At 44.4% G+C, this 72,089-nt stretch overlaps 3 protein-coding genes across 3 annotated transcripts in view; 2 read left to right on the forward strand and 1 right to left on the reverse strand.

Moving 5' to 3' along the window:
- Window positions 1-288: 288 nt before the first annotated feature.
- LOC139407375 (26S proteasome regulatory subunit 4-like) lies at window positions 289-8,822 on the forward strand. The gene is made up of 11 exons (XM_071151102.1): window positions 289-384; window positions 836-889; window positions 1,025-1,121; window positions 1,875-1,999; window positions 2,908-3,093; window positions 5,369-5,497; window positions 5,812-5,908; window positions 6,181-6,370; window positions 6,602-6,753; window positions 7,159-7,313; window positions 8,507-8,822. The coding sequence occupies exons 1-11, from the start codon at window positions 382-384 to the stop codon at window positions 8,639-8,641; spliced, it is 1,323 nt and encodes a 440-aa protein (XP_071007203.1). The 5' UTR covers window positions 289-381; the 3' UTR covers window positions 8,642-8,822.
- Window positions 8,823-12,094: 3,272 nt separating this feature from the next.
- Window positions 12,095-28,963, forward strand: LOC139407376 (calmodulin-1). The gene is made up of 6 exons (XM_071151103.1): window positions 12,095-12,489; window positions 18,599-18,629; window positions 19,698-19,841; window positions 22,634-22,740; window positions 24,720-24,855; window positions 27,956-28,963. The coding sequence occupies exons 1-6, from the start codon at window positions 12,487-12,489 to the stop codon at window positions 27,982-27,984; spliced, it is 450 nt and encodes a 149-aa protein (XP_071007204.1). The 5' UTR covers window positions 12,095-12,486; the 3' UTR covers window positions 27,985-28,963.
- A 34,001-nt stretch (window positions 28,964-62,964) lies between these two features.
- LOC139407377 (breast cancer metastasis-suppressor 1-like protein-A) overlaps window positions 62,965-72,089 on the reverse strand; it is a 12,551-nt gene continuing 3,426 nt past the window's right edge. The window contains exons 6-10 of the mRNA XM_071151104.1: window positions 68,803-68,892; window positions 68,301-68,365; window positions 68,173-68,212; window positions 64,704-64,830; window positions 62,965-64,461 (exon numbers count right to left, since the gene is read on the reverse strand). Of these exons, the coding sequence (XP_071007205.1) occupies window positions 64,754-64,830; window positions 68,173-68,212; window positions 68,301-68,365; window positions 68,803-68,892 (272 nt within the window). The 3' untranslated portion in view covers window positions 62,965-64,461; window positions 64,704-64,753. The remainder of the gene's footprint in view (window positions 64,462-64,703; window positions 64,831-68,172; window positions 68,213-68,300; window positions 68,366-68,802; window positions 68,893-72,089) is intronic.

Here is a 72,089-nt window from a genome sequence, read left to right on the forward strand (position 1 = left end):
TTGAATCATTGTGAATGCCGCTGAACGTTTTGGGGTCTTTGTGATTTCACAGCCGAGGCCGTGAAAGAAATCCTGTTAGTGAATGTTCCGTCATCACAGACCTCTGAGCCTGTGTAGGGATGTATTTTGGAGTGGACTGTGATTTGAAGAAGTGGGTTTTCTTAGTTGATGTGTTTAATTTTGTATGATATCGTTTTCCCCCTTTCCTGCAATGTTTCTTATTCAATACCCCGCCCAGCTGGTAGCGGTAATGCACCATTCAAATTGGATGCCAACTCCCTTTATACCCCATCGAAGAAGAAGATCAACGAAGCCTCGTAAAGTTTTCATGCCAGATCCCTTATTCATCGTAGTGACGTCAATTTAGAGCGACACGCAACAATGGTGAGTGAGCAAGCAGATTTCTTTCTGGCTCATGTTTTGATAAGATATTACAAGGATTTACCGGATTTTGTAGCTTAATATTAAAGATGTAGCTTTTAAATTTATACATAAAACACGATTTTATGTATTTGTTACATTTTTTTTAAACGCCTTCGTTGTATAAAACCCTCATTATTGTCAGCTACCATAGCTAGCTAGCTAACGTTAGCTAGCTGTTAACTCTTACGTTGAATAACGTTACAGCGTTCAGTTTGCCGATAGCTAACTAGCTAGCATGTTGATTCGCCGATCAGGAAATACATAGCGGCAATTACGAATCGCACTTAAATAAACTAAAGATGTCAGCTAGCTAATAAAGTCTAACGTTACCAACAATAAGCCCGATTCAAGGTGCCTCGATTGATTGATTCTACCTCCAGGATATGTAGCTAATGTCTGTTTATGATTTCAGGGTCAAAGCCAAAGTGGGGGCCATGGACCTGGTGGAGGCAAGAAGGATGACAAGGTGAGCATGACATCGCAACAATCAGAGCCTCTGACAACGCCATCTCTATAGCTACCAGCTGGATCTTTCAGATTTCTGTGTTAACCTGCATTATTCTACTGCCACAAAACATGTCACCATATCATATGCCAACAGGACAAGAAGAAGAAGTATGAGCCTCCCATCCCCACCAGAGTTGGGAAGAGGAAGAAGAAGAGCAAGGGACCAGATGCGGCCAGCAAGCTACCTTTAGGTAGCGTAACTAATGTCCCATCACTTAGGGAAATGGTTATCTTTATAAATAACCTATAAACTCAATATCTAGCTTGGTGTTTTTCTGTATGTCATTCTCAACTCTAGCTTTGTAATTTCTTACTCACTCGCTTGTCAAGAGAAACAATATTCATAATGTATGGCAAGGGTAGGCAAATAGATTCAGCCGCGGGGGCCATAACACATCTTTTTATTCGTGGGAATACTTGGGAGCAGATTTCCTAAACACATTTTTTTTAGGAATTCTTGGTGATGTCAGTCTTTTTAGACCAAAACTAACACCACCACCTCCCCAGAAACTTTGGGTGGACAAAAATAATCACTTGTGGGCCGGTTTTGGTCCCTGGGCCGCCTGTTGCCTACCCCTGACGTATGTGTGTTTCCCCCTGACGTATGCTATGTGTTTCCCCCTGACGTATGCTATGTGTGTTTCCCCCTGACGTATGCTATGTGTTTCCCCCTGACGTATGCTATGTGTGTTTCCCCCTGACGTATGCTATGTGTGTTTCCCCCTGACGTATGCTGTGTGTGTTTCTCCCTGACGTATGCTATGTGTGTTTCCCCCTGACGTATGCTGTGTGTGTTTCTCCCTGACGTATGCTGTGTGTGTTTCCCCCTGACGTATGCTATGTGTGTTTCCCCCTGACGTATGCTATGTGTGTTTCCCCCTGACATATGCTATGTGTGTTTCCCCCTGACGTATGCTATGTGTGTTTCTCCCTGACGTATGCAGTCACCCCTCACACCCACTGCCGTCTGAAGCTGCTGAAGCAGGAGAGGATCAAAGACTACCTGCTGATGGAGGAGGAGTTCATCAGGAACCAGGAGCAGATGAAACCGCTGGAGGAAAAACAGGAGGTACTGACTACAGATATATATTACTTTATTAGGTACACCATCCTGTTCACGAAGATGGTTAGTTCCTACAGACAGTGAGCCACGTGGCCGCAGGCAAACAGGCATCCAGGCATTCAGTTATTGTTTGATTGCACGTTAGAATGGTCAAAATGAGTGACCTAAGTGACTCTGAGCGTGGCGTGATCGTCGTTGCCAGGGGCGTCGTCTTCAGTATCTCAGAAACGGCCTCCTGGGCTTTTTTATCCACGACAGTATCTAGAGTTTAGGAGGGAAAAACATAGCCTGGTCCGACAAATCCTGGTTCCTGTTGATGGCAGAGTCAAGATTTGGCGTAAGCAGGATGAGTCCATGGCCCCGTCTTGCCTGGTGTCAACAGTACAGTCTGGTTGCGGTGGTGAAATGGTGTGGGGAATGTTTACCTGGCACACACTAGGTCCCTTGATACCAATTGAGCCACATTACCATGCAACAAAGAATTCAGGATGTTCTGGAGGTAAAGGGGTGTTCGACCCGGTACTAGATGGGTGTACGTAATAAACTGTCCACTGAGTTTGTAATACCATATTGTATGTATGTATGTATGTGTATATATAATACTATATTACTGTAGTTTATCAGATGAAACCACTAAAGGAGAAACAGTACTGATACAGTAAACTCTGTGGGACATTTTACTTAAAAATATATATTTTTTGTAATTTAGCCTACATTCTTATTCAGAGCCACTTAGTTAGTGCATTCGTCTTAAGATGGCTAGGTGGGACAACCACACGTGTCTGTTTGCTAAATTAATTTCCCTTTTCACGGGATAATAATGAATCACTTGATTTACTTGAGAAACAGGCCTTAGGCTATGTCAATTCAACTCATAAGTTGTTTTGCATGTATTTCCTGTGTCTGTTCTGCAGGAGGAGAGGTCCAAGGTGGATGACCTGAGGGGTACACCCATGTCTGTGGGGAACCTGGAGGAGATCATTGATGACAACCATGCCATCGTGTCTACGTCAGTAGGGTCAGAGCACTATGTCAGCATCCTCTCCTTCGTAGACAAAGACCTGCTGGAGCCCGGCTGCTCTGTACTACTCAACCACAAGGTACTGACATATCTGCTCTGTATCACTCACCCACAAGGTACTGACATATCTGCTCTGTATCACTCAACCACAAGGTACTGACATATCTGCTCTGTATCACTCACCCACAAGGTACTGACATATCTGCTCTGTACCACTCAACCACAAGGTACTGACATATCTGCTCTGTACCACTCAACCACAAGGTACTGACATATCTGCTCTGTACCACTCAACCACAAGGTACTGACATATCTGCTCTGTACCACTCAACCACAAGGTACTGACATATCTGCTCTGTACCACTCAACCACAAGGTACTGACATATCTGCTCTGTACCACTCAACCACAAGGTACTGACATATCTGCTCTGTACCACTCAACCACAAGGTACTGACATATCTGCTCTGTACCACTCAACCACAAGGTACTGACATATCTGCTCTGTACCACTCAACCACAAGGTACTGACATATCTGCTCTGTACCACTCAACCACAAGGTACTGACATATAAAATCAGCAAAAAAAGAAATGTCCCTTTTTCAGGACCCTGTTAGTAAAAATCCAAGTAACTTCACAGATCTTCATTGTAAAGGGTTTAAACACTGTTTCCCATGCTTGTTCAATGAACCATAAACAATTAATGAACATGCACCTGTGGAACGGTCGTTAAGACACTTTCAGCTTACAGACAGTAGGCAATTAAGGTCACATTTATGACACCTTAGAACAAAGGGGGGGTCAAAATCAAAAGTAACAGTCAGTATCTGGTGTGGCCACCAGCTGCATTAAGTACTGCAGTGCATCATATCTTCATGGACTGCACCAGATTTGCCAGTTCTTGCTTTGAGATGTTACCCCACTCTTCTACCAAGGCACCTGCAAGTTCCCGGACATTTCAGGGGGGAATGGCCCTAGCCCTCACCCTCCGATCCAACAGGTCCCAGACGTGCTCTATGGGATTGAGATCCGGGCTCTTCGCTGGCCGTGGCAGAACGCTGACATTCCTGACTTGCAGGAAATCACGCACAGAACAAGCAGTATGGCTGGTGGCATTGTCATGCTGGAGAGTCAGGTCAGGATGAGCCTGCAGGAAGGGTACCACATGAGGGAGGAGGATGTCTTCCCCAAAACGCACAGCGTTGAGATTGCCTGCAATGACAACAAGCTCAGTCCGACGAGGCAGTGATACACCAGACCATGACGGACCCTCCACCTCCAAGTCGATACCACTCCAGAGTACAGGCCTCGGTGTAACGCTCATTCCTTCGACTATAAACGCAAATCCGACCATCACCCCTGGTGAGACAAAACCGCGACTCGTTAGTGAAGAGCACTTTGAGCCAGTCCTGTCTGGTCCAGTGACTGTGGGTTTGTGCCCATAGGAGACGTTGTTGCCGGTGATGTCTGGTGAGGACCTGCCTTATAACAGGCCTACAAGCCCTCAGTCCAGCCTCTCTCAGCCTATTGCAGACAATCTGAGCACTGATGGAGGGATTGTGCGTTCCTGGCAGTTGTTGTTGCCATCCTGTACCTGTCCAGCAGGTGTGATGTTCAGATGTACCGATCCTGTACAGGTGTTGTTACATGTGGTCTGCCACTGCGAGGACGATCAGCTGTCCGTCCTGTCTCCCTGTAGCTCTGTCTTATGCGTGACGGTCTCACAGTACGGACATTGCAATTTATTGCCCTAGCCACATCTGCAGTCCTCATGCCTCCTTGCAGCATGCCTAAGGCATGTTCACGCAGATGAGCAGGGACCCTGGGCATCTTTCTTTTGGTGTTTTTCAGACTCAGTAGAAAGGCCTCTTTAGTGTCCTAAGTTTTCATAAATGTGACCTAAATTGCCTACCGTCTGTAAGCTGTTAGCGTCTTAACGACCGTTCCACAAGTGCATGTTCATTAATTGTTTATGGTTAATTGAACAGGCATGGGAAACAGTGTTTAAACCCTTTACAGTGAAGTTATTTAGATTTTTCCGGATTATCTTTGAAAGACAGGGTCCTGAAAAAGGGACGTTTCTTTTTTTGCTGAGTTTATATCTGCTCTGTACTAAACCACGAAGTAAAGAGAACTGTCTACCCATAGTCAGGAATGTAGCCTCTGAATTTGGCTTTTTGTTGTCGTCAATAGTTTTTACATTAATTAATTGCATTGTAATCCGAGATGTTTTATGTTTTTAATCTTTGACAATATAAGTGTGTTAAGCCAAAGTCCCCATTGTGTGGGAAAAAGTATTTATGTTATGATGTGTGAGTGACGTTGATTGACTCTGTTCCATGTTTGTTCTCTAGGTCCATGCTGTGATTGGTGTCCTGATGGACGACACTGATCCCCTGGTCACGGTGATGAAGGTGGAGAAGGCCCCTCAGGAGACCTATGCTGACATAGGAGGTCTGGACAGCCAGATCCAGGAGATCAAGGTACAAGACCACAGCCTTTATAACACAGCTATCTGACATAGGAGGTCTGGACAGCCAGATCCACATGATCAAGGCACAACAGCACAACAGAGGGCATCACCCTACATAACACACTCTATAACACTACATTACATAGACTTTCTAACACTACAAGCTGTAACACAGTAACTACCAGTGGTAATAACCATGTCTTTACCCTGTAACTAACCAGTATAAACAGCTTGAGAGGGGAGGGACATACTATACTCCACATGTTCGTTAACACTATACATTTCATGGTGACTGCCATAATAACAGTTGATGTTGTACTGTAGGAGTCCGTGGAGCTGCCTCTCACCCACCCTGAGTACTATGAGGAGATGGGCATCAAGCCTCCTAAAGGAGTCATCCTCTATGGAGCACCTGGCACTGGTGAGTTAGATCAATATTTAACCATTCACGTTCTTCCACGCTAAGTTGTTTTAGAAAAATGTTCCTGGTTATTCAAGAGGAAATTATTTCCAAAGTTGTTCAAAACTGTTTACACAACAAGAAGCACCAAAACAACGTACATAATCCCTGAGACATGCATAGCAACGAGCAGTATGTACAGGCAAACAGACATTGAAATCCTATGACGTAATGAACGGTGTGAGCCTGTTTGCGTGTCTCTGCTGATGTCTCTGTTTGCCTCTCTGTGTTAGGTAAGACCCTGCTGGCCAAGGCGGTGGCCAACCAGACGTCAGCTACGTTCCTGCGTGTGGTGGGCTCTGAGCTGATTCAGAAGTACCTGGGGGACGGGCCCAAGCTGGTCAGAGAGCTGTTCAGGGTGGCAGAGGAACACGCACCATCCATCGTCTTCATCGATGAGATAGACGCCATCGGCACTAAGAGGTACTAAAATACTTCCAGTTGAATCCACTGGTAACACCAGGGCTCCAGAGTTGTGTTCACTAGGCACGGAAGTGGAAGGAAACAGACTGAAACGGAGAGGGACTACCTGGACACGTGTTTATTTTCCATTGTAAAACTTTTTAGATCTTCCTCAGTTGTGTGCCCTATTGAACACAACCCAGGACTGTTTCTCTACTCGGACTATCCACTGTGTGTTTCTCTCACGCACAGATATGACTCTAACTCTGGAGGAGAACGGGAGATCCAGAGGACTTTGCTGGAGCTTCTCAACCAGCTGGATGGTTTTGACTCTAGAGGAGATGTGAAGGTGATCATGGCCACCAACAGGATAGAGACTCTGGACCCTGCCCTCATCAGGCCTGGTAAGATGCTCTCAGCAGGATCTGAAAAATGGAGCCTATTTTGACATTTTGATATATAAATGGACCAATAGAGCTGTACACTTGGGCAGGGATAAAGGTGTATATTGAGGATTGAGATTGTACTATAAAATGAATGCAGATTTAATTTCCTCATTCTGAACTCCATATCTTGACCTTTTCATTAGTGAACAACAGATGGAGCTCTCAAAGCTCTTCTACACAACTCAAATCAAAAGCAACAACATTCACTGAAGCCATTTGAGCAAAGCAACCTTTATCTCCACACACTGTTGAGTCCATCTGAATAAGTATTCTATTCTAGAATCGGAATGAGTAGAACCGAACGGCCATTCTCTTTGTGATGTTCCATGCCCTCCTCACCCCCTGGTTATGTGGTTCTTCCAGGGCGTATTGACAGGAAGATCGAGTTCCCCCTGCCTGATGAGAAGACCAAGCGGAGGATCTTCAACATCCACACCAGCAGGATGACCGTAGCAGACGACGTCACCCTGGACGACCTGATCTTAGCTAAAGATGACCTATCAGGAGCTGACATCAAGGTAATATGGCTGGCCAGGGTTTCCTCCACCACCACCGCTGTAGGCCAGATGCACTTTTTTTGCAGGATCATTAGTAGTTCTGCGCAGTCTGACTGTAATGTAGTCCATCTCAAACGCACTGTCCAGGGTTCCCACTACCAATACTTACATGAGGTAGGCCCCCCAGTCAAGCACTGTGCATGCCCAAAAATGACTGACCCCTATTGGTTTCAATTGAATGTTGTGTGTTTTTTAGCTCTGAGTGTTGCCTTACAGATGTTTGAAAACCACCTAGGGGAAACTGGACTGTAGAACACATTACCTAGGGGAAACAGGGATGTAGAACACATTACCTAGGGGAAACGGGACTGTAGAACACATTTACCTAGGGGAAACTGGACTGTAGAACACATTACCTAGGGGAAACAGGGATGTAGAACACATTACCTAGGGGAAACAGGGCTGTAGAACACATTACCTAGGGGAAACAGGGCTGTAGAACACATTTACCTAGGGGAAACAGGGCTGTAGAACACATTACCTAGGGGAAACAGGGCTGTAGAACACATTTACCTAGGGGAAACAGGGCTGTAGAACACATTTACCTAGGGGAAACAGGGCTGTAGAACACATTTACCTAGGGGAAACAGGGCTGTAGAACACATTTACCTAGGGGAAACAGGGCTGTAGAACACATTTACCTAGGGGAAACAGGGCTGTAGAACACATTTACCTAGGGGAAACAGGGCTGTAGAACACATTTACCTAGGGGAAACAGGGCTGTAGAACACATTACCTAGGGGAAACGGGACTGTAGAACACATTTACCTAGGGGAAACAGGACTGTAGAACACATTTACCTAGGGGAAACAGGGCTGTAGAACACATTTACCTAGGGGAAACAGGACTGTAGAACACATTAGTGCCTCGAGGCACACCAGAGGAGTATGATGTTTGGAACACAAGCTCCCATTGACTTGACTGTGCTGCCCTCTAGTGACAGCTCTTTACTTTTACAGTACAGCTTTTGTTCCTCCCTCATTCCTATGTTCCCACTACATCTATTTTACCATGTTAAATCAGTGATATTTGTAAAGAAATGGAGACGAGGATACAGTTTGAAACCGTCTGAACAGGGCCCTTTTTCTGTTACATTTCTGTCTGTATTTGAAAGCCATAATCTTCTGAGACTAACCTGTCCTCTCATCCTTCAGGCCATCTGTACTGAGGCTGGCCTCATGGCTCTGAGAGAGCGCAGGATGAAGGTCACCAACGAAGACTTCAAGAAGTCCAAGGAGAATGTGCTGTACAAGAAACAGGAGGGCACACCAGAGGGCCTGTACCTCTAACCTATAACCCCTGACCTATAACCCCTGACCTGTCCGCAGTGTGAAAGAGGAGTCTGGCTGTCTCCTCACAGAACGGAGTTTTGATATATTTTGTTGCATGTTACGTTGGACTCAACACTCCCACGGTCTACCTTTATGTGCTATGATATGACAGACAATAAATGCAAGAGTTTGAATGTGAGAGAAGTGTTGTTATTCATTGTCCCATATATGATTATATATTCCCCTCCATGTTATCTCACTTTAGTAGAGGTAGTGTTGCGTAGCTAGTGTCTAACCGTTTGGAGAAGCCTGGAAATCTCGGCTACAGTAGAAGCAGTGTTACTTGGCAGACGGTATGCATCATACCCACTTGTGGGTCAATTCAATAACTGTGGTTCATTAACTCAGGAAATAATCTTCATATCTTAATTTAAGTTCACAAACTAAGATGTCTCAGCCACTGCAGTTCATTTGATTCATGCAGCAGAAAAGCAACATTGATTTAACTGCTCTTGATGTGGGGCCAAGTGTAACTTGGTACTCAGCACAACGCTTGCTTGAGTGAAAATGCTGCATGCAGCCCTGCCCTCTTTCTCTCTGACATCCCCTTATTAAATCAGTCACGTAGTTCAAATGCAACACTGGAATGAGACCTTTGGCCTGCCATGGATAATAACTGAGGGTGACTGAGCTGAGCCACACCAGGCCAGCAGGCAGGGGAGACGGTTGGCCTGCCATGGATAATAACAGAGTGACTGAGCTGAGCCACAGCAGGCAGGGGAGACGGTTGGCCTGCCATGGATAATAACAGAGTGACTGAGCTGAGCCACACCAGGCCAGCAGGCAGGGGAGACGGTTGACCTGCCATGGATAATAACAGAGTGACTGAGCTGAGCCACACCAGGCCAGCAGGCAGGGGAGACAGTTGGCCTGCCATGGATAATAACTGAGGGTGACTGAGCTGAGCCACACCAGGCCAGCAGGCAGGGGAGACGGTTGGCCTGCCATGGATAATAACTGAGGGTGACTGAGCTGAGCCACACCAGGCCAGCAGGCAGGGGAGATGGTTGGCCTGCCATAGATATTAACAGAGTGACTGAGCTGAGCCACACCAGGCCAGCAGGCAGGGGAGACGGCCTGTCACAGATATTAACAGAGTGACTCTGAGCTGAGCCATACCAGGCCTGCAAGCAAGGGGAGACGGTTGGTAGTGAATGTGTAGGCCTAGCCTACGTGGTTATAACTACTGGTGTTTTTAAATTTAACTTGGCCAGTCAGTTAAGAAATTATTTACAATGACGACCAAACCCGGACAACGCTGGGCCAATGGGAGTCCCATAGGGCGCAGTACAAATCACAGCCGGTTGTGATACAGCCTGGAATCAAACCAGGGTCTGTAGTGACGCCTCTAGTGCCTTAGACCTCAGAGTTAGCCAGCCCCCCCCCCCCCCCCAGTTATTACTGTGTAATAAAGCCTATGTAGTGTGAAAGTGTCAAAGGACAAAGGTTAACCATCTTGTTTCCATGCTCTGGACATTTCATATTCAGAATTTTTTATTGATGACAAATGCAGTGTACCACTGAACTGAGATTTGACGGGTCAACTGACAGAGTGGGAATAGAGAGACAGGTGGAATCTCTCTCTCTCTCTCTCTCTCTCTCTCTCTCTCTCTCTGCAGGGTGGAGTCATTGGCAGAGATGGAGGTTGACCTTTCAGTGATGTCTCAGTCAACTGAAGAGGTAAAGATCATGGACACGCTGTATCTGAGGACATCTCTTCAGTCAGGCTGTCATCGACTTCTGTTTTGAAGCTGACTTTAAAAATCAAACTTCATTTCAGGCAGAGACTTCCTAGGTTATTCAAAGACTAATGTTCTGACAGATTGAATTGATCTGGAATTGATTTCTCTGTGGCCAGAGGGAGAGATCATTCTCATCATCCACCACAAGGTGGCGCCTTAAGTGCGCGTTTTTATAAAAAAAGTACACTGACAGACAGGACATGAGAATTAGGCTGGTCACACTTCTTGGCCAACAAATGTCGCATAAAATCTGACATTTGCCTTCAGAAATTGAACACCATCTGTAGAATAAGCTACTGTAGCCTATGCCAATCCTAAAATAGCCTTCATTGAATACATTTGATATTAGCATACTCAACTCACTAGGAAATAGGTAGAATTTACAACATAAGCAACAAACACAACATAGGGACTATTATGCAGGCAAAACTTCTCAAACAAAATTTTGAGAGCAGTGTTTTCCCCCATTAATGGCATTTACACCACCGCAACGATGACGCTCCAGTCTTACGTTCTTACATTTATACATGATTTTCTAGTAGGCAGCGTATCATCCAATGGAAAGTCTTGCACCTCCCAGCATAGAATCTCAGCATTGCCTGCCCGGTAGTCCTCTCCGCTGTCACAAAATACTTACATTTTCAAAGCTTTTAGTAAACCACAATGTAATCTCCATATCTAACAAAATGAGCCGATTAGACAACCTATGGGCGTAAATCGTATTGGTTTTAATTTTGTTACATTTATGGGATTTCCATCTAGCGTTACTGGTGCAATGCAGGTCCGACCTAGCCAATACTTGCGGCCAATACACAATATTGCGGGTCTGCTCTAACCAATCAGACGCAGCGTCACATAACGACACTGCAAATTATCCAGCGTCAGCCAGGTAGCGACTTTATACACTACGAGTATCCTTCCGCTATAGTAAAATAGTCCAACGTAGAAGTTTTGTACTAGAGAAGATACCGGAAAGTTTAGTTTGATTTTATGGCCTTTCGAAGTATCATTGATAGTCATAATGTAACTAATGCGAAATGTATTTCTCAATTATTCACCGGCTCACTTGTTGTTGATGTAGTGTGATTAATTATGTTTTTGCGTCAAAATACAGGGAATATGGAGGTTCCCCTGTCCTTATTCACGAGGAGGCATTATGTTGCACAGGTTATAGGCCTAATATGTTGTATTTAAGGCAAGGTTTGTAAAATGACTTGAATGAGACATATAGTTTAGAGTTAGCAAGACCTATAATAGGTGTGGCAGGTAGCTTGGCAGGTAGGAGAATTGGGCCAGTGATCGAAAGTTTGCAGGATCGAATCCCCGAGCTGACAATGGTACAAATCTGTCGTTCTGAACAAGGCAGTTAACCCACTGTTCCCCGGGCGCCGATGACGTTGATCTCGATTAGGCAGCTCTGATTCAGAGGTGTTGGGTTAAATCCCTAATAAAATAATAACACACCAAGGACTGTCTCAAATGACCTTGGTGACTCATATGACCTTGCCGTAGTGTAAAGAGAGTTGGTGCGCTATGGCGCAAATCAGAATTGAAATGAGGGGATGTGCAGTCTACAATGTGCACAACAGGCCTGCTAACTACAGCAGACGCAGGGCGGCCCTGTGATTGACGTGTCTCCGCCTTGTAGTGGGAGGGACTTAAACACAGTATCTGCAGTTGGAGAAATAAGGAAGTGAGTGAACAGGCTGGGGTATTGTCTAGATGGCCTACAGCTTTTGTCAAATAGACTTCAACGGTATATTTTATTTTAGCTAACCATAGATTTAGCTTTTCCTAACTTTAACCTGATCATCCTAACCTGGTACATTAATTCTCCTAACCTGCTGCGTAAATTCTAAACCTACTACGAAAAGTAAATTTGAACAAAAGCTGTATCCATTCTAGCCACTACTACATGCTGGGCTAGGGTCGCGGAATGATACATAGTCCCCATTCTAACCACGGCGAGTATACACGTCTATCCCGCTAGTGGAAACTCCATCTAAAGAACCAGCGCACTCCTAGTCTGCTTCATAGATAATCAGCCTAGATCCATCAAACATGGTATGTATTTTGATTCCTTTGTAGATCATTTGTCAATGCATTCAATGCCACGATATAACGGGAAATGAATGAGGCTATTGGTAAAGATTTGAGGAAATCCTCTATTTTGCCACTCATAGATTTACAGAATTTTATTTTACCGGGATTTAAATTAAGACCATCAAAAGGCGTGCTATTTTGCAGATATTATGTCGTTGCATGGGATATTTAATTTAGCCTCGAGGGTGAGTTGATTAGATTTGGACGGACGTTTTCCGTGGAGCGGGGATTCCGCGATAACTGCGCAATTCTTACGGCATATTAGCTGGCTCGATGGCAATATCGGGGCATGTAGCCAATGATAGATACTTCATTGCATGTAGCTAACATGTCCCATGTTGCTGCACAGTGCAGATTGAATGAATTATTCGATTAGATTAATAGCATCGGGATAACTAGCAAGGTAAACTAGATGATTACAGCATAGATATGTAGCTAAAAGTTATTACATTTCAGAGTCTCTGTGTGTAGGCTGGAATGGAGTAGCGCGCTACGAATATGGGGGATGCTGCTGATGTCATGTGTCTATGATTGATAACCCGTTTTATTATCTGGCGATCGAGTTACATATATCAACTCCTGTATGATATTGATTAAGATTAATCTAATTTTGAGGCAAATTAATCAATTCAGTAGTTCGATAGGTCTATTAGCTGCTTTTGTCGATGTTGCATCATCGTATCTTGCTGCCTAGAGACGATAATGATAATTGCAACAATCTATCTTTCGCCTCTGATCCGTAACATAAATCCCAACATCTACCACAAATGAGGGGGATCAGACAAATTGCAACATTGTATATAGTTTGGCCCGCTGGCGTTCTGCAGAACAGTAGTTAGAATGTTTCGGATGCTTCTTCACGCTCCGTTTATGTCAATGTAATGCCGACTGATTTGGTTGTCTTTTGCAAATTCTCAATGCAAATGCTATGATGCTTCTCGTTTCATCGAGTCGCCAAAGTTCTTTGGCAGTCACATAGGCAGCCCACTGTACAGTAACCTAGGCAAGAACATCAACAGCTGTTCAGTCTTGGGTCTGTTTGGTATGAATAAATTAATTTAAATGCAGAAAACAGTATTTGTTTGACGTCTTCCTTATCAAATCCGTTTGCAGTTACAACATTGTTTTATGGGAATTATTATCAGATTAAATCAGCAATGCATTTCAAACTTCACTGTATAACTGTCAAACAGTCCACAATGTTGGAATCGAGCTCATTAAATTCCATATAAAAGCCCTCTCTCAGCCAAATGTCAGTCCTGATGTAGAAGTGATGCAGCCAGGGTGTGTTGAAGCAGGGAAAAGGCCTCTCCCAGTCAGTATATTGATTCCCTGCCCTATGGATCGTTCACAGCTCTGGGGAAGTCAAGACATATAAACTACATTTTTCTCTGTGTGAACAAATATCCCATATGTGGTATTGCACGGCATGCCGAAGGTTTCATGTTGCATACCACGGTAATAATTGGAGTATATAAATGGAGCTTTTGAAAAGTTGAATCTGTGCGTGAACCTCTGTGTAGGCCTACCGTACACTACAACACAATACAGCTATTGAAGTGCAAACAGTGTGTCTCAATTGAGACGGATGTGTCATGTAAGTAGTCTGAGTGTAAACGGGCCTATCCTAGTCCTGTGTCATGTAAGTAGTCTGAGTGTAAACGGGCCTGTCCTATTCCTGTTCCCGCCTTGTTTGCTGGTGCACGTGGAGTAACTTAGAGGACATGTGATCCAGTGCATTGAATCATTTATTTGCTTGGCAAATGGTCCCATCCAGGCATGGACGGGTCCGTCTGTAAACTGCTATCAGGATTGTGTTCGTTCATTAGGCACCTGACTGACTGAAACAGGGAGGGACTACAGGGAGGGGACTCCAATAATAATGTTATTTTTTATTTTTCCGTTGCAAAAAGTTTTCCCTTGTGTGCCCAAATGAACACGACCCAGTTGTAGACTGAACTCAAACCACCACTCAGGTCAATATGGCCTGGTCCTATCCTGCAGACAGCAGTTAGTTAGCTGCTGCTGTTGCTAGTTGGTGACCAGCTGGACTAAAACAAAAGACACGTACAGCACATTATGAGCTGAAAAGCCTCCCGGTACAAAAGTGCGTGTTTGGGTGTGTAGTGTTTCCCCGGGGACTAAGGGTTTCCTTTGTTATGAGTCATGTTGATAAGCTATAGGGGAAGCAGGTCCTTTGAAAGAGGCCTGTTGGTTTGCATAGTCCAAATATTGTGTGGTGCCTCTGCTGACACTACCTACACTCCTGTAGCCTACTGCTGTAAAACTGTAGCCTACTGCTGTAAAACTGTAGCCTACTGCTGTAAAACTGTAGCCTAGAGAGTAGAAACACCAGAATAATACCTGCCCTGTCAATGATGTTTGAGAAGAATGGTGCACTGCATACCAGACTGAGCTAGCTAGTTTCTCCTGTAGGCTACTGCTGTAAACCCAAGCCTGTATTGTAACCTAAAGACAGACACCAGAATACTAAGGGGGGGGGGGGCTGTGTGTCAGCCTGTTGAGTCCTGTCTCTAGTCCCATACTGAGGTTGACACAACACCCTCATGTCCATAGGACACAGTGAATCAGAGGGAGTGTGTGTGTCTGTGGTCTTTGGGGTTGTTCTGTGTTGTGTAAATTCACCAGTACTTTGCTGCCTACCAACAGATTGCACATCCACCCAGCCCCTGTTGCCTTCCTGCTAGACTGGCCAGAAGAGCGAGGGAGGGAGGGAGCCCCAGAGAGGAAAGGCCTGTAGTAGGAGTGTGGGCATGGTTCCAGGCAGACCTAGCCATGCCAAGGGAAAGGAAAGGGAAGGCCTGGTCGCGCAGCAGCACTGTGAGGCCCAGTCATGGAAAGGCAAGGCAAGGGAAGGAATGGGCGGGTGTAGGCCTGGCTGCGCAGCAGCACGGTGAGGCCTAACTGTCTGAGAAACAGCCACAGGATCTCTGCCACTGAACCCACCGAACGCCCAGCCTTTCAGAGGGAAGAACAGTTAGAGAGAGAGACACAACATTTCACAAACCTCACAGATGGAGAGAACGAGGGAGACCGGAAGAATGAGGAAAGGAAAGCAAAGGCTGTTGTCCTCCATTTTATTGAATCACGTCAGCTCATGTATGGACCTGGGCCAGTGATGCAGCATCAGAGCCATGTAGAAACTGTTTTGCTATCAGCTGAAGTTAAAGAGCATCTCCAAAATAATGTAAGTTGAGGTCTAGGACTTCAGATGAATCCCCTTCTCCATTGCTCTGTGTGATTTATCAGAACCAACAGACCTTATCACAAGGAAGGGAAACCTCACCCCACACACACAGTATGCCTACGCTACAAGGAGTGGTGGGTGTGTCATGGTGTCACGTGACCATTCATGTTGTGGACTGAGGCAGGTCTACAGTGCCTTGCGAAAGTATTCGGCCCCCTTGAACTTTGCGACCTTTTGCCACATTTCAGGCTTCAAACATAAAGATATAAAACTGTATTGTTTTGTGAAGAATCAACAACAAGTGGGACACAATCATGAAGTGGAACGACATTTATTGGATATTTCAAACTTTTTTAACAAATAAAAAACTGAAAAATTGGGCGTGCAAAATTATTCAGCCCCTTTACTTTCAGTGCAGCAAACTCTCTCCAGAAGTTCAGTGAGGATCTCTGAATGATCCAATGTTGACCTAAATGACTAATGATGATAAATACAATCCACCTGTGTGTAATCAAGTCTCTGTATAAATGCACCTGCACTGTGATAGTCTCAGAGGTCCGTTAAAAGCGCAGAGAGCATCATGAAGAACAAGGAACACACCAGGCAGGTCCGAGATACTGTTGTGAAGAAGTTTAAAGCCGGATTTGGATACAAAAAGATTTCCCAAGCTTTAAACATCCCAAGGAGCACTGTGCAAGCGATAATATTGAAATGGAAGGAGTATCAGACCACTGCAAATCTAACAAGACCTGGCCGTCCCTCTAAACTTTCAGCTCATACAAGGAGAAGACTGATCAGAGATGCAGCCAAGAGGCCCATGATCACTCTGGATGAACTGCAGAGATCTACAGCTGAGGTGGGAGACTCTGTCCATAGGACAACAATCAGTCGTATATTGCACAAATCTGGCCTTTATGGAAGAGTGGCAAGAAGAAAGCCATTTCTTAAAGATATCCATAAAAAGTGTTGTTTAAAGTTTGCCACAAGCCACCTGGGAGACACACCAAACATGTGGAAGAAGGTGCTCTGGTCAGATGAAACCAAAATTAAACTTTTTGGCAACAATGCAAAACGTTATGTTTGGCGTAAAAGCAACACAGCTCATCACCCTGAACACACCATCTACACTGTCAAACATGGTGGTGGCAGCATCATGGTTTGGGCCTGCTTTTCTTCAGCAGGGACAGGGAAGATGGTTAAAATTGATGGGAAGATGGATGAAGCCAAATACAGGACCATTCTGGAAGAACCTGATGGAGTCTGCAAAAGACCTGAGACTGGGACGGAGATTTGTCTTCCAACAAGACAATGATCCAAAACATAAAGCAAAATCTACAATGGAATGGTTCAAAAATAAACATATCCAGGTGTTAGAATGGCCAAGTCAAAGTCCAGACCTGAATCCAATCGAGAATCTGTGGAAAGAACTGAAAACTGCTGTTCACAAATGCTCTCCATCCAACCTCACTGAGCTCGAGCTGTTTTGCAAGGAGGAATGGGAAAAAAATTCAGTCTCTCGATGTACAAAACTGATAGAGACATGCCCCAAGCGACTTACAGCTGTAATCGCAGCAAAAGGTGGCGCTACAAAGTATTAACTTAAGGGGGCTGAATAATTTTGCACGCCCAATTTTTCAGTTTTTGATTTGTTAAAAAAGTTTGAAATATCCAATAAATGTCGTTCCACTTCATGATTGTGTCCCACTTGTTGTTGATTCTTCACAAAAAAATACAGTTTTATAACTTTATGTTTGAAGCCTGAAATGTGGCAAAAAGTCGCAAAGTTCAAGGGGGCCGAATACTTTCGCAAGGCACTGTATGTTTAGTGTTCTCAAACCCCAGATATTGAATACACACAGATCTATCTATAAAGCCTAGACACATGCTGTACTGTAGGATATTTCTTCTATTTTTTGACAGAACTGGTTGCTATTCTGTGTGACTCATTTCACAGGAAACCTGGTGATGGAAACTATTGGCATACAGGGAAATGTCACGTAGAGGGTGTGTGTGTGTGTGTGTTCTGTTTTTCCCACTACCAGCACCAGGCACTCTGTTACATCAGTGGTTTGTTTTCCATAATCATAAGCATGTTTTCCCAATCTGTGGGGGGGGGGGGGACCTGTGGGATTAACCATTCACACACACACACACCCCACACACCAACAGGCTTTAGGTGCTTTCGTAAGACCTACGCTGCTGCTGCTGCCACTGTGTGAATGTTTGTTTGAAAGCTGTAGCCCTGTGTGTCTAAACTCTAAAGACGTCATTCATCTGTGGGTCACTACTAAAAAGGAGTGCTGCCAAGTCACTTACACACACACACACACACCTCTGACTCAGCTGTTAAATAGCACTAACAGAGAACATACAGGGAGGTAGTCATGCAGACCAAGCCAACTGAATACACCCCTACAGCCATTGTTTTTTCATGTTACAGCAGGCCAGGGCCAGAAATCATTTAGAAATCATGAAATAGGACAAAACACATTTTAAACAGGGTCGGTTCTATCTGGGTAATGTTCCGATGGGAGAAAATGCTATGTACTACCTGAGCTTGGTCAATAAGAACACTCTTTCTGTTTCAAAAACATGTTTTTGTGTCCACTGACTGAACACATCCCAGGCTAGTCTAGCCTCTGGAACAAGGTTGCCTCTGTCTGGGCCAAGGTTGCCTCTGTCTGGGCCAAGGTGGGGGATATTCTGGTTCCCCATCCAAGTCACTGGTCTGTAGAGGTCCCTGGTCTGAGCCTTGAACAGTGTCCTCACCGTGGGGAAGGTGACAGCCAGGAGAACATGGTTAAGTAGTTTGGTATTGAGTGATTGAGTGATGTTGGTTCCCTCTCCCTCTTTTTTCCTCAGGCCGATCAGCTAACAGAGGAACAGATTGCAGGTAGGAACCACTGAGTAATCACTCCAGCATGCTTTTAACACGGCTGACTCATTTAATGAACAGCACACACACAGACATACAGGGAAAACACACACACACACACACACATATATACACACACACACACAGATATACACGTCCATACACACACACACACACACGCACACACACTCTCACAGATATACACGTCCATACACACACATATATACACGTCCACACACACACAGACATACAGGGAAAACACACGCATACACGTCCACACACATATCATATACACGTCCACACACACACATCCATATACACACTTCCACACACACATACACATCCACACACATATACATATATATATATATATACAGTGAGCTCCAGAAGTATTGGGACAGCGACCCATGTGTTGTTGTTTTGTCTCTGTACTCCAGCACTTTGGATTGGAAATGATATCATGACTATGAGGTTAAAGTGCAGACTGTCAGCTTTAATTTGTGGGTATTTTCATACATATTGAGTGAACCATTTAGAAACTACAGCACTTTTTCTACATAGTCGCCCCTCCCCCCCCCATTTTAGGGGACCAAAATTATTGGGATTTATGTGTATTAAAGTAGAAAAGTTTACAATTTGGTCCCATATTCATATCACTCAATGACTACATCAAGCGTGTGACTCTAAAAACTGGTTGGACCCATTTTCTGTTTGTTTTGGTTGTGTTTCACATAATCTTGTGGCCAATAGAAATGAATGGTAATTAATGTATTGTCATTTTTATTGTAAATAGCAATAGAATATGTTTCGAAACACTTCTACATTAATGTGGATGCTACCATGGTTACAGATAATCCTGAATCAATATTGAATAATGATGCTTGAGAAAGTTAGACACACATATCATTCACTCAAGACATGCTAACCTCGCACCATTACCATAGCTGGGGAGGTTAGCATTTTTTGGGGGGGTATGATATTTATGCCTCTAACGTATAGCTTAATGTAAAGTGATACCCATCCCACAACCAAAGCTTGAGCAACAGCCCAAGAAACACTTTCATTCTCCTCCCTCCCTTCTCACAGAGTTCAAAGAGGCGTTCTCCTTATTCGACAAGGATGGTGACGGCACCATCACGACCAAAGAGCTGGGCACCGTGATGAGGTCGCTGGGACAGAACCCCACAGAGGCGGAGCTGCAGGACATGATCAATGAGGTCGATGCTGATGGTGAGTGTAGAAGTAAACAGACTCTATGTCAAAAAGGCAGGAAATGGGAAGCTTATAGACAAACCCGATTGGTGGAAAGTGGCCAGAGGAAGCTGGGGTAGTCATGGACACTTGTCTTGTGTCATCAGAAGAAGATGCATTTAGATCCAGCAACTGAATTTATCTGGTTATCTCCTCTGGATGCTGAAGTACATTATGACAACCTAACTGTTACATGCCTTATGGGCTGCTGGAGTGTACCAGCTCGCTGTCACAGTGTCAGCTTTACCAACGAGAGTCAGGCCTGTCACCGTGGTGAGTAACAGCTCTTCAAGAAGCCTGTCCCAACCCATAAACTTATCAACCCAACTCCCTCCTGCCTAGATAGTTCTGGCTGAGTCAACAGCGACTCATGAATGCCACCCTATTCCTTTTCTAGTGCACTACTTTTGACCAGGTCCTATAGGGGGATGCCATTTGGGACGCACTTTGAGTGATTGAGAATGAGGATGATCGTGGTGGATGTCAGTCGGCAGCGTCTTTGACTCTTAATGATGTTGGAAATGGAACCTGACAGCGTCTAGGTGACTGGTCAGACCTACCAAACTGAGGTGATGTCCTGTCAGTCGTCTAGGGGGCTGGTCAGACCTACCAAACTGATGTGATGTCCTGTCAGTCATCTAGGTGGCTGGTCAGACCTACCAAACTGAGGTGATGTCCTGTCAGTCATCTAGGGGGCCGGTCAGACCTACCAAACTGAGGTGATGTCCTGTCAGTCATCTAGGTGGCTGGTCAGACCTACCAAACTGAGGCGATGTCCTGTTAGCTTCTAGGGTTTTGGTAAATGGGGCCTTATCGATCGGACTGCCATATTGATCGAGCTCACCGTGGCTTGGCTCGCAGTATATATCCAAAGTTCTCCCTTCTCTCTCTGTTGTCTCTCTCTGTTCTCAACAGCAGGGCCACCGATTATCCCTCTCCTCTTTGTACATTCAGTTGCCTCATAGTGATGTCAACAGCAGGGCTATAGATTCTTTACTAAACAAGCAGAGTGCATGACAAAGGAAGTAGACAATGAGGTTAGCTTTACCCCAGAGAGCTGTGCTGTAGGTCGCTGAGAGGAGAGAGGCTTTACCCCAGAGAGCTGTGCTGTAGGTCTCTGAGAGGCTTTACCCCAGAGAGCTGTGCTGTAGGTCGCTGAGAGGAGAGAGGCTTTACCCCAGAGAGCTGTGCTGTTGGTCTCTGAGAGGAGAGAGTCTTTACCCCAGAGAGCTGTGCTGTAGGTCTCTGAGAGGCTTTACCCCAGAGAGCTGTGCTGTAGGTCTCTGAGAGGAGAGAGGCTTTACCCCAGAGAGCTGTGCTGTTGGTCTCTGAGAGGCTTTACCCCAGAGAGCTGTGCTGTAGGTCTCTGAGAGGCTTTACCCCAGAGAGCTGTGCTGTAGGTCTCTGAGAGGAGAGAGGCTTTACCCCAGAGAGCTGTGATATCACCTCTGAGAGGAGAGCGGCTCTGAAGTAGTGTTTATGTTGCCCTGTCATTTTTTTCTTCTTATCGTTCACTGTTATCCCCTACCATGTGAAAAATAGTTGGACTTTCAGCTGTTTTCGTAGAGGCCTTTCTGCCTTGTCTATGAAAAGCTATTCTGTGGAATGAATGTCGTCACAGACAATAGAATGAGTCTGCTTCCTATAATTTGCGATAGCAGTGCCTCCTTACATAGGCTATATAATCACACCATCTCCCACTAGTTCCGTCTCTCCTCTTCTCTCCCTCGCTCCATCTTTCTCCCACCCACTCCATCTCCCCCTCTCGTACACCACAGGCAGAGTCATAGCCAAGAGTCAGTCAGCCAGCTCTCCATCTCCCCCTCTCGTACGCCACAGGCAGAGTCATAGCCAAGAGTGTCAGCCAGCTCTCCATCACCCCATCTCCCCCTCTCGTACGCCACAGGCAGTCATAGCCAAGAGTCAGTCAGTCAGCCAGCACTCCATCTCCCCCTCTAGTATGCCACAGGCAGAGTCATAGCCAAGAGTCAGTCAGCCAGCTCTCCATCACTCCATCTCCCCCTCTCGTACGCCACAGGCAGAGTCATAGCCAAGAGTGTCAGCCAGCTCTCCATCACCCCATCTCCCCCTCTTGTACGCCACAGGCAGAGTCATAGCCAAGAGTCAGTCAGCCAGCTCTCCATCACCCCATCTCCCCCTCTTCCAGGGGGGATTTTCCTGCCTTGCTACCTAGTGTCTAAACACACACATGCACTCACACACCTAGTTGAGTGTGTTTCCCAGTCTGTGTCTATGTCTCTGAGTGTTAGTTAACAGGTCATTATCTAGAGACATGGGCTCCGATACTATACAGAAACTATACGTTTTGTTTGAAACGATTCGGTTTGATTAGAGAACAAATCGATTTGATGCTTCTCACATTTGTTGCATAAACACATTCATTTTCCATTCTAAATGAAAACCTGCTGCTGATGGAGCTCATGAGCTGGGGCCTCTCTGAGCTGGGGCCTCTGAGCTGGGGCCTCTGAGCTGGGGCCTCTCTGAGCTGGGGCCTCTCTGAGCTGGGGCCTCTCTGAGCTGGGCCTCTCTGAGCTGGGGCCTCTCTGAGCTGGGGCCTCTCTGAGCTGGGGCCTCTCTGAGCTGGGGCCTCTCTGAGCTGGGGCCTCTCTGAGCTGGGGCCTCTCTGAGCCTGTGTGTGTGTAAATTACAAATCAGCTATGACATAGCCAATGAATATATAGCACAATTTTGGATTTGTATTGCACTCTGCACCTTAACTGAATGTGGTAGTTCTATCTCCTCCAATCCAGGCAACGGCACCATTGACTTTCCAGAGTTCCTGACCATGATGGCCAGAAAAATGAAGGACACAGACAGTGAGGAGGAGATCCGTGAAGCCTTCAGGGTATTCGACAAGGTAAGGTACTACATGTATTCAGTGCCAATTTTACCATGTACATTTTTGGCAACCCCCCCCCCCCCCCATCCTTGGAGAGTAGATACTATTATCATCATACTCAATTTTGCTTTGTTCTAAACTAGTAAACGGTCAACTTTCATAAGATGTACCTACCTTTAATAAACACATCGTCAAACTCTTCCTGTTGTGGTGACGCTATATACAGTGCCTTGCGAAAGTATTCGGCCCCCTTGAACTTTGCGACCTTTTGCCACATTTCAGGCTTCAAACATAAAGATATAAAACTGTATTTTTTTGTGAAGAATCAACAACAAGTGGGACACAATCATGAAGTGGAACGACATTTATTGGATATTTCAAACTTTTCTAACAAATCAAAAACTGAAAAATTGGGTGTGCAAAATTATTCAGCCCCCTTAAGTTAATACTTTGTAGCGCCACCTTTTGCTGCGATTACAGCTGTAAGTCGCTTGGTGTATGTCTCTATCAGTTTTGCACATCGAGTGACTGAATTTTTTTCCCATTCCTCCTTGCAAAACAGCTCGAGCTCAGTGAGGTTGGATGGAGAGCATTTGTGAACAGCAGTTTTCAGTTCTTTCCACAGATTCTCGATTGGATTCAGGTCTGGACTTTGACTTGGCCATTCTAACACCTGGATATGTTTATTTTTGAACCATTCCATTGTAGATTTTGCTTTATGTTTTGGATCATTGTCTCGTTGGAAGACAAATCTCCGTCCCAGTCTCAGGTCTTTTGCAGACTCCATCAGGTTTTCTTCCAGAATGGTCCTGTATTTGGCTCCATCCATCTTCCCATCAATTTTAACCATCTTCCCTGTCCCTGCTGAAGAAAAGCAGGCCCAAACCATGATGCTGCCACCACCATGTTTGACAGTGGGGATGGTGTGTTCAGCTGTGTTGCTTTTACGCCAAACATAACGTTTTGCATTGTTGCCAAAAAGTTCAATTTTGGTTTCATCTGACCAGAGCACCTTCTTCCACATGTTTGGTGTGTCTCCCAGGTGGCTTGTGGCAAACTTTAAACAACACTTTTTATGGATATCTTTAAGAAATGGCTTTCTTCTTGCCACTCTTCCATAAAGGCCAGATTTGTGCAATATACGACTGATTGTTGTCTTATGGACAGAGTCTCCCACCTCAGCTGTAGATCTCTGCAGTTCATCCAGAGTGATCATGGGCCTCTTGGCTGCATCTCTGATCAGTCTTCTCCTTGTATGAGCTGAAAGTTTAGAGGGACGGCCAGGTCTTGGTAGATTTGCAGTGGTCTGATACTCCTTCCATTTCAATATTATCTCTTGCACAGTGCTCCTTGGGATGTTTAAAGCTTGGGAAATCTTTTTGTATCCAAATCCGGCTTTAAACTTCTTCACAACAGTATCTCGGACCTGCCTGGTGTGTTCCTTGTTCTTCATGATGCTCTCTGCGCTTTTAACGGACCTCTGAGACTATCACAGTGCAGGTGCATTTATACGGAGACTTGATTACACACAGGTGGATTGTATTTATCATCATTAGTCATTTAGGTCAACATTGGATCATTCAGAGATCCTCACTGAACTTCTGGAGAGATCTTGCTGCACTGAAAGTAAAGGGGCTGAATAATTTTGCACGACCAATTTTTCAGTTTTTGATTTGTTAAAAAAGTTTGAAATATCCAATAAATGTCGTTCCACTTCATGATTGTGTCCCACTTGTTGTTGATTCTTCACAAAAAAATACAGTTTTATATCTTTATGTTTGAAGCCTGAAATGTGGCAAAAGGTCCCAAAGTTCAAGGGGGCCGAATACTTTCGCAAGGCACTGTATATATCATTAACCGTCCAATGGGATTTAATTCTCCACTCATCATTACCCATTGGGGATTTGCCCCTCGGTTATATCCTGATTGCTCACCCAATGGGAATGCCTTTCCATCTATTCTCACCCAATGGGATTCCTTCTCTCCTGTGTCTCCAGGACGGAAACGGCTACATCAGTGCTGCAGAGCTCCGCCACGTCATGACAAACCTGGGGGAGAAGTTAACAGACGAGGAGGTAGACGAGATGATCAGAGAAGCAGACATTGATGGAGACGGACAGGTCAATTATGAAGGTAAGAGGACAAACCCTGTATGGTTAACCCAGCCACATGTAGAAGTGGTTATTAGATGGGAGACAGACGGACAGGTCAACTATGAAGGTAAGAGGACAAACCCTGTATGGTTAACCCAGCCACATGTAGCAGTGGTTATTGGATGGGAGACAGACGGGCAGGTCAACTATGAAGGTAAGAGGACAAACCCTGTATGGTTAACCCAGCCACATGCAGCAGTGGTTATTAGATGGGAGACAGACGGGCAGGTCAACTATGAAGGTAAGAGGACAAACCCTGTATGGTTAACCCAGCCACATGTAGCAGTGGTTATTGGATGGGAGACAGACGGGCAGGTCAACTATGAAGGTAAGAGGACAAACCCTGTATGGTTAACCCAGCCACATGTAGCAGTGGTTATTGGATGGGAGACAGACGGGCAGGTCAACTATGAAGGTAAGAGGACAAACCCTGTATGGTTAACCCAGCCACATGCAGCAGTGGTTATTAGATGGGAGACAGACGGACAGGTCAACTATGAAGGTAAGAGGACAAACCCTGTATGGTTAACCCAGCCACATGTAGCAGTGGTTATTGGATGGGAGACAGACGGGCAGGTCAACTATGAAGGTAAGAGGACAAACCCTGTATGGTTAACCCAGCCACATGTAGCAGTGGTTATTGGATGGGAGACAGACGGGCAGGTCAACTATGAAGGTAAGAGGACAAACCCTGTATGGTTAACCCAGCCACATGTAGCAGTGGTTATTAGATGGGAGACAGACGGACAGGTCAACTATGAAGGTAAGAGGGCAGAAGGGGAGAGTGGGGTAAGTTGAGCCACCCTTGTTTCTAGGAAACCATACACAAAGTTAATCATTTGACCAAATATTTAGGAACAGGTCATCATATAAATGGAGTCTGAGAAGGAAGAAACCACGGTAACACTTTAATTGACACCATAACCATGTTATAATACTTTTGTATATATAGTGTATGTGGACACCTCTTCAAATTAGTGTATTCGGCTAGTTTAGCCACACCTGTTGCTGACAGGTGTATAAAATCCAACAGGTCAGTTCGTCAAATTTCTGCCCTGCTAGAGCTGCCCCGGTCAACTCTAAGTGCTGTTATTGTGAAGTGGAAATGTGTAGGAGCAACAACGGCTCAGCCGCAAAGTGGTAGGCCACACAAGCTCACAGAACAGGACCGCCAAGTGTTGTAGCGTAAAAATCGTCTGTCCTCAGTTGCAACACTCACTACCGAATTCCAAACGGCCTCTGGAAGCAACGTCAGCAAGAACTGTTTGTCAGGAGCTTCATGAAATGGGTTTCCATGGCCGAGCAGCTGCACACAAGCCTAAGATCACCATGTGCAATTCCAAGCGTCGGCTGGAGTGGTGTAAAGCTCATCGCCATTGGACTGTGGAGACTTGGAAACGCGGTCTCTGGAGTGATCAATCACGCTGCAAACATCAAAGCAGTGACTGCAGGTTCATGCTATACAATATCCTTAGAGTACGACCCTACCTCACACAGGAAGTGGCACAGGTCCTAATCCAGGCACTTGTCATCTCCCATCTGGAATACTGCAACTCGCTAATGGCTGGTCTCCCCGCTTGCGCCATCAAACCACTGCAACTCATCCAGAATGCCGCAGCCTGCCTGGTGTTCAACCTTCCCAAATATTCCCATGTCATCCCACTCCTCCGCACACTCAACTGGCTTCCAGTTGAAGCTCTCATCCATTAAAAGAACAAGGTACTTGCCTACGGAGCAGCAAGAAGAACTGCCTCTCCCTAACTTCAGACTCTGCTCAAATCCTACACCCCAACCCGAGCCACCTTTTGGTCTTCTCCCGCTCAGCCCAGTCCGAGCTCTCCTCTGTCTCCACAGCAGAGTCCCGGCCCATCTTCCGAAAGTACATGAAACCCTACCTCTTCAAAGAGCATCTTTAATAATCCCACAGCACCCCCTTCTCACCCCTTATTAGATAGAACCGTTCCCAGATGGAGATACCATGAGGCCATTTGAATGAATCATCGTCACCATGCTAGAAGGCAGCCTTTTACTCTTTTTCTTGTGCTCTCTCTCTCTCTTTCTGTCTTTTTCTCTCTCTCCCACCCTCTCTCCCTCCCTCCCTCCCTCTCTCTTCCTCTCCCCCTCTCTCTCTCTCACTCTTATTCCCACAGAGCATTACACTGTTCACTAATATTCTAGAAGGAGCTGTTGACACAATAAACAGTCCATACATCTTGGCTTCCCTACTTCCTCCCTCCCTCAATGTGCCATTAAACACCATACAGTATGTACTCTATAAGCGTTTGAAAGACTTTTCTTTATTTTGGTTGGACGTCATTGTGTTGTATTCACAGTGCAGTGACTTTTTAATTAAATACGCTTAATGAGGTGAACATGGAAGCTGTTTGGAAATGGGACATTAATTAGAATGATGTGCGTTGTGTTCCTACACTGCTTGATATAAAAAAAATTAAAAAAGGAATAAAACAATTTAGCAGGTGACTGCCCCGCCTAGTCCTGGGTTAATGGGGCCCAATGAGCTACAGTACGTTCCTAATCTTTGTCTTTTCTCTCTCTCTCTCTATCTCTCTGACTCTCTATCTCCCTGACTCTCTATCTCTCTGACTCTCTATCTCTCTGACTCTCTATCTCTCTGACTCTCTATCTCTCTGACTCTCTATCTCTCTGACTCTCTCTCTCTCTGACTCTCTCTCTCTCTCTGACACTCTCTCTCTCTCTGACACTCTCTCTCTCTCTGACACTCTCTCTCTCTCTGACACTCTCTCTCTCTGACACTCTCTAATTGTTTTATATTTTTGACATTTTGTCACGAAATGCAGCTTCGTCTCAGGTTGTGCAGTGGTTGCACAGCCTTTCCTCTACAGGGAGCCAGGTCTTCTCAATGGCAAGGCTGTGCTCACTGAGCCTGTACTTTGTCAAGGTTTTTCTAAGGTTAAATAGTTAGCCACAGTGTACTGTCGATTTAGGGCCAGATAGAACTGCATTTTGCTTTGACTTTCCCAATAAGCAATATAGTTCTGTTTTGACTGTGTTGTAATTTGGTTTATCCTGATTGATTTCTTTCTCTCTCTCTCCTACAGAGTTTGTACAGATGATGACTGCAAAGTGAACCTCGTCTGACTTGCCCTGTTCCCTCTTAGAGAGGAAAAAAATAATATCTGTTTTACTTACCTCTTGGGGAAAAAACTGTTTTCATTTATTCATACTGTTTCTCTATAGAAAATAAACAAATGTTGAAATAAAATCTCTTTCCACACAGAGAGAAAAAAATATATAAAACGTATACAAAAAGTGTCTGCATGATATGGTTAGTGACCCTGTCCCCCAAAAATGAGTTCAGCATTAGTACTTTAAAAGATGCAAATACAAACCCTGTAATAACTACCTTCAAACCGAAGCAAGGCATTTGGATCCCATGGAACCTTGGAACCCCTTCCAGGTTCCATCTATCTGCTAGTGGTAATGTTTGGGCTGGCCGTCTCTCTTTCTCTCTCTCTCTTCTCGGTTTTCTGATCTTTATGCATGCAGCTTGTGACTGGAGCACTCCCTGCAGCCAATCAGAGCGTGCTGATTCCACAGGGGCATCGTTGGTCTGGTACAGTTTTTTTGTATTTGGAGAGGAATCCTGGTGATATGGTAAATGAAAGGAAATATGGTTCTTATTCAAGCTGAAAGCTGAATGAAACTTACTTGTATGCTAGATTAAAATATATATTTTAAAAAATATATTACATTTTCAAAATGTTTGGCATGTTTGTTTTTGTTGTTATGTTATTTGGAGGTCCATGTTAGGTATGTGTGTACCTGTTCTGAATAGGAGGGATATAAGGAGTCTTGTGGTGGAGCTTTGTTTTAGTTTTTTCATCTTTCTGGCTCTAAGGGACATTCACCGGCCTTTTTCTTTAAGTTTTCTCGACTCGGACAGGAGTGTGGCGAGGTTGTTGTGTTTATCTGCAGTATGCATTCTGTAGGTAGGAGTTTCAGCAGTCTTATCCACTGTTCATCTGAGTTCACTTTACATTCATTCCAAGTTGTAAATGCTAGTCCTCATTTTTTTTTTTTCCAAATAAAAAGACCATGGACCTTGACTGGGTTTCTCGTGTGGTTATTTTAGGGGCATGATAAGATGTCGTGTTTGACCACACGTGACAGGTTTTTTTATCTATTGCGAAATATCAACTGATATTGGATTATACCTGATAAAGATCAATTAGGCATATTTCAATAATAGTCCTAGCAAATTCAATTGTTCAAGATCACTGTTTATCCTTCGTAGGCTAAAGTGTCATGTGACAGTGTTACATTTAGCATTACCACTCACAGCAACATTTGAGCCTCTCAGGAAAGAACACCGCTGTTTTCTTTCTCACTGAGCCCTAGATATACATACACATCTAAGCTGTGCTTCAGTCTTTCTCTCGCTCTAGATCTGAGGGAGTTGCTAGGCAACAGCCGCATGCTGTTGGGGTTTTGAAAAAGGCAAGTGGGAGGTTAAATAAGCCTCAACTGGAGGGAGAAGCTTCTGTGCTGTAAGCAACCTTGTCCGGGTAAGGCAAACCCAGGCTAACCTGTTAATGTTTCAAACCCAGGCTAACCTGTTCATGTTTCAAACCCCACAGTAATAGGGACAAAGGGTTGGTTTGCCATGCTACAATATTACATACAAGTCAAAGAAGACTTAACCACATTGTTTAACCATATTTGGGTCATGATTACAGTTCGGCTGTCTGTCCACCCCCCACAGGCTATCCCAGCTCCATTCTGACCTGTTTTAAAGTTTTCCATGAGTACCGATAGGAGTTTGAGCACATGTTTCTCCATGCAGTGGAGTGGCTCTGCTTCTGTCCATGAAAGGGCTAGCATGCATCATTCTTTAGCATACAGGTCCAATCTCAATAGGCTATAGAATGTGCACATTCATTTTATGTGGATTCCAGATCCCCACATGTTCTGTTCTGCTTAGATGAGGCCTATAGGATTGTTACATCATGTTTGTGGTTTGTGTGATATATTAAACACATCTCCTAGCATTGTAGACATCTGGAAATATACACCGCCATCTGTGACGAAAATGTGTTCTAATAACCATGTAGAGGACCCACAAGACATAATGAGAAATACACCCACCTTCACCCCTTAGGGACCAGTTGACTAAAGGCTCCATGACAACCCACCTTCACCCCTTAGGGACCAGTTAACTAAAGGCTCCATGACAACCCACCTTCACCCCTTAGGGACCAGTTAACTAAAGGCTCCATGACAACCCACCTTCACCCCTTAGGGACCAGTTAACTAAAGGCTCCATGACAACCCACTTTCACCCCTTAGGGACCAGTTAACTAAAGGCTCCATGACAACCCACCTTCACCCCTTAAGGACCAGTTAACTAAAGGCTCCATGACAACCCACCTTCACCCCTTAGGGACCAGTTAACTAAAGGCTCCATGACAACCCACCTTCACCCCTTAGGGACCAGTTAACTAAAGGCTCCATGACAACCCACCTTCACCCCTTAGGGACCAGTTAACTAAAGGCTCCATGACAACCCACCTTCACCCTTTAGGGACCAGTTAACTAAAGGCTCCATGACATCCCACCTTCACCACTTAGGGACCAGTTAACTAAAGGCTCCATGACAACCCACCTTCACCCCTTAGGGACCAGTTGACTAAAGGCTCCATGACAACCCACCTTCACCCCTTAGGGACCAGTTGACTAAAGGCTCCATGACAACCCACCTTCACCCCTTAGGGACCAGTTAACTAAAGGCTCCATGACAACCCACCTTCACCCCTTAGGGACCAGTTAACTAAAGGCTCCATGACAACCCACCTTCACCCCTTAGGGACCAGTTAACTAAAGGCTCCATGACAACCCACCTTCACCCTTTAGGGACCAGTTAACTAAAGGCTCCATGACAACCCACCTTCACCCCTTAGGGACCAGTTAACTAAAGGCTCCATGACAACCCACCTTCACCCCTTAGGGACCAGTTGACTAAAGGCTCCATGACAACCCACCTTCACCCCTTAGGGACCAGTTAACTAAAGGCTCCATGACAACCCACCTTCACCCCTTAGGGACCAGTTAACTAAAGGCTCCATGACAACCCACCTTCACCCCTTAGGGACCAGTTGACTAAAGGCTCCATGACAACCCACCTTCACCCCTTAGGGACCAGTTGACTAAAGGCTCCATGACATCCCACCTTCACCACTTAGGGACCAGTTAACTAAAGGCTCCATGACAACCCACCTTCACCCCTTAGGGACCAGTTGACTAAAGGCTCCATGACAACCCACCTTCACCCCTTAGGGACCAGTTAACTAAAGGCTCCATGACAACCCACCTTCACCCCTTAGGGACCAGTTAACTAAAGGCTCCATGACAACCCACCTTCACCCCTTAGGGACCAGTTAACTAAAGGCTCCATGACAACCCACCTTCACCCCTTAGGGACCAGTTAACTAAAGGCTCCATGACAACCCACCTTCACCCCTTTAGGGACCAGTTAACTAAAGGCTCCATGACAACCCACCTTCACCCCTTAGGGACCAGTTAACTAAAGGCTCCATGACAACCCACCTTCACCCCTTAGGGACCAGTTGACTAAAGGCTCCATGACAACCCACCTTCACCCCTTAGGGACCAGTTAACTAAAGGCTCCATGACAACCCACCTTCACCCCTTAGGGACCAGTTAACTAAAGGCTCCATGACAACCCACCTTCACCCCTTAGGGACCAGTTAACTAAAGGCTCCATGACAACCCACCTTCACCCCTTAGGGACCAGTTGACTAAAGGCTCCATGACAACCCACCTTCACCCCTTAGGGACCAGTTGACTAAAGGCTCCATGACAACCCACCTTCACCCCTTAGGGACCAGTTAACTAAAGGCTCCATGACAACCCACCTTCACCCCTTAGGGACCAGTTAACTAAAGGCTCCATGACAACCCACTTTCACCCCTTAGGGACCAGTTGACTAAAGGCTCCATGACAACCCACCTTCACCCCTTAGGGACCAGTTGACTAAAGGCTCCATGACAACCCACCTTCACCCCTTAGGGACCAGTTAACTAAAGGCTCCATGACATCCCACCTTCACCACTTAGGGACCAGTTAACTAAAGGCTCCATGACAACCCACCTTCACCCCTTAGGGACCAGTTGACTAAAGGCTCCATGACAACCCACCTTCACCCCTTAGGGACCAGTTGACTAAAGGCTCCATGACAACCCACCTTCACCCCTTAGGGACCAGTTAACTAAAGGCTCCATGACAACCCACCTTCACCCCTTAGGGACCAGTTAACTAAAGGCTCCATGACAACCCACCTTCACCCCTTAGGGACCAGTTAACTAAAGGCTCCATGACAACCCACCTTCACCCCTTAGGGACCAGTTAACTAAAGGCTCCATGACAACCCACCTTCACCCTTTAGGGACCAGTTAACTAAAGGCTCCATGACAACCCACCTTCACCCCTTAGGGACCAGTTAACTAAAGGCTCCATGACAACCCACCTTCACCCCTTAGGGACCAGTTGACTAAAGGCTCCATGACAACCCACCTTCACCCCTTAGGGACCAGTTAACTAAAGGCTCCATGACAACCCACCTTCACCCCTTAGGGACCAGTTAACTAAAGGCTCCATGACAACCCACCTTCACCCCTTAGGGACCAGTTAACTAAAGGCTCCATGACAACCCACCTTCACCCCTTAGGGACCAGTTAACTAAAGGCTCCATGACAACCCACCTGTAAGGACCGACTCTGGAAACGAGAAGCAGGTACAGGGAGTGAACATTTAATGGAAGGCAGATATCAAACAAAAGAAGAATAGCGTCTGGATGAAGGGAACAAAACGACATTACAACAATAATGCTGAGGCAGGCAACAAAACTGAGGAACAGACAGATATAGAGGGGGCAATCAACAACGTGAAGGAGTCCAGGATGAGTCCAATGAGCGCTGATCTGCGTAATGATGGTGACAGGTGTGCGTAATGAAGGGCAGCCTGGCGCCCTCGAGCACCAGAGAGAGGGAGCCGGAGCAGGCTTGACACCACCCCATAGGGACCAGTTTGCTGCATTCCATGGTTGTGTGGTGCAGTCTATGAGGCTCTCCTGGTTAGCTTGATGCTAGTGGTGAGACCTGTCACTCACACTCACAAAGAGCTGTTAGACTGCTCTAAATTCCAGTACTGATTGTGGTCAGATGGAGGTACTGATTATACCATGAACAAAACCAGTGGACGTGACAATGAACAATACCCTACTACTGACAACCGGACAGTGTGGCAGGGCAGGGAGTGGGGAGTAATAACTTTAGTGGGAAAATATATATATATATTTACATGTATTATTGTTTAATTGTGATTTATCAGGTGGTGGTGCAGTACTCCCACTTCCAGCGGCCATGACCAAGGGCCTCATTCATCAAAGGCGTGTGTGCACAAAACAATCTAAACCTTGCGTGCTCCAGTTTTGGTTGGTATTTGTTTGGTTGGTATTTGACTGGAAAATGTGCGTATCCACGCAAATCTCAGACCATGCGTATGCACGAACTTCTAGTGGTTGATCAATTGTATTGCAAGCAAATATTGTTATTTTGAGGGAAATTTGAGTTGTTTGATGCACTTGAATGATGTATAATGGTTGGCTAATGAAAACATAAAGTAGGCATGAAGATAAAACAGATGTGTTTGCTGTTGGTAAGGATATCGCATGGCAGCATGTAGACTATTGTGTTTATAGGCCTAAATCATCATTATATTGCAGGTCATGTCTCTCCTTTTCTGACATGACTGGTTTAGGGGTAATGGGAGACCTAGTCAGTTCAACTGAATGCATTCAATGGAAATGTGTCTCCCGCATTTAGCCCAACCCCTCTGAATCATTGGTGTGGGGGGCTGCCCGATGTCAACGTCATCAGTGCTGGCGAGCAGTTGTTTTTGGGAGTTGATTTCCTTGTTCAAGAGTGGAATGTTTTTGGGGGTTAACTTCCTTGTTCAAGGACAGAATGTTTTTGGGGGGTTAACTTCCTTGTTCAAGGACAGAATGTTTTTGGGGGGTTAACTTCCTTGTTCAAGGACAGAGCGTTTTTTTGGGGAACAGCAGTTTTTTCCCACCAGAGGGGCCCCAGGACCGACTTTAGGAAACCCTGCTCTGGGCTACGTGCTGCACCACTTCTTCCTGCTACACAACAAGCCATTTAGCCATTGTTCATTTAATAGCCGAACATGCTACCATTTATCCATGGCTCATTTAATAGCCGAACATGCTACCATTTATCCATGGCTCATTTAATAGCCGAACATGCTACCATTTATCCATGGCTCATTTAATAGCCGAACATGCTACCATTTATCCATGGCTCATTTAATAGCTGAACATGCTACCATTTATCCATGGCTCATTTAATAGCCGAACATGCTACCATTTATCCATGGCTCATTTAATAGCCGAACATGCTACCATTTATCCATGGCTCATTTAATAGTTAAACATGCTTCAAAGTAAATAGATGTAAGAAAATAGCCTATTTAAAATATTTCACAGTCCATCTACACATAAAACACGCACGCACGCACGCACGCACCCACGCACGCACGCACGCACGCACCCACGCACGCTTGCACGCACGCACACACGCACACACACACACACACACACACACACACACACACACACACACACACACACACACACACACACACACACACACACGCCTCTTCTCTGCTGTGACATCCAGAGCTCCCCAGGGGTTAAATTAAGAACATCAATTTTTCAGGTGTAAATGAAGCAACACAGTGGTGTGGCGCTGGCAGTAAGAGGAGAAGCACTGACCAGAGAGAGGGAGACGGAGCAGGGGAGATATCACGTATCACAGCTGCTACTGCTAGAAAGAACTAGACACACTGATGAGGCAGGCCTGTGAATTACGTGTCTGTGTGTGTGCGTGCGTGTGTGTGTGTGTGTGTGTGGGGGGGTCACTTCTCTTTTTCTGGGCTCTAGAATCAATTGGACACACTTTTCTTCATATAGGGTCCTGTCAGGAGTTTTCCTGACTGCGTGACTGGTCAGTACCAGGAAGAATGGAAAAACAACGGCCCTATAATGATTATTGTGCAGTATTGGGGTAGTCTCACAGAGCTGAGTCCCACAGGGTTCTCCAGTAATCTAATACCTTACAGTGCAGCACCTCTGATCCCTAGTCATCCCAAATCAACCTATAACATCTCTATTCCCTAGTCATCCCAAATCAACCTATAACATCTCTATTCCCTAGTCATCCCAAATCAACCTATAACATCTCTATTCCCTAGTCATCCCAAATCAACTTCTAGAACATATTGGCATCCTGTATGTCCTTTTGAAATCCAAGTTTATCCAACTCTAAATCTATATACAGTATTTTCTCTCTCTCTCTCTCTCTCTCTCTCTCACCCTCTCTCTCTGTCTCTCTCTCTCTCTGTCTCTCTCTTTCTCTCCCTCTGTCTCCCTCTCTCTCTGTCTCTCTCTCTTTCTCTCCATCTGTCTCCCTCTCTCTCTGTCTCTCTCTCTCTCTCTGTCTCTCTCTTTCTCTCTCTCTGTCTCCCTCCCTCTCTCTCTCTCTCTGTCTCTCTCTCTCTTTGTCTCTCTCTCCCTCCCTCTCCCTCTCTCTCTGTATCCCTCTCTCTCTGTCTCTCTCTCTCTCTGTCTCTCTCTCTCTTTTTCTCTCTCTCCCTCCCTCTTCCTCTGTCTCTCTCTCTCCCTCCCTCTCCCTCTCTGTCTCTCTCTCTTTGTCTCTCTCTCCCTCCCTCTCCCTCTCTCTCTCTCTCTCTCTTTCTCTCTCTCCCTCTCTCTCTCTCTCTCTCTCTCTCTCTCAATTCAAGTCAATTCAATTCAAATGGCTTTATTTGTATGTGAAACATATGTTTACATTGCCAAAGCAAGTGAAATAAATAATAAACAAAAATAACAAAGACATTTAAAATGTCATATTATGTCTATATTACAGTGTTATAATGATGTGCAAATAGTTAAAATACAAAAGGGGAAATAAACATAAATATGGGTTGTATTTACAATGCTGTTTGTTCTTCACTGGTTGCCCTTTTCTTGTGGCAACAGGTCACACATCTTGCTGCTGTGATGACACACTGTGGAATTTCACCCAGTAGATATGGGAGTTTATCAAAATTGGATTTGTTTTCAATTCTTTGTGGGTCTGTGTAATCTGAGGAAAAAATGTGTCTCTAATATGGTCATACATTTGGAGGTTAGGAAGTGCAGCTCAGTTTCCACCTCAGTTTGTGGGCAGTGTGCACATAGCCTGTCTTCTCTTGAAAGCCATGTCTGCCTGTGGCAGCCTTTCTCAATAGCAAGGTTATGCTCACTGAGGTTTTACATAGTCAAAGCTTTCCTTGAGTTTGGGTCAGTCACAGTGGTGAGGTATTCTGCCACTGTGTACTCTCTGTTTAGGGCCAAATAACATTCTAGTTTGCTCTGTTTTTTGGTAAATTCTTTCTAATGTGCCAAGTAATTATCTTTTTGTTTTCTCATGATTTGGTTGGGTCTAATTGTGTTGCTGTCCTGGGGCTCTGTTTGTGTTTGTGAACAGAGACCCAGGACCAGCTTGCTTAGGGGACTCTTCTCTAGGTTCATATCTCTGTAGGTGATGGCTTTGTTATGGAAGGTTTGGTAATCGCTTCCTCTTTAGGTGGTTGTAGAATTGAATGGCTCTTTTCTGAATTCTGTCCCATTTTGTGAATTCTTGGTTGGTGAGAGGACCCCAGACCTCACAACCATAAAGGACTCTCTCTCTCTCTCTGGGGTGACTTATGACCATGCAGAGCTCCCTTCATCACTAGGGCACCCCTCTCACTCTCCATCTCACTCTTTCTCCATATATCTCCATCTCTCTATCTTAATCCCCCTATTGCTCTCCCCCTCTTCTGCCTGTTCTATTTGTCTATTGCTCTCCCCCCTCTCCCTCGCTCCACAAGTTCTGTTTGTCTTATTGTGCATTTATTTATCTTAATTTTTCTTCATTTTTCCTTGCTGGTACTCGTCGTCTTTGGGGCTTTTCCTTGTTTCATTATTGTCTCTCCTTCCATGTACCTATGAGACTACACTCATCTTTGATCGTTGTGAGATATTGCTACACTGTCACGACAACAGCGCCTCTGAACTCATGCAATATTCACAGACGATGATATAACTTTCCCTCTAATGAAAAAGCAAAACGCCAGGCTGAGGCAATACAAAACAGCTTTTAATAATGGCCAGACTGTCAGAACAGGAACAATCTTCTCCCTCCGTGTGTGTGTGCGTGTGTGTACACGTACACATGTGTGTCTGCATGCACCAGCAGTGTTATCCGACCATCTATGGCTAGTGGCGTATAGATCACCAGTTCTGTAGAGCTCATACATTGTTAAGTACGTCTGCACTATGGGGAGAACCTGCACCGTGGGGCCCACCACCACCACAGTGCTTATCTGCAACACATGGGTTAACTGCGCCATGGGACCCATCTACACCATGGGGCCTACCAGCACCACTGTGTTCATGTTTGCACCATAGGGACTATCTCCACCATGGGCCCTTCCATCACTTTGATAGGTTATGTATATCATGGAGCTATGGTGATGTTAACATCAACAGTCTGAAGTGCACCTAAAACTCTCTAGTCCCCCATCCCCTTTCCCCCATCACACACTCCCTATGTCCTATGTACATAAGTAATACCATCGACCAAACACACACACACACACACACACACACACACACACACACACACACACACACACACACACACACACACACACACACACACACACACACACACACACACACACACACACACAGAGAGAGAGAGAGATGGGGAAGAGTATTGCAGCAGCATCAGCAGCTCTTCCTGGGGATGAACCTCAGGAAGCATTGCAGAGAGGCAGTGTGTGTGTCTGTCTGTTTATGTGTTTGTGTGAGTATGCGGTCAGAGAGGGATCCCCCCCCCCCCTTTTTAACCGCACAGTATCTTGGGATTCTCTCTCTCACACACACACACACACCAGCTGTTGCCCATTGCAGACTGGAGAAGACCTTGCAGTGGGGCAGAGTATGAAGGGAAGGAGGTAATGGACCAGTCTTGTAGAGACAATTATAATATGGTACCAGAGGACAGGACAGAGCAGGAGAGGAGAGGAGAGGAGAGGAGAGGAGAGGAGAGGAGAGGAGAGGACAGGAATGGACTGACGTGATACAGAATCAAGGATATTCTGGGAATATCTGATTTGAATACCTCAGTGATGATGATTTGAATGTGTCTGTTATGAAGCTATGTCAAGGGCCTACGCAGTGCTGTATAACATAATTAAACAATCAAACATACTTGAATATCTGTCCTTCAAGACAATTAGAACTCTATGGACCTTTTGGGATTTGTTGAGTGAATTTGAGGGGACATTTTTATGACATTTCTGACTCCAAAACACTACTACACCCATCTAGTAACCCAACAGTAACCCCACAGTAACCCCACCTCAATTATCAGTAGGAGCACTGGGCCTTGACACACACAAGAAGCGACCAATGCCAGCCTTTGGAATGTCTTCATCAACACTAACATTTTCACCATCAAAAATAATAACTAGACCAACTCTACTGAAAACCAAAGAGAGAGCAGTCTTTTACTAAGATTTTCTAGATTTCAGTCGTCTCATCATAGTACCGCAAAACAAAAGGTAAGCAACTTGTAAAATTCAGAACAGATATTGTATGTCTTTGTCTGGCAGGATGCACCACTACTCTCCTTTCTTTCTGAACAAGTCTAGATAATGTTCTTGTTAAATGTTAATGTTCTCTTCCGACTAAATAATTGAATAAAACTCAATTTAAAGTGATCTGTTCTCTCTGGCATTCAGAGGAGATTTAGATGGTTACACAATGTGTTTTAACAGGGTTGTTTAAGCTTGTGTTGTTCTAGTGCTTGATGTTGTGTTTTTCCCTTCTATTCTGCATTTACAGTTGTGGATTGACGAATCTGGCAACAATAACCAGTCGACACAGTGGCTTTTACAGTGACGGACATGTTGAGGACCAGTAAACATTTTATCTCTGCTGTGGAAAAACAAGAGAAGAGACGCACACACACACACTCTCAGAGATGAGAGGGAAAGGATGTGAAGGGTGAGGTCAGAGGAGAGTGGTTTGGACAGACTGACTGGTGTATTCTGTGACGGACGGACGCACAGACAGACAGACGCACAGACAGACCAGTCTGTGTGTGCTAGTGCTCTTTTCTCTCTTAAGACAGCGGTTCCCAAACTCCCCCATTTTGAAATTGGGCAGTTCATCAGTTTTCCTCAGTCATTGCATACCTTAGAGAGCACAGGAAGTTGGTGGCACCTTATTTGAAGAGGACGGGCTCGTGGTAAAGACTGGAGTGGAATCTGTGGAATGGTATCAAATACATCAAACACCTAGTTTCCAGGTGTATAATACCATTCTACTTGCTCCGTTCCGGCCATTATTATGAGCCGTCCTCCCCTCGTCAGCCTCCACTGTTCGAGAGCTATTTATAACTTAAATGGCCAGATCAACTAGCCCCTGTCAGCTAACGTTTTTTAGATAGATTATTTTGCCCATAGATTTTGTAGTAATGTTTGAAATCACTCAAATATCACATTAATAGATATTCGACATGGCAAAATGTATAGAATTTCAAGAAAATGTGCTTTATAACTGCAAAATGTTCTCTGCACCAACTAGAGGGTTGTGAACAGTTTGTGTCATGAACAGTACTAGTGCCTATAGAAATAGATGCTGGAATGGATGTAACATCCCGGATGTTCCCCGATGCTGGAAGAGGGGCCTGCATTGGTGAAGCCCTGTCTTAAGGCACAGGGACATAGCAGTTCAAATAGAACAGAGACCGGTAAAATGTTGACACTACAGTTAGCCTGGTCCCAGATCTGTTTATGCAGTATAGCCTATTCCTATGGCTGTTGTCAATGAGAACAAAGGACCAAGCTACAGAAGACAATAGGTAGAAAACATCAATTAGTTTATTTGAAAGACTGTCTGTGTGAAATCAATGTCAAATCAATCCATCGCATGGAATCACATGGTAAGTGTCACGCCCTGGTCTTAGTATTTTGTGTTTTCTTTATTATTTTGGTCAGGCCAGGGTGTGACATGGGTTATTTATGTGGTGTGTTTTGTCTTGTTTTTTGTTGTTGTAGGTATTGGGATTGTGGTATAGTGGGGTTATCTAGGAAAGTCTATGGCTGCCTGAAGTGGTTCTCAATCAGAGGCAGGTGTTTATCGTTGTCTCTGATTGGGAACCATATTTAGGCAGCCATATTCTTTGAGTGTTTTGTGGTGATTGTTCCTGTCTCTGTGTTAATTTGCACCAGTATAGGCTGTTTAGGGTTTCACGTTACGTTTATTGTTTTGTTCGTGTTTATCTTTTATTAAACATATAACCACGCTACATTTTGGTCCTCCTCTCCTTCATCGGAAGAAAGCCGTAACAGTAAAATAGTCTATAGAGAATGGATGTGCTGCTAGTGCTGTCATCAGAGTGCTGACTGTGTGATCAAAGAGGTTGATGAGCAGCAGGTGTACACTGGCCACGTCGGCGCATGCACACACACACACACACACACACACCAGGTGGGTGGCTCACAGTTCAGTCTGATTGGCTAATCGAGCTAGGCTCGCAGCAAGGGAAAAGCAGATAAGATCGTTTTCTGATCCAAAGAAAAGCAGGTTCCATCTCTGATGAACACACACACGCTGGAGAGATTAGTAGGACCGATTTAGAATGAAAGATGTGAGGCAACATTAACGTACGCTCACTTTGCCATAAGGACTGAGGCTGAGCCATTCTACCTTAACAATATGAACAAAAAATACGATCAAATCAAATCACATTGTGTTTGTCACAATGCACCGAATACAACAGGTGTAGTAGACCTTAAAATGATATGCTAACTTACCAGCCCTTAACACTTATTTTTCTTAACTGCATTGTTGGTTAAGAAAGTAATTACTAAAATAAACTGAAGTAAAAAATATATAAAATAAAAAATAAATAAAAAATCTAATAATTAAAGAGCAACAATAAAATAACAGTAGGGAGGCTATTTTCAGGGGGTACCGGTACAGTCAATGTGCACAGGTAAGTCAAGGTAATTGAGGTAATATGTACATGTAGGTAGAGGTAAAGTGACTATGCATCTTAATGGTTCAGCTGTAGAATATTTTGAAGATCTGAGGACCCATGCCAAATCTTTTCAGTCTCCTGAGGGGGAATAGGCGTTGTCGTGACCTCTTCACGACTATCTTGGTGTGCTTGGACCATGAAAGTTTGTTGGTGATGTGGACACCAAGGAACTTGAAGCGCTCAACCTTCCTCACTACAGCCCCTTTGTGCTCGGCCCTCATTTTCCTGTAGTCCACAATGATCTCCTTTGTCTTGATCACGTTGAGGGAGAGGTTGTTGTCCTGGCACCACACTGCCAGGTCTTTGACCTCCTCCCTAAAGGCTGTCTCATTGTTGTCGGTGACCAGGCCTACCACTGTTGTGGTGTCGACAAACTTAATGGTGTTGGAGTCGTGCTTGATGGTATGCCAAAACAGTCCTGTAGCTTAGCATCTGCTTCATCTGAGCACTTTTTTTTTGACCGAGTCACTGTTGCTTCCTGCATTAATTTTTGCTTGTAAGCAGGAATCAGGAGAATATAAGTATGTTCAGATTTGCCAAATGGAGGGCGAGGGAGAGCTTTGTATGTGTCTCTGTGTGTGGTGTAAAGGTCTAGAGTTTTTTTCCTCTGGTTGCACATTTAACCTGCTGGTAGAAATGAGGTAAAACGGATTTAGGTTTCCCTGCATTAAAGTCCCCGGCCACTAGGAGCACCGCCTCTGGTTGTGCATTTTCTTGTTTGCTTACGGCCTTCTACAGCTCATTGAGTGGGGTCTTAGTGCCAGCATCGGTTTGTGGTGGTAAATAGACAGCTACGAAAAATATAGATGAAAACACTCTTGGTAAATAGAGTGGTCTACAGCTTATCATGAGATACTCTACCTCAGGCGAGAAAAACCTTGAGACTTCCTTAATATTAGATTCCGTGCACCTGCTGTTATTTACAAATAGACACAGACCGTCATTCCTTGTCTTATCGGGGGCAGCTGTTCTATCTTGCCGATGCAGCGTAAAGCTAGCCAGCTGTATGTTATCCAAATCAAATTTCAAATCAAATTTATTTATATAGCCCTTCGTACATCAGCTGATATGTCAAAGTGCTGTACAGCAACACAGCCTAAAACCCCAAACAGCAAGCAATGCAGGTGTAGAAGCACGGTGGCTAGGAAAATCTCCCTAGAAAGGCCAAAACCTAGGAAGTAACCTAGAGAGGAACCAGGCTATGTGGGGTGGCCAGTCCTCTTCTGGCTGTGCCGGGTGGAGATTATAACAGAACATGGCCAAGATGTTCAAATGTTCATAAATGACCAGCATGGTCAAATAATAATAATCACAGGCAGAACAGTTGAAACTGGAACAGTGGCAAGGCCAGGTGGACTGGGGACAGCAAGGAGTCATCATTTCAGGTAGTCCTGAGGCATGGTCCTAGGGCTCAGGTCCTCCGAGAGAGAGAAAGAAAGAGAGAATTAGAGAGAGCATACTTAAATTCACACAGGACACCGGATAGGACAGGAGAAGTACTCCAGATATAACAAACTGACCCTAGCCCCCGACACATAAACTACTGCAGCATAAATACTGGAGGCTGAGACAGGAGGGGTATCCATGTTGTCGTTCAGCCATGACTCAGTGAAACATAAGATATTACAGTTTTTAATGTCCCGTTGGTAGGATAGTCTTGATTGGAGCTCATCCATTTTGTATTCCAATGATTGCACATTGGCTAATAGGACTGAGGATAGAGGGGGATTACTCACTCGCTGTCAGATCCTTACAAGGCACTCCAAACTACATCCCCGATATCTCCGTCTCTTCTTCATGTTTATGACGGGGATTTGGGCCTTGTCGGGTGTCTGAAGTAAATCGTTGAAGAAAAAAACTTGTTGAAGAAAAAAATCTTTGTCCAGTACGAGGTCAGTAATCACTGTCCTGATATCTTAAAGCTCTTTTCGGTCATAAGAGATGGTGGCAGAAACATTATGCACAAAATAAGCTACAAATAACACGAAAAAACACACACAATAGCACAATTGGTTAGGAGAGAGTAAAACGGCAGCCATCTCCTCCGGCACAATCATTCAATTATTAGCAACAGATAACTTGATATTACTCATATCGATGACGAAGCATGGTGTGTACAAAACCACATGTTGTGGGTATGAGTGGGCCACCAATACTCAACATATATTTTAGGAAATACAGTTGACTCAATTTGTATAAATGCAGCTGCTACAGCATCTATTAATTAATACCATATTATCATCAGTCCTGAGTGAGAAACAGACATCTACCATTATAGGGCCAGCCGGGCGTCTGAGTGAAGAATGAAGAGTCAGGATTAGAATAAGTGCTGTTACTCTCTAATTACTGACTTCTATCTAATGAGGAGGAATCAGTTGTTAACAACAAACACCAGCCTGGCCTTTAATTAACAGGCTCACTTGTTTTTGAAAACACAAAGCAAAGAGCAAGCATATAAAGCCATATTGTAAGACATTATAAAGGCTCAAACATGCTTAAAACAAGTTATAAAGCATTATAAACCAGGTAGTTTGGGTCCTGGGTGCTGATTGGCTTTAAGCCGTGGTATATCAGACATTATATAAACTGGGTAGCCCGAGCCCTGAATGCTGATTGGCTGAAATCCATGGTATATGAGACCGTATACCATGGGTATGACAAAACATTTATTTTTACTGTTCTAATTACGTTGTTAACCAGTTTCTAATAGCAATAAGGCACCTCGGGGGGTTTGTGATATATGGCCAATATACCACGGCTAAGGGCTGTATCGAGGCATAAGAACAGCCCTTAGCCTTGGTATATTGGCCATATACCACACCTCCTTCAGGTTTTATTGCTTAATTATACCTTCAGACTTTTAAAACAAGTCTTTGCGGAAAATAGAAGGATCATGCAGGCCAATGTAAACTTCTATAGTAAAAGTAAAGCCTGAGCCTGATTTAAGAAAGTACAGAGCTAAGAGTTTAGTGGAAGTGGGGGTCAACATCTAACCTTATAGTGTGAGAGATCAGGGTTAGGGAGTAACGGATTGCATGTAATCTGTTACATGTAAGGGATTACGAAAAACGGTAACTGTTATCAAAAATATTGTAATCAGATTACAGATACTTTTGAAAAACTAAATGATTACTTAGAGGATTACTTTTAAATTCAGAAAGGATGTTTGCTACAAAAAAAACAAACTGTTTTCTCATTGACATTCAATTCATCATTGAAAAAAGGCGCTAGTTTAAGTTTGTTCCACCTGAGCGAGTCTGACCACAAGTCAGAGACCACTATGATGTCACACCAAATGTGTTTGATGGATCCCGGGAAAAAAGCAGGAATAGGCTTTTGTAGGCTACAGTCCAAGCTACGTCTTCCAATGGTGTGACTGCTGTCGGAATCCAAAGATTATCCAAGTTGAATAAACCCTTGGAGGTATTGATGACAGCAGTGGTGTAGCCTACTGTGATACGGATACCACTTATTATTGATATCTACATAGAGCATTGATGTGAATCCCACTGCTGCTCTCTCATTTAGGTATTTGCGCCTTATGGATTGTGGATGACTGTTCACAAATCTAAATGTGTAGTTGAACCCAATAATGGTTGAATTCAAGAAGTTTAAGCTGCTTATCAATCATTATTTTTGAAACCAGTAGACAGACAGTGAAAAATGCACTCTTGCAACAGCTGCATAGTGCGGATCGAAGCCTATGGATTAAGTGGGGCTTTTATTGCTCAATCTTGTCCATAGGCCTAATGGACACATGCTCAAACTGGCACACTTTTCATAGACTTCAAGGGGCAATCTGTAGTTGCTACATCCATTTTTGGACTTATATATATATACACACAGTGGGGCAAAAAAGTATTTAGTCAGCCACCAATTGTGCAAGTTCTCCCACTTAAAAAGATGAGAGGCCTGTAATTTTCATCATAGGTACACTTCAACTATGACAGACAAAATGAGAAAGAAAATCACATTGTGATTGCTTCTTATGAAGCCACTCCTTTGTTGCCCGGGCAGTGTGTTTGGGATCATTGTCATGCTGAAAGACCTAGCCACGTTTCATCTTCAATGCCCTTGCTGAGGGAAGGAGGTTTTCACTCAAAATCTCACGATACATGGCCCCATTCATTCTTTCCTTTACACGGATCAGTCGTTTGTATGTATATATGTATGTATGTATGAATATATATATATATATATATATATATATATATTGATACACACGGGAAACGGTTGCGAGTGAAAACCCCAGCAGCATTGCAGTTCTTGACACAAACTGGTGCACATGGCACCTACTACCATACCCATTTCAAAGGCACTTCAATCTTTTGTCTTGCCCATTCGCACACACAATCCATGTCTCAATTGTTTAAAGGCTTAAAAATCCTTCTTTAACCTTTCTCTGCCTGGTACGTCTATGTCATGGAAGGAGAGAGAAAGGGGGATACCTAGTCAGTTGTCCAACTGAATGTATTCAACTGAAATGTGTCTTCCGCATTTAACCCAACCCCTCTGAATCAGAACAGGTGTTCTTAATGTTTTGTACACTCAGTGTATGTTCCGGCTATGAAGTGCTCCTTAGTCCATGTGACCACACCTCTGTCTTTCACTTCAACACCCACCCACAGACAGACAGACAGCTTTGTTTTCTTTCTCTGTGTCGTTGAGTGAGCGCCAAAGCAGACAGATAAATAAAAGAAGGCCTTTTCAGCGTTGACACGGGGACATAGCAGGGACTCAACATGGATAAAGAACCTGAGATGCGCAGGGACGCAGAGCAGAGAACTGCATGGAAACTCACCACCACTTAACCAACCTGGCTTCAGTTTCCCCTGGATTGGAGCTTGTCACATCTCTCTCCCTGCTCAGGCCCAATCAGTCTGCTCCCTGCCACTTCCTGGATGACAAATGGGCAGGCTATCAGACCGGGGTTCAAATACTATTTCAAATCTTTCAAATACTTGGAGCGTTTGCTTTAGCCTGCCTGGAGTGCCAAAGGGATGGGGGTTGCCCAATTAGCAACCAATTTGTTTTATTACTCCAGACAAGCTCAATCAAACCCAGATAAAGTATTTGGAAATATTTCAAACAGTATTTGAACCCAGGTCAGATACAAGCAGGACTGAGCTATGGAGGTAATAACTCCTTAACCCTGGTGTGGTAATGAGACACTGGATCCTACATGATAACGGAGTGTTTATCAGCTGCCATGTGAGACCAGACATCTCTTTAATAATGGAGGGCTATGGCCGGTTGACTGGGGTCAGAGTCAGAGCTCAGTGCTGCTGGAGCACCAGGAAGGCATGGCCAGGAGAGGGTTAGGACAGGGTTAGGACCATGGAGAGTCAGAAAAGTGTTAGGACCATGGAGAGTTAGGAGAGGGTTAGGACCATGGAGAGTTAGGAGAGGGTTAGGACCATGGAGAGTTAGGAGAGGGTTAGGACCATGGAGAGTTAGGAGAGGGTTAGGACCATGGAGAGTTAGGAGAGGGTTAGGACCATGGAGAGTTAGGAGAGGGTTAGGACCATGGAGAGTTAGGAGAGGGTTAGGACCATGGAGAGTTAGGAGAGGGTTAGGACCATGGAGAGTTAGGAGAGGGTTAGGACCATGGAGAGTTAGGAGAGGGTTAGGACCATGGAGAGTTAGGAGAGGGTTAGGACCATGGAGAGTTAGGAGAGGGTTAGGACCATGGAGAGTTAGGAGAGGGTTAGGACCATGGAGAGTTAGGAGAGGGTTAGGACCATGGAGAGTTAGGAGAAGGGTTAGGACCATGGAGAGTTAGGAGAGGGTTAGAACCATGGAGAGCTAGGAGAGGGTTAGGACCATGGAGAGCTAGGAGAGGGTTAGGACCATGGAGAGTTAGGAGAGGGTTAGGACCATGGAGAGTTAGGAGAGGTTTAGGACCATGGAGAGTTAGGAGAGGGTTAGGACCATGGAGAGTTAGGAGAGGGTTAGGACCATGGAGAGTTAGGAGAGGGTTAGGACCATGGAGAGTTAGGAGAGGGTTAGGACCATGGAGAGTTAGGAGAGGGTTAGGACCTTGGAGAGTTAGGAGAGGGTTAGGACCATGGAGAGTTAGGAGAGGGTTAGGACCATGGAGAGTTAGGAGAGGGTTAGGACCATGGAGAGCTAGGAGAGGGTTAGAACCATGGAGAGTTAGGAGAGGGTTAGGACCACGGAGAGTTAGGAGAGTGTTAGGACCATGGAGAGTTAGGAGAGGGTTAGGACCATGGAGAGTTAGGAGAGGGTTAGGACCACGGAGAGTTAGGAGAAGGGTTAGGACCATGGAGAGTTAGGAGAGGGTTAGGACCATGGAGAGTTAGGAGAGGGTTAGGACCATGGAGAGCTAGGAGAGGGTTAGAACCATGGAGAGTTAGGAGAGGGTTAGAACCATGGAGAGTTAGGAGAGGGTTAGGACCATGGAGAGTTAGGAGAGTTAGGAGAGTGTTAGGACCATGGAGAGTTAGGAGAGTGTTAGGACCATGGAGAGTTAGGAGAGGGTTAGGACCATGGAGAGTTAGGAGAGGGTTAGGACCACGGAGAGTTAGGAGAGGGTTAGGACCATGGAGAGTTAGGAGAGGGTTAGGACCATGGAGAGCTAGGAGAGGGTTAGAACCATGGAGAGTTAGGAGAGGGTTAGGACCATGGAGAGTTAGGAGAGGGTTAGGACCATGGAGAGCTAGGAGAGGGTTAGAACCATGGAGAGTTAGGAGAGGGTTAGGACCACGGAGAGTTAGGAGAGTGTTAGGACCATGGAGAGTTAGGAGAGGGTTAGGACCATGGAGAGTTAGGAGAGGGTTAGGACCACGGAGAGTTAGGAGAAGGGTTAGGACCATGGAGAGTTAGGAGAGGGTTAGGACCATGGAGAGTTAGGAGAGGGTTAGGACCATGGAGAGCTAGGAGAGGGTTAGAACCATGGAGAGTTAGGAGAGGGTTAGAACCATGGAGAGTTAGGAGAGGGTTAGGACCATGGAGAGTTAGGAGAGGGTTAGGACCATGGAGAGTTAGGAGAGTTAGGAGAGGGTTAGGACCATGGAGAGTTGGGAGAGGGTTAGGACCATGGAGAGCTAGGAGAGGGTTAGGACCATGGAGAGTTAGGAGAGGGTTAGGACCATGGAGAGTTAGGAGAGGGTTAGGACCATGGAGAGTTAGGAGAGGGTTAGGACCATGGAGAGTTGGGAGAGGGTTAGGACCATGGAGAGTTAGGAGAGGGTTAGGACCATGGAGAGTTAGGAGAGGGTTAGGACCATGGAGAGTTAGGAGAGGGTTAGGACCATGGAGAGTTAGGAGAGGGTTAGGACCATGGAGAGTTAGGAGAAGGGTTAGGACCATGGAGAGTTAGGAGAAGGGTTAGGACCATGGAGAGTTAGGAGAGGGGTTAGGACCATGGAGAGTTAGGAGAGGGTTAGGACCATGGAGAGTTAGGAGAGGATTGGGACCATGGAGAGCTAGGAGAGGGTTAGGACCATGGAGAGTTAGGAGAGGGTTAGGACCATGGAGAGTTAGGAGAGGGTTAGGACCATGGAGAGTTAGGAGAGGGTTAGGACCATGGAGAGTTAGGAGAGGGTTAGGACCATGGAGAGTTAGGAGAGGGTTAGGACCATGGAGAGTTAGGAGAGGGTTAGGACCATGGAGAGTTAGGAGAGGGTTAGGACCATGGAGAGTTAGGACCATGGAGAGTTAGGAGAGGGTTAGGACCATGGAGAGTTAGGAGAGGGTTAGGACCATGGAGAGAGCATTGAAAGGCCATTGGACATCATGACTAGTATTGTGAGTGGAACTAGCTAGGGCTGAGCTCAGTAATACAGATCAAGGTCCCAAAGTCTACAGAGCAAATTCCCAGTATCCTACATACTACGCTGTGGTCAGTCAGTCTGATCGCTGTGGTCAGTCAGTCTGATCGCTGTGGTCAGTCAGTCTGCTCGCTGTGGTCAGTCAGTCTGATCATTGTGGTCAGTCAGTCTGCTTGCTGTGGTCAGTCAGTCTGATCGCTGTGGTCCGTCAGTCTGATCGCTGTGGTAAGTCTGTCTCTGTCTGTACCCAAACCAATTACATCATTGTCCATTTCACACTAAAGGCTTTTTACCACACATAACACCCCAGCCCTCTGCATTTGGTCCCTGACAGATAAAGGGAACACAACATCTCCCTTTAAAGCCACGTGGACCACATCCCTCCGTCCCTCCCCTTCCAATGTTTCGCTTCAAACATGTCTTTATATATGGGTCTTCAACCATGTTTATATATGGGTCTTCAAACATGTCTATATATGGGTCTTTAAACATGTTCATATATGGGTCTTTAAACATGTTCATATATGGGTCTTTAAACATGTTCATATATGGGTCTTTAAACATGTCTATATATGGGTCTTTAAACATGTTTATATATGGGTCTTTAAACATGTTTATATATGGGTCTTTAAACATGTCTTTATATATGTATTCTCTCTCTCCATCTTGCTTACATAAGAGGTGGATGCAGGGAGCCCAGGCGGTGCTGGTGGAGCCTGGGGGTGAAAACAGGGATGTTAAACTGAAGGGGTGTTAGAGCTGTATTGTTTTACAATGCAGTGGTGAGATACAGCCATGTGAATGAATGAACAGAACAGAGAAGAGATACATTAAATGGGGGCTGGTTGGTTGGCGAGCTATTTTGTGTACTCACATGTACACGCTCACGCTCCACATGTTAGATCTTAATTTGATCACTCTTTTTTGTTGCTGAGAATTTTCCTGCACAGCAGGAAATGCAACCTTGTCGTGTATTTTAGGTTTAGAGGCTTCTAAAGTTTATAATTTCCACTGAACATTTTCAGACTTGATTTGCCCAAATTAAAAATGTATCAACCCTTACAAAAATGGCCATTAATTATAATCCACATAATAATTCACAATCCTATTGCTGCAAGATTATTTTTCATGGTTTAGCAAACTGACTCAAATGACGACCCCCCCACCCCCCCAAAAAACAGACAGATTTCTGTTTCCTCCAAAAATTGCCACAAAATAGACACATTAAATCCATGATGCAGTGTATTCCCATAACTACAGTGTGTTTCATCAGGTGAACAGACAGAAAGGGAACTAGTCTGTATGTATGGGTGTCATCTGATCATTTACATAATGTTGGATAAAAACAGTGGGAAGCAGCCATGTCTGGATATAACCCAACTGTGTGTGGGAGTCGGGTTATACATGCCCAGGATGTCTGGCTCAATTTGTATTAAGTACTAGGCTAACTCTGTGTGTGTGTGTGTGTGTGGTGTGTGTACATTAATGTGTGTGTGTGTACATGTGTGTGTGTACATGTGTGTGACTGTGTATGTGTGTGTATGTGTTCTGAAAGGCCCCAGAGTCTGCAACACCTCTAAGCAAGGGGCACCACCAAGTAAGCGACACCATGAAGACCATGGAGCTCTCCAAACAGGTCAGGGACAAAGTTGTGGAGAAGAACAGATCAGGGCTGGGTTATAAAAAAAATATCTGAAACTTTTATCATCCCACGGAGCACCATTAAATCCATTATACATTTTTTTTCTAGAATATTACACCACAACAAACCTGCCAAGAGAGAGCCGCCCACCAAAACTCACAGACCAGGCAAGGAGGGCATTAATAAGAGAGGAAACAAAGAGACCAAAGATCACTCTGAAGGAGCTGCCCCACAGCGGAGAATGGAGTATCTGTCCATAGGACCACTTTAAACCATACACTCCACAGAGCTGGGCTTTACGGAAGAGTGTCCAGAAAAAAATAAGCAAACATGTTTGGTGTTTGCCAAAAGGCATGTGGGAGAGTCCCCAAACATATGGAAGAAAGAACTCTGGTCAGAAGAGACTAAAACTGAGCTTTTTGGCCATCAAGGAAAACACTATGTCTGGTGCAAACTCAACACCTCTCATCACCCCGAGAACACCATCCCCACAGTGAGGCATGGTGGTGGCAGCATCATGCTGTGGGGATGTTTTTCATCGTCAGGGACTGGGAAACTGGTCAGAATTGAAGGAATGATGGATGGCGCTAAATACAGGGAAATTCTTGAGGGAAACCCGTTTCAGTCTTAACAGAGATTTGAAAATGGAACGGAGCTTCACCTTCCAGCAGAACAATGACCCTAAGCATACTGCAAAAGCAACACTTGAGTGCTTTAAGGGGAAACATTTAAATGTCTTGGAATGGCCTAGTCAAAGTCTAGACATCAATCCAATTGAGAATCTGTGGTTTGACATAAAGATTGCTGTACATCAGTGGAACCCATCCAACTTAAAGGAGCAGGAGCAGTTTTGCCTTGAAGAATGGGGTGAATAGTTATGCATGCTAAAGTTGTCTGTTTTTTTTTGTCGAATTTCTTGTTTGTTCCATAATAAAAAATATTTTTGCTTCAAAGTGGTAGGCATGTTGAGTAAATCAAATGATACAAACCCCCCCAAAATCTTTAAGGGGGATGAATACTTTCACAAGCCACTGTATGTGTATTTGTGTGTACATGTGTGTGTCTGTGTATGTGTGTACATGTGTGTGTACATGTATGTGAATGTGTGTGTGTACATGTATGTGTGTACATGTATGTGTGGGTGTACATGTATGTGTGTGTGTACATGAATGTGTTTGTGTGTGTGTGCACATGTATGTGCATGTCTGTACATGTATGTGTGTGTGTATGCGTGTGTGTGTACATGTATGTGTGTATGTACATGTATGTGCTTGTGTGTACATGTATGTGTATGTATGCATGTGTACATGTGTGTGTGTGTACATGTATGTGTGTGTATGTATGTGTGTGTGTACGTACATGTATGTGTGTGTATGCGTTTGTTTGTGTTTGTGTGTGTGTACATGTACATGTAAACTCAGGAAAAAAAAGAAACATCCCTTCTTCAGGACCCTGTCTTTCAATTATAATTCATAAAAATCAAAATAACTCCACAGATCTTTATTGTAAAGGGTTTAAACACTGTTTCCCATGCTTGTTCAATGAACCATAAACAAATAATGAACATGCACCTGTGGAACGGTCGTTAAGACACTAACTGCTTACAGACGGTAGGCAATTAAGGTCACAGTTATGAAAACTTAGGACACTAAAGAGGCCTTTCTACTGACTCTGGAAAAACACAGAAAGAAAGATGCCCAGGGTCCCTGCTCATCTGTGTGAATGTGCCTTAGGCATGCTGCAAGGAGGCATGAGGACTGCCGATGTGGCCATGGCAATAAATTGCAATGTCTGTACTGTGAGATGCCTAAGACAGCGCTACAGGGAGACAGGACGGACAGCTGATTGTCCTCGCAGTGGAAGACCACATGTAACAACACCTGCACAGGATCTGTACATCCAAACATCACACCTGCTGGACAGGTACAGGATGGCAACAACAACTGCCCGAGTTACAGGAGGAAAGCACAATCCCTCCATCAGTGCTCAGACTGTCTGCAATAGGCTGAGAGAGGCTGGACTGAGGGCTTGTAGGCCTGTTGTAAGGCAGGTCCTCGCCAGACATCACCGGCAACAACGTCGCTTATCGGCACAAACCAACCGTCGCTGGACCAGACAGGAAAACTGACGAGTCGCAGTTTTGTCTCACCAGGGGTGATGGTCGGATTCGCGTTTATCACCGAAGGAACGAGCTTTACACCGAGGCCTGTACTCTGGGGCGGGATCGGAGCAGGAACTTGATGGCCTTGGTGGAAGAGTGAGGTAACATCTCACAGCAAGACCTGGCAAATCTGGTGCAGTCCATGAGGAGGAGATGCACTGCAGTACTTAATGCAGCTGTTGTCCACGGAACATTTCTAGGATCTTTCAGCTCATGGGACCAAAACTTGTGATTATATTTTTGTTCAGTATACATATAGCACTGGAGGCACTGGAGGCTGCTGAGGGGAGGACAGTTCGTGGTAATGGATGGAACGGAATAAATGGAATGGTTTCAGACATGTAGTAGACTGTTACTTTTGATTTTGACCCCCCCCTTTGTTCAGGGACACATTATTCAATTTCTGTTAGTCACATGTATGTGGAACATGTTCAGTTTATGCCTCAGTTGTTGAGTCTTGTTATGTTCATACAAATATTTATACATATTTGTTTGCTGAAAATAAACGCAGTTGACAGTGAGAGGATGTTTCTTTTTTTAGCTGAGTTTGTGTACGTGTATGTGTGTGTGTGTGTGTGTGTGTGTACATGTATGTACATGTATGTGTGTGTGTGTGTGTGTGTGTGTGTCCAGGCTGGGTGGGGCAACATGCAGTATAACACACTGCCTGATAAACTGAGAAACACAAAGCAGTACTTTTCTAAGGCTGCTGCTGTGTTGTTATGGTGAAAATGAGTACGGTAGGGAACTCCTAGTTGGAGGGAAGACACACACACACACACACACACACACACACACACACACACACACACACAGAGAGAGATCAGAGAGACTAAAACAGAGAAGCAGAACAGAGTAGCTACCTGTCTGAGGTGCACTATCAGCATGATGCCAACTCAACCAACTAGGACTAGAGTCTGTGTTGCACTGTCCAGTACGCATGCACGCAAACACATGCACACAATACACTCACACCTCTAAAAAACAACAAAAAAACATTCTAACTCAGTACTGCCTGACTGCCTCTGCAGTCTCTCAATGGCCGACCAAAGCCAGTAGAACATTTGACTACTTTTCCATATTTCTGTGCTTCTGTACCACTGTGCTGTGGGGACGATGATCAACTTGAAACCTTTGCTATGTAAACCCTGTCTACGGTAGCCATACTACTGCCACCCTACAGCCCTGTCTGTCTTCATAGGGTGGTTATAGGTGCTGCTTTCCCTATCACACTTTTTACATTCTATTATTATATGCCACTTCGCACTTAAAGGTATACGGTTTACAGCATACACATACGATTTACAGCATACGGTTTACAGCATTCACATACGGTTTACAGCATACACATTCGATTTACAGCATACGTTTTACAGCATACACATTCGATTTACAGCATACGGTTTACAGCATTCACATACGGTTTACAGCATACACATTCGATTTACAGCATACGTTTTACAGCATTCACATACGGTTTACAGCATACACATTCGATTTACAGCATTCACATACGGCTTACAGCATACGGCTTACAGCATACACATACGACTTACAGCATACACATACGCTTTACAGCATACACATACGCTTTACAGCATACACATACGCTTTACAGCATACACATACGCTTTACAGCATACACATATGATTTACAGCATACACATACGGTTTACAGCATGCACATACGATTTACAGCATGCACATACGGCTTACAGCATACACATACGCTTTACAGCATACGGTTTACAGCATGCACATACGATTTACAGCATGCACATACGGCTTACAGCATACACATTCGATTTACAGCATACGGTTTACAGCATTCACATACGGTTTACAGCATACACATACGACTTACAGCATACACATACGGTTTACAGCATACACATACGGTTTACAGCATACACATACGACTTACAGCATACACATACGGTTTACAGCATACACATACGACTTACAGCATACACATACGGTTTACAGCATACACATACGGTTTACAGCATACACATATGATTTACAGCATACACATACAGTTTACAGTATAAACACATGACTTACAGTATAGTATAAACATACAACTTACAGTATAGTATAAACATACAACTTACAGTATAGTGTAAACATACAACTTACAGTATAGTGTAAACATACAACTTACAGTATAGTGTAAACATACAACTTGCAGTACAGTATAAACATACGACTTAGAGTAGAGAGAAGCTTCTCTTCACCTCGCTTAAGAGAGACAGGAACGACGGAGCTTATTGACACAGACGCCGTGACAGTTCATCTTTAACCAAGCCAAGGTTGTATTCGTTAGGCACCAAACGTAAGAAAAAAAGACTGAAACAGGGAGGGACTACCAGACTTCTCCAATAAGAAACTCTGTCATTTTAGTTTTCCATTTCTAAATATTTTTAACCGTTTTCTGTTGTGTACCCTAGCCTAGCGAATGTGACAGGGTGATGGTGACTCTTGGCTGCACTGGGCAGGGCAAGGAACACCTGGTTTCTGTATCACACCGACAGTGAGGCAGACACCTGAGAGAGTGCCTTTGTTCCAAAGTAGCACCAAGGTGAAAGGTAATCCTGGATGAGAAAGACAGAAAGGTGTGAGTGCCAGTGCAGTGGGTGAGGGGACTCTGGGGCAGTGCCAGTGACATTGACCCAGCAGTCTGTGCTCCACCATGCTGAAGATAAATCACCTTTGTGGTGAATCCTTCCCCTGTTGATGAAGCCCAGCATGCTGTACATGTTAACTCATACAATCACATCCGCATTCAAATACACACACACAAACGGAAGCACACTCGCGCACACACGTACAAACGCACACACTGCAGTGGAGAAGATTGAGAGCTTCAAGTTCCTTGGCATCCACATCACCAACAAACTAAGCACACCAAGACAGTCGTGAAGAGGGCACGACAAAACCTATTCCCCCTCAGGAGACTGAAACAATTTGGCATGGGTCCTCAGATCCTCAAAAGATTTTACAGCTGCACCATCGAGAGCATCCTGTCGGGTTGCGTCACTGCCTGGTATGGCAACTGCTCGGCCTCCAACCGCAAGGCACTACAGATGGTAGTGTGTACGGCCCAGTACATCACCGGGGCCAAGCTTCCTGCCATCCAGGACCTCTATACCAGACGGTGTCAGAGGAAGGCCCTAAAAATCATCAAAGACCCCATCCACCCCAGTCAGACTGTTCTCTCTGCTACCTCACGGCAAGCGGTACCGGAGTGCCAAGTCTAGGTTCAAGAGGCTTCTAAACAGCTTCTACCCCCAAGCCATAAGACTCCTGAACATCTAATCAAATGCCTATCCAGATGATTTGCATCTCAACTACCTCGACACCGGTGCCCCCGCACATTGACACATTGACTCTGTACCGGTACCCCCTGTATATAACCCTGCTATTGTTATTTACTGCTGCTCTTTAATTATTTGTTTTTCTTATCTTTTTCGTAACTTTTGTTTTTAGCTATTTTCTTAAAATTACATCGTTGGTTAAGGGCTTGTAAGTAAGCATTTCACTGTAAGGTCTACCTGTTGTATTCAGCATTTCACTGTAAGGTCTACCTGTTGTATTCAGCCTTTCACTGTAAGGTCTACCTGTTGTATTCGGCATTTCACTGTAAGGTCTACCTGTTGTATTCGGCATTTCACTGTAAGGTCTACCTGTTGTATTCAGCATTTCACTGTAAGGTCTACCTGTTGTATTCAGCATTTCACTGTAAGGTCTACCTGTTGTATTCAGCATTTCACTGTAAGGTCTACCTGTTGTATTCGGCATTTCACTGTAAGGTCTACCTGTTGTATTCAGCATTTCACTGTAAGGTCTACCTGTTGTATTCGGCATTTCACTGTAAGGTCTACCTGTTGTATTCGGCATTTCACTGTAAGGTCTACCTGTTGTATTCAGCATTTCACTGTAAGGTCTACCTGTTGTATTCAGCATTTCACTGTAAGGTCTACCTGTTGTATTCAGCATTTCACTGTAAGGTCTACCTGTTGTATTCGGCATTTCACTGTAAGGTCTACCTGTTGTATTCAGCATTTCACTGTAAGGTCTACCTGTTGTATTCAGCATTTCACTGTAAGGTCTACCTGTTGTATTCGGCGCATGTGACAAATAACATTTGATTTAATTTGGTTTCATTTGACATACAGGGACAGGATACTGTCAGTAATTTAGCGGAGTGTCACACTTTGACGGTCTAATTAGCTCCTATGTTGCTGTGAACACATCCCACTGACCCTCTGAGCCTGGTGGCCCCTGCCTCGCTCTCATCCATAATAGCTCTGCAGTCACATGACCTGCCTTTGACACGGTAATGGGTATTTCGCTCTCTGGTTCTTGTTCTCTTTTTCTAATTCTCTCTCGCTCCCTCTCTCTCCGGCAGCAGCAGACATGACCGGGGAGCTGTGATGTGATGAAAGCGTGCCTCCACAGCAGGCCTGTGTCTCAACCATCATCAGTTTCAGGGACCACTTCCCTCATCTTCTATGGGGGGGTGAGAACGCCCCCATCCACATCGACAGGGCTGTAGTGGAGAGCTTCAAGTTCCTCGGTGTCCACATCACTAAGGAATTAACATGGTCCACACACACCAACACAGTCGTGAAGAGGGCACAACAACACCTCTTCCCCCTCAGGAGGCTGAAAAGATTCAGCCTGGGCCCTCAGATACTCATAATGTTCTACAGCTGCACTATTGAGAACATCTTGACTGGCTGCATTACCTCTTGGAATGGCAACTGCTTGGCATCTGACCGCACTAGAGGGTAGTGAGTACGGCACAGTACATCACTGGGGCCGAGCTCCCTGCCATCCAGGACCCTTAAACCAGGCCGTGTCAGAGTAAGGCCTTAAAAATTGTCAAAGAGAAGAGCGTCCCGAGTGGCGCAGTGGTCTAAGGCACTGCATTGCAGTGCTAGCTGTGCCACTAGAGATTCTGGGTTCGAGTCCAGGCTCTGTCGCAGCCGACCACGACCGGGAGGCCCATGGGGCAGCGCACAATTGGCCCAGCGTCGTTAGGGAGGGTTTGGCCGGCAGGGATGTCCTTGTCTCATCGCGCACTAGCGACTCCTGTGGCGGGCCGGGCGCAGTGCGCGCTGACCAGGTCGCCAGGTGCACAGTGACACATTGGTGCGGCTGGCTTCCGGCTTGGATGTGCATTGTGTCAAGAAGCAGTTGGGTTGTGTTTCGGAGGACGCATGGCTCTCGACCTTCGCCTCTCCCGAGCCCATATGGGAGTTTCAGCGATGAGACAAGACTGTAACTACCAATTGGGGAGAAAAAAGGGGTGAAAAATACAACAACAAAAAAATTGTCAGAGACTCCAGCAACCCAAGTCAGACTGTTCTCTCTGCTACTGCATGGCAAGTGGTACCGATGCACCAATTCTGGAACCAACAGGAACCTGAACAGCTTCTACCCCCAAGCTTGCTAAATAGTTAGTCCAGGTTGGTTAACTATCTGCATTAACTCTTTTGACTCCTTACATACGGTGTTTATCTATCCTGTCACTTTACCCCACTTAGAGTATATGTCAGTGAAGGCTGCTGAGGGGAGGACAGCTAATAATAATGTCTGGAATGGAGTGCATGGAATGTTATCAAACACATGGAAACTACGTGTCTGAAACCATTCCATTTATTCCGTTCCATCCATTACCATGAGCTGTCCTCCCCTCAGCAGCCTCCAGTGCTATATGTATACTGAACAAAAATATAAATCACAAGTTTTGGTCATGTTTCATGAGCTGAAAGATCCTAGAAATGTTCCATATTCACAAAAAGCTTCTTTCTCTCAAATGTTATTCACAAATTTGTTTACATCCCTGTTACTTTAGAGAATTTGTCAGTACGTCCAACGGGCCTTACAACCGCAGACCACATGTAACCCCGCCAGCCCAGGACCTGCACATCCGGCTTCTTCACCTACAGGATCATCTGAGACCATGCACCCAGACAGCTGGTGAAGCTGAGGAGTATTCCTGTCTGTAATAAAGCCCTTTTGTGGGGAAAAACTCATTCTGATTGGCTGGGCCTATGCACAACCATGGCTGCGCCCCTGCCCAGTCATGTGAAATCCAGAGATTAGATTGTTGCATTTATATTTTTGTTCAGTATACATATCTACCTCAATTACCTCATACCCCTGCACATGGACTCTGTACCGGTACCCTGCGTATACAGCCAAGTTATCGTTCGTTACTCATTGTGCATTTATTATTTCAAATTGTTCTCTCTGCATTGTTGACATTTTTTTTGTCACATATACCAGATAGGGGCAGTGAAATGTGTTGTTTTATAGGGTCAGTGAAATGTGTTGTTTTATAGAGTCAGCCAAAGGCAAACAATATTAGATTTGATCTAGTGCAGCACCGCAACACGACCACAATAGAGCTTTGCTGACACCAACTGGTCAGAATGGAGTACTGCACTGAGAAATGGGATTTTTGTATTACTGCAATATTATTTCTCTAGTCTAAGATATTTGGGGTTAATTTCAAAAATATGTTTACTTAACTAGGCATGTCAGTTAAGAACAGATTCTTATTTACAATGACTGCTTACCAGGGAACAGTGGGTTAACTGCTTTGTTCAGGGACAGAACAACAGATTTTTACCTCGTCAACTCAGGGATTCGATCCAGCAACCTTTGGGTTACTGGCCCAACACACTAACCACCTGTTATAAGCTGAGATATGGAATTGTTTTGAGACTGTCATACCATGGATCAGTTAGCTTTTTGACTTTGGCCTTAAGTACCAAATCCCATTGAATAACATTCATAAATGGCACAACAAAAAAAAAGTTTTGAAGTGTTCGTCATATCTAGGATATATAAGACAGCTCAGGAGATATATATATATAATATATATATATATATATATATTATATAATATATATATATATAATATATATATATTATATATATATATATTATATAATATATTATTTATATATATTATTTATATATATTATTTATATATATTATTTATATATATATATATAATATAATATAATATATATATATATAAATTATATATATATATATAAATTATATATATATATATAAATTATATATATATATATATATATATATATATATATATATATATATATATATATACACACACACACACACATATATATACATATACATATATATACACATATACATACATATATATACATATATATACACATATACATACATATATATACATATATATACATATATATACATATATACACAGCATTTGAATATTTTTTCAACTTTCTCCATATTTTGTTACAGCCATATTCTAAAATGGATACAATTATTTATTTTTTCTCAACAATCCTCACACAATACCCCATAATGACAAAGTGAAAACAGGTTTAGCCATTTTCACAAATGTATTAAAAACAGAAATACCTTATTTACATAAGTATTCAGCCCCTTTGCTATGAGACTCGAAATTGAGCTCAAGTGCATCCTGTTTCCATTGATCATCTGAGGTTGCTCTATTACTCGATTGGAGACCATCGGGGTGAATTTGATTGAGTGGACATTATTTGAAAAGGTCCCACTGTTGATAGTGAACGTCTGAGCAAAAACCAAGCCGAGGTTGAAGGAATTGTCCGTAGATCTCCGAGACAGGATTGTGTCGAGGCACAAATCTGGAGAAGGGTACTAAAAAATGTCCGCAGCATTGGAGGTCCCCTAGAACACAGTGGCGTCAATCATTCTTAAATGGAAGAAGTATAAACCATCAACTCTTCCTAAAGCTGGCCCCATCGGCCAAACGGGAGAGAAGGGCCTTGGTCAGGGAGGTGACCAAGAACCCAATGGTCACTCTGACAGAGCTCCAGAGTTCCTCTGTGGAGATGGGAGAACCTTCCAGAAGGACAACCATCTCTGCAGTACTCCACCAATCAGGCCTTTATGGTAGAGTGGCCAGACGGAAGCCACTTCCCAGTAAAAAGGCACATGACAACCCACTTGGAGTTTGCCAAAAGGCACCTAAAGGACTCTCAGATCATGAGAAACAAGATTCTCTGGTCTGATGAAACCAAGTTGAACCTAATGCCAAGCGTCACGTATGGACGATACTGTGGGGATGTTTTTCAGAGGCAGGGACTGTGAGACTTGTCGGGATCGAGGGAAAGATGAACAGAGCAAAGTAGAGAGCAATCCTTGATGAAAATCTGCTCCAGAGCAAAGGTTCACCTTCCAACAGGACAATGACCCTAAGCATACGGCCAAGACAATGCAGGAGTGGCTTTGGGACACGGCTCAATGTCCTGTAGGGGCCCAGCCAGAGTTCAGACTTGAACCTGATCGAACATCTCTGGAGAGACCTGGAAATAGCTGTGCAGCAACATTCCCCATTCAACCTGAAGGAGCTTGAGAGGATCTGCAGAGAAGAATGGGAGAAACTGCTCAAATAGAGGTGTGCCAAGCTTGTAGCATCATACCCAAGAACACTTGATACTGTAATCGCTACCAAAGGTACTTCAACAACAAAGTACTGAGGAAAGGGTCTGAATACAAAAGTGATATTTTAGTTTTCTGAAAACATGTTTATGCTTTGTCATTATGGGGTATTGTGTTTTTTCCTCAAATAATTTGATCCATTTTAATATAAGGCTGTAACGTAAGAAAATACAGAAAACTGAAAAAGGTCTGAATACTTTCTGAACACACTCTATTTAACCCCTTTTCTTGGGTAAACTACTACCTCCATTCACCCAGAAAACAAATTCAACCGGTCATACAGCAGAACAGAGGATGTCATCGTGTTTGTGAGAATCACCCCTTTCCACAGGGACATTAGTTCGTAGCCCAAAAGGTACGTAGAGCAAAATGGGAAGCCAAATTCTTCGGAAGCTACAGCCATTTTCGTGAATAGACCGATTTCCGGGATGTCTCAGTCTGACAAACACCGCTGTAGCTCGGCCACCTTCCACCGCAGATGGGATGTCTCAGTCTGACAAACACCTCTGTAGCTCGGCCACCTTCCACCGCAGATGGGATGTCTCAGTCTGACAAACACCTCTGTAGCTCGGCCACCTTCCACCGCAGATGGGATGTCTCAGTCTGACAAACACCGCTGTAGCTCGGCCACCTTCCACCGCAGATGGGATGTCTCAGTCTGACAAACACCTCTGTAGCTCGGCCACCTTCCACCGCAGATGGGATGTCTCAGTCTGACAAACACCTCTGTAGCTCGGCCACCTTCCACCGCAGAACGTCACAGGTGGATGCGGTAGACAGACAGATAGTTATCGCTTAAACCAACAGATTGATGGTAAGGTTTTTTATTATGTTACTTATATAGACGCACTGGTGCGTCAATAGACTATATGGGGATTTATATACAGCACATGCCTTTTGAGTGCTTTGATTTAAGTTGCCCCTACCCACTGATACAGGGATGGATACCTTTCAATGGATGAGGTTAGAATTGGGGCTAGGATAAACTGATCCTAGATCTGTGCTGAAGGTAAACTTCTACCTAGAAGGCTACTTAATGAAGGAGTTAGTTTTTGCTCAGTATAGGACTTAGAGAATGGAATGGTAGAGGATGGACAGGGAATAGTAGAGAATGGACAGAGAATGAAATGGACAGAGAATGGAATGGTAGAGAATGGACAGAGAATGGAATGGTAGAGAATGGACAGAGGGGGATAACTGAGATATGAGTGGATCCTGCATCGATCCCAATACAGTGTGTTAATCTATTGAGTTCCCCTCTGGCAGAAAACCCTGGCTAAACAGTTGAACAGCAGAGCAGACTTTGGCCATTATAAAGCCACGCTGAGCATATGAAGTGGGTGGGGGGGGGGGGGTTGCATTGGACTAAACCTTGTGATTGACTTTGGGTTCAGCATTGCCAGGCAGTTTTGCCTCTATAAAGGAGGTATATAGATTATATCTAGTGATTTGGGGTTGGGTTGTGTATACAGGTTAAATCCACTATGGAACCTGCTAAGCAATGAGAGGTAATACGCTGTATCATTTCACATAATTTGTTCTAGGACTCAGAGAGCAGGAAGGAATGGCTTGTGCTGAGCAAGTTGATTTAGCTATCACTAGACATGCCGTCAGCTTTACTGACGACATACAACGTACAACGTAAAAAGGAATTATGATATGGCCTTCTATTCCACCCAGACTATTTCGCTTTAATCAATGGCTGTAAATCCATTTTGTTCCCCTATAGGATTGTGTCAAGGTTCTACAATCTTTACAAACTAAGGCAAATTACATGTTTACTACAAAATTAAATATTTTATTTGCTGTACATGAATTGTGACTGCCATTTTATTTAGATTTTCCTCCCGCATAACATGACAACGAAGTGTAGACAGAGCGTAAATAAAACAATTTACAAATAAAACCTCAAGGCAGCAGGACTACTGTTCAACTGATGGCAGTTAAAACATTTGGTCTGGTCGTACTCAGACGGACATAAGTAGAATTCTTCATAGGCTGCGAAAAAAAACCCAGCAGATGCTCCCATTATATACAGCATGTAACATCTACACAATTCATAATATGTTGAGAATCCTTAAGATGTAAAAAAAAAAAAAAAAAAAAAAAAACTGTTGGCAGGTGGTACTTTATACACAGACAAACAAATGCTTTCCCACAATATCCAATAATGTGCAAAAGACTAGGATGGCATGGACGTGATTGTACAACAACCAGACATTTTGACACATCTCTACTGACCGTGGCCATGCTAAAATACAGTTATCAATTCAAGGAAGGATGGATGTTAACACATCTGACAGCATTGGTTAGGTGAAAATGGTATCATGTCCCCTTGAGGAGGGCAGGAAGACAGAAAAAGCGAGAGCGGTGTATCCTTATCAGAATAGTAACAGAGACATGAAAGATGACTAGACATGGAATACTACAAGAGATGGGGGTCTCACAGTGAAGGAAACACATCACTAGGGCCAGGGTTTAGCCAGCCATCCAGTCACAACCAATTGTCCTTGACTTGATCCTCGTCCTGTTCTCACCGGCCAGAAGAGAAGGGTTAGTTCAAGACTGTAGGCAAAAAAAGGCACACTATGGGGCCTCCCGAGTGGCGCAGCGGTCTAAGGCACTGCATCGCGGGGAGGGGGTTGCTTTACTTGGCACATCGCGCTCTAGCGACTCCTTGTGGCTGGCCAGGTGACTGCAGGCTGACCCTGGTCGCCAGTTGAACAGTGTTTCCTCCGACACGTTGGTGCGGCGGGCTTCCGGGTTAAGCTGGCGGGTGGTAAGGAGTGCGGCTTGGCGAGTCATGTTTCGGAATTCACCTTCGCCTCTCCCGAGCCCGTTAGGGAGTTGCAGCAATGAAACAAGATAGTAATTAGGGAGAAGGGGGGTAAAATACACTAAAGACCCACTACAACACCACTCCTCCTCACAACCAGAATTTCACTTCTCTCGTTTCCAGTTTAGAGAAGGAATGACACTTGTTGGCCTCGCAGATCATATTAACATACAAAGAGCATTAGTCAGTCACTGACCCTACACATCCTGACCTGTAGCTCTCCAGGACCAGGCTTGCTTAAGTCCACTGACATAAAGGAGAGGACATTATGTCAGTGGAGTTCATCTGTTATCCAGGGTGAAAGAGTACGGCAGGCTGTGAGGGACATTAGGAGTGTTTGATGGTGTATTTGCCTTCCTGCAGCTGAGAGACGTAGAGTTTGGACAGTCAGGCTGTTTGAACCACACCTCGTCATGGTTTATGGCGGTTATTATGGCGCTGTGCGGAGAGACGGAAGAGGATTGGATAATAAAATATATGATTTTACAATACATTCACCTATATGCCTCTTTACACCAATTCACTTACAACACCTGAATCTAGTGTATGAACGACAACAGTGTTTCCACACAAGATCATGCTCCCACGCTCAAATGCGCCACATGCAAATATATACATACAGAAACACACACACACCATTTGAAAACATACATTTCCTACACAGACACCAAGACACACACCTGGTAGTATGTTGGTCCTTCTTGTTGATACACAAGGCCTGTCCTCTGCACTACCACTGGCTGTCATAGAACAGTCTGCCCTCCTCTGACCTCGCCACATGGTGGTGTCTGTCCGCCTTGGTAGGGACTACACACACACACAGCACAAACACGTCATAACGAAGGTACAACAGTTGTTAACACTATGTATTAACATATACCCACACTATCTAAATACATACATTCAGAAAGTCTTAAATAAGGAGTGAAACTAAGCTGATACGATCCGGGACGGAGTACCGGCAAAATAAATAGTGGGGCTTCGCCATACCGGTTGAACAATAATTAACAAAGAAGCCATGGAAACTGTAGGCTGCTACACTATTATATAGCATTACAGCATGTCACCTACATGAAACACTGGCAAATGGACTTAAAACCTGGAGAAGAATAAATAAAACAATCGTTATAAGGAGTGGACCAAAGCGCAGCGTGGTTTGGGTTCATCATCATTTATTTTAAATGTGAACCAGCAACAAAGCAATAAAGAGTAACAAACAAACGAACGTACATCCTTGTAGGGCTCAAAAGCAACAACACAAGAACAAGATCCCACAAACAACAGGTGGGAAAAGGCTGCCTAAGTAGAATCCCCAATCAGAGACAACGATAGACAGCTGCCTCTGATTGGGAACCATACCCGGCCAACAAAGAAAAAGAAAACATAGATATACACATAGAAATAATAAACTAGAACACCCCCATCAGTCGCACCCTGACCTACTTCACCATAGAAAATAAAGGCTTTTTATGGTCAGGACATGATATATATATATACACATAGTTGAAGTCAGAAGTTTACATACACTTAGGATGGAGTCATTAAAATGTTTTAACCCCATCCACAAATTTCTTGTTAATTAACAAACTATAAGTTTTGGCAAGTCGGTTAGGACATCTACTTTGTGCATGACACAAGTCATTTTGCCAACAATTGACAGATTATTTCACTTATAATTCACTGTGTCACAATTCCAGTGGGTCAGGAGTTTACATGCACTAAGTTGACTATGCCTTTAAACAGCTTGGAAAATTCCAGAAAATTATGTCATTGCTTTAGAAGCTTCTGATAGGCTAATTGACATCATTTGAGTCACTGGAGGTGTACCTGTGGATGTATTTCAAGGCCTAGTTTCAAACTCAGTGCCTCTTTGCTTGACACCATGGGAAAAATTAAATAAATCAGCCAACCTCAGAAAAATAATTGTAGACCTCCACAAGTCTGGTTCATCCTTGGGAGCAATTTCCAAATGCTTGAAGGTACCACGTTCAGCTGTACAAACAGTACGCAAGTATAAACACCATGGGACCACGCAGCCATCATACCGCTCAGGAAGGAGACGCGTTCTGTCTCCTAGAGATGAACGTATTTGGTGCGAAAAGTGCAAATCAATCCCAGAACAACAGCAAAGGACTTTGTGAAGATGCTGGAGGAAACAGGTACAAAATTATCTATATCCACAGTAAAACGAGTCCTATATCGACATAACCTCAAACCGCCGTTAAAAAAATGCCAGACTACGGTTTGCAACTGCACATGGGGACAACGATCGTACTTTTTGGAGAAATGTCCTCTGGTCCGATGAAACAAAAATAGAACTGTTTGGCCATAATGACCATCGTTATGTTTGGAAGAAAAAGGGGGAGGCTTGCAAGCCGAAGAACACGATCCCAACTGTGAAGCACGGGGGTGGCAGCATCATGTTGTGGGGGTGCTTTGCTGCAGGAGGGACTGGTGCACTTCATAAAATAGATGGCATCATGAGGTAGGAAAAATGTGTGGATATATTGAAGCAACATCAAGACATCAGTCAGGAAGTTAAAGCTTGGTCGCAAATGGACAATGACCCCAAGCATACCTCCAAAGTTGTGGCAAAATGGCTTAAGGACAACAAAGTCAAGGTATTGGAGTGGCCAGACCTCAATCCTAAAGAAATGGGCAGAACTGAAAAAGCATGTGCGAGCAAGGAGGCCTACAAACCTGACTCAGTTACACCAGCTCTGTCAGGAGGAATGGGACAAGATTCCCCCAACTTATTGTGGGAAGCTTGTGGAAGGCTACCCAAAACATTTGACACAAGTTAAACAATTTAAAGGCAATGCTACCAAATACTAATTGAGTGTATGTAAACTTCTGACCCACTGGGAATGTGAAGAAAGGAATAAAAGCTAAAAAAATATATAAAAAAATCTCTCTACTATTATTCTGACATTTCACATTCTTAAAAAAAAGTGGTGATCCTAACTGACCTAAGACAGGGGATTTTTGATAGGCTTAAATGTCAGGAATTGTGAAAAACAGAGTTTAAATATATTTGGCTAAGGTGTTTGTAAACTTCCGACTTTATTTATTTATTTATTTATTTATTTATTTATATATATATTTCACTTCTGAAGTGGTTGACAATCAAATGAAAACATCATGACTAGTTATGTTAATGGAACATCAAAATAATAGATTTTAAAAGATAAATGACTTATCTTTACTATTGGGCCCACAGAGATCCTATTTAACTGAACGGGGACGCTACACGTCATTCTATTAACCGAACGGGGACGCTACACGTCATCCTATTTAACTGAACGGGGACGCTACACGTCATTCTATTAACTGAACGGGGACGCTACACGTCATTCTATTAACTGAACGGGGACGCTACACGTCATTCTATTAACTGAACGGGGACGCTACACGTCATTCTATTAACTGAACGGGGACGCTACACGTCATTCTATTAACTGAACGGGGACGCTACACGTCATTCTATTAACTGAACGTGGATTCTTTCATTCTATTAACTGAACGTGGATTCTGTCATTCTATTAACTGAACGTGGATTCTGTCATTCTATTAACTGAACGTGGATTCTGTCATTCTATTAACTGAACGTGGATTCTGTCATTCTATTAACTGAACGTGGATTCTGTCATTCTATTAACTGAACGTGGATTCTGTCATTCTATTAACTGAACGTGGATTCTGTCATTCTATTAACTGAACGGGGATTCTGTCATTCTATTAACTGAACGGGGATTCTGTCATTCTATTAACTGAACGGGGATTCTGTCATTCTATTAACTGAACGGGGATTCTGTCATTCTATTAACTGAACGGGGATTCTGTCATTCTATTAACTGAATGGGGATTCTGTCGTTCTATTAACTGAATGGGGATTCTGTCGTTCTATTAACTGAATGGGGATTCTGTCGTTCTATTAACTGAATGGGGATTCTGTCGTTCTATTAACTGAATGGGGATTCTGTCGTTCTATGTCTATCGCCCCCACCCCCCCCCCCAAAAAAAACATAAATGTAAACATAGAAGGTACTGTACAGGTACATTTTTTTTTATCTACTTTCATCCCTGCTCTTAATATAATGTGGGACCAGATACTGTAACAAATGAAAGACATAAAGCTGAGATTCTTACCATCAACCTTGACCCTGTGCGACCCCAAAGTCACCTCCGCCTGTGGTGCATACAGAACAAGATTGAAAAGTTAAATTCCAACCCTAACAAAATTACAACAAAGACGTACATTTGGTTAACTCAAATACCTTTCGTATTGCTGTCCAGTCTTCAAGTACATCGAGGTCTTGCAACATGTAAACAATATATGGACGTGGGAAAGGGTTAAGCAAAAAGCTCAAGTTCTTTATTGATATTAGCACTGGCCGTATCTGTATCTAATACAGCATCGATAGAGTAAGACTGTCCGTATCTGTATCTAATACAGCCTCGATAGAGTAAGACTGGCCGTATCTGTATCTAATACAGCCTCGATAGAGTAAGACTGGCCGTATCTGTATCTAATACAGCATCGATAGAGTAAGACTGACCGTATCTGTATCTAATACAGCCTCGATAGAGTAAGACTGACCGTATCTGTATCTAATACAGCCTCGATAGAGTAAGACTGACCGTATCTGTATCCAATACAGCATCGATAGAGTAAGACTGACCGTATCTGTATCTAATACAGCCTCGATAGAGTAAGACTGGCCGTATCTGTATCTAATACAGCATCGATAGAGTAAGACGGGTAGACAGAAAGGATATCTGAGACAACAACAGGCTTCTTTTTCTTGACAGGGCAGAAGGGATCCTTCGTCTTGTTCTTCCGTGAACATAAACCATCATTCCACAGTTCTGGAATGCAGAGACAGAGCAAGAAGAGCGCAGAGACAGAGCAAGAAGAGCGCAGAGACAGAGCAGGAAGAGCGCAGAGACAGAGCAGGAAGAGCGCAGAGACAGAGCAGGAAGAGCGCAGAGACAGAGCAGGAAGAGCGCAGAGACAGAGCAAGAAGAGCGCAGAGACAGAGCAAGAAGAGCGCAGAGACAGAGCAAGAAGAGCGCAGAGACAGAGCAAGAAGAGCGCAGAGACAGAGCAAGAAGAGCGCAGAGACAGAGCAAGAAGAGCGCAGAGACAGAGCAAGAAGAGCGCAGAGACAGAGCAAGAAGAGCGCAGAGACAGAGCAAGAAGAGCGCAGAGACAGAGCAGGAAGAGCACAGAGACAGAGCAAGAAGAGCGCAGAGACAGAGCAGGAAGAGCGCAGAGACAGAGCAAGAAGAGCGCAGAGACAGAGCAAGAAGAGCGCAGAGACAGAGCAGGAAGAGCGCAGAGACAGAGCAGGAAGAGCGCAGAGACAGAGCAAGAAGAGCGCAGAGACAGAGCAGGAAGAGCGCAAAGCCACTCAAGACAGTTAGTGCCTTCAGAAAGTGTTCCCTCCCCTTGACTTTTTCTACATTATGTTACAACAGGAAGAAAAAAAAAAAGAGAATTTTGGCCACTAGCCAGGAGTACAAATCTGCCTAACAAGTCACATAATAAATTGCATGGACTCACTCTGTGTACAATAATAATATTTAACATTATTTTTTAATGACTACCTCATCTCTGTACCCCACACACAGATAATTGTAAGGTCCCTCAGTTGAGCAGTGAATTTCAAGCCCTGATTCAACCACAAATATCAGGGAGGTTTTCCAATGACTTTCAAAGAATGGCCCCTATTGGTAGATGGGTAAAAATAAAAAGTAGACATTGAATTTCCTTTTGAGCATGGTGAAGTTATTAATTACACTTTAGGTGTATTGATAAACCCAGTATCTACAAAGATACAGGCGTCCTTCCAAACTCAATTACTGGAGAGGAAGGAAAATGCTCAGGGATTTCACCATGAGGCCAATGGTGACTTTAAAACAGATTGGGTTTTATTTTATTAACTAGGCAAGTTAGTCAAGAGCAAATTCTTATTTCCAATGAAAGACAGGCTACCCCGGCCAACGCTGGGCCAACTGTGCACCGCCCTATGGGACTCGCGATCACAGCCAGTTGTGATACAGCCCGAAATCGAACCCAGGTCTGCAGTGACACCTCTAGTTACGCTACAATACTAACCTAATTGACAGAGTGAAAAGGAAGCCTGTACACAAAACAAATATTCTAAAACACTCATGCTGTTTGCAACAAGGCACTAAAGTAAAACTGCAAAAAATGTGGCAAAGCAAATAACTTTTTGTCCTGAATACAAAGTGTTATGTTTGGGGCAAATCCAACACAACACATTACAGAGTCTCTCTATATTTTCAAGCATACTGGTGGCTGCATCATATTATGGGTATGCTATTAATCACTAATGACAGGGTCTTTATCAGGATAAAATAAAGAAATGGAATGGAGCTAAGCACAGACAAAATCCTAGAGGAAAACCTGGTTCAGTCTGCTGTCCACCAGACACTGGGAGATGAATTCACCTTTCAGCAGGACAATAACCTAAAACACATGGCCAAATCTACACTGGAGTTGCTTACCAAGAAAACCGTGAATGTTCCTGAGTTGCCACGTTAGTTTTGACTTAAATCTGCTTGAAAATCTATGGCAAGATCTGAAAATGGTTGTCTGGCAATGATCAACAACCAATTTAACAGAGCTTGAAGAATTTAGAAAATAATAAATGGGCAAATGAGGCACAATCCAAGAGAGAAAAGCTCTGAGAGACTTACCCAGAAAGACTCACAACTGTAATCACTGCCAAAGGTGCTTCTACAAAGTACTGACTCAGGGGTGTGAATACTATTGTAAATTGGATATTTCTGCACTTAATTTTCAAGTCATTTGCAAAAATGTTTTAAAAAATGGTATCCCATAATTCACTTTGTCATTACGGGATACCATTTGTAGATGGGTGAGAGAAAAAATATATACATTGAATACATTTTGAATTCAGTCAAACAAGATGAGAAAAGAAACCCAGTGCTCTTGATAGCATCACTGCTCTTTAATAAGCTTTACGTATCGACCACAAGGCCTTCGTCAGAGCTTTACGTATCGACCACAAGGCCTTCGTCAGAGCTTTACGTATCGACCACAAGGCCTTCGTCAGAGCTTTACGTATCGACCACAAGGCCTTCGTCAGAGCTTTACGTATCGACCACAAGGCCTTCGTCAGAGCTTTACGTATCAACCACAAGGCCTTCGTCAGAGCTTTACGTATCGACCACAAGGCCTTCGTCAGAGCTTTACGTATCGACCACAAGGCCTTCGTCAGAGCTTTACGTATCAACCACAAGGCCTTCGTCAGAGCTTTACGTATCAACCACAAGGCCTTCGTCAGAGCTTTACGTATCAACCACAAGGCCTTCGTCAGAGCTTTACGTATCAACCACAAGGCTTTCGTCAGAGCTTTACGTATCGACCACAAGGCCTTCGTCAGAGCTTTACGTATCGACCACAAGGCCTTCGTCAGAGCTTTACGTATCAACCACAAGGCCTTCGTCAGAGCTTTACGTATCAACCACAAGGCCTTCGTCAGAGCTTTACGTATCGACCACAAGGCCTTCGTCAGAGCTTTACGTATCAACCACAAGGCCTTCGTCAGAGCTTTACGTATCAACCACAAGGCCTTCGTCAGAGCTTTACGTATCAACCACAAGGCCTTCGTCAGAGCTTTACGTATCGACCACAAGGCCTTCGTCAGAGCTTTACGTATCGACCACAAGGCCTTCGTCAGAGCTTTACGTATCGACCACAAGGCCTTCGTCAGAGCTTTACGTATCGACCACAAGGCCTTCGTCAGAGCTTTACGTATCAACCACAAGGCCTTCGTCAGAGCTTTACGTATCAACCACAAGGCCTTCGTCAGAGCTTTACGTATCGACCACAAGGCCTTCGTCAGAGCTTTACGTATCAACCACAAGGCCTTCGTCAGAGCTTTACGTATCAACCACAAGGCCTTCGTCAGAGCTTTACGTATCGACCACAAGGCCTTCGTCAGAGCTTTACGTATCGACCACAAGGCCTTCGTCAGAGCTTTACGTATCGACCACAAGGCCTTCGTCAGAGC

Source organism: Oncorhynchus clarkii, chromosome 4, assembly GCF_045791955.1.
Source record: "Oncorhynchus clarkii lewisi isolate Uvic-CL-2024 chromosome 4, UVic_Ocla_1.0, whole genome shotgun sequence".
NCBI lineage: Eukaryota > Metazoa > Chordata > Actinopteri > Salmoniformes > Salmonidae > Oncorhynchus > Oncorhynchus clarkii.

Excerpts from the sequence above, each read along its gene's own strand:
- LOC139407376 (XM_071151103.1), top strand. Across the intron at positions 19,842-22,633 it reads CAATGAGGTCGATGCTGATG|GCAACGGCACCATTGACTTT; the intron begins GTGAGTGTAGAA and ends CCTCCAATCCAG. Across the intron at positions 22,741-24,719 it reads CCTTCAGGGTATTCGACAAG|GACGGAAACGGCTACATCAG; the intron begins GTAAGGTACTAC and ends CTGTGTCTCCAG.
- LOC139407375 (XM_071151102.1), top strand. Across the intron at positions 1,122-1,874 it reads GGCCAGCAAGCTACCTTTAG|TCACCCCTCACACCCACTGC; the intron begins GTAGCGTAACTA and ends TGACGTATGCAG. Across the intron at positions 6,371-6,601 it reads GACGCCATCGGCACTAAGAG|ATATGACTCTAACTCTGGAG; the intron begins GTACTAAAATAC and ends TCTCACGCACAG.